This window comes from Lygodium microphyllum, chromosome 8 (assembly GCF_053477565.2).
Source record: "Lygodium microphyllum isolate KBCC chromosome 8, Lygodium_microphyllum_v1.1.10, whole genome shotgun sequence".
Classification (NCBI taxonomy): Eukaryota; Viridiplantae; Streptophyta; class Polypodiopsida; order Schizaeales; family Lygodiaceae; genus Lygodium; species Lygodium microphyllum.
Genome location: NC_141142.1, coordinates 26,858,203 through 26,930,291, shown reverse-complemented (window position 1 = coordinate 26,930,291; position 72,089 = coordinate 26,858,203). Strand labels below are relative to the sequence as shown.

Here is a 72,089-nt window from a genome sequence, read left to right as displayed (position 1 = left end):
TACTTTATCCATGGAAATTTCACTATGATCCAAGATAGATATCCGGACATGGTGTCAATATTATGAAAGTTTTATAGTAGCACTATGACATATAGTTATACACAAAAAGCTCTAAGATCCACATGTCCACATCATGCCCTATATACAATGCATGAGGTTATTTGGGTGTCATACGTGCACAACCTCTTGTACTCATTTTTCCTTGTTTATTCAATGCTCAATGTTCAGCATTCTCAAAGTTTCTCTCTCTGTTTTTCTTTCCCTTCTCTCCATGTTCAACATCTACCATCAATACATGCATACACTTTCACATCAGTACATTGTGATATGGTATCAGAGTAGGTTCGAGGATAATCAAACATAGATAGATATGAAGAGGATGATTCGATGTGACACAAAGGTTGCGTTTTCAATGTTCAAATGCAAGCGAGATGACTACACATCAACATATTATTGGACCGAGTAGAGATGCATGTAAAAGAAGGCTTCTTTGATGTTTGTTTGTGCAAGAATAAGTATCAAAGTGTGAAAAAGAGTGTGTTTTAAAACTTTCGATGAAATTGAAAATTTGTCACCTCCCACCACAAAGCTCTTCGGTGAAGGAGTAAATAAAGTTTGATCTATCTATCTTTTTAGAGCCAAAGAAAGTGTAGTAGAATATATATCTCATGTGTGAGTTTGTGCATTACACTAGCATTTATGTATTTTATTGCCAGTGTTTGTAGACTAGCCACTGATTTTACAATGAAAAAAATTTACTAGCCAACCCAAATTTTTGGGTTGGCTAACTTGTTCATGTCTAGAGCCTATTTAAAGGTAGGCAAGCTCCTCATTCAATTCAAACATCACTATACTTGTAGATGTTGAAGGGAGGAAACCACTGCCCACTATCGTAACTTTTGTTTGGAATCTTGTATTGCCTTGTGCCTTGACATATGGATTCCATTTCCTAGGCATTATCTTCTTGCATTCTTTGTTCTTTTCAATGTTTCTCTTATTGTTTTTGTGTAGTATCTTACAATAGGTTATTACACTTCCACTGCTACCCTCAATTTTGACATGGTAATTTAATTTACACCATTTAATTTTGTGAATTTTGGAGACTAGCTATATTGTTTCTGTAAATCTTCCAAGAGAATGTGCATTTTCATGGCTCCTTCTACACAATTCCAATTAAAACATGATGCTACAATACCTTATCCATGGAAATTTCACTATGATCCAAGATAGATATCTGGACATGGTGTCAATATTATGAAAGTCTTATAGTAGCACTATGACATATAGTTATACACAAAAAGCTCTAAGATCCACATGTCCACATCATGCCCTATATACAATGCATGAGGTTATTTGGGTGTCATACGTGCACAACCTCTTGTACTCATTTTTTCGTGTTTATTCAATGCTCAATGTTCAGCATTCTCAAAGTTTCTCTCTCTGTTTTTTTTCCCTTCTCTCCATGTTCAACATCTACGATCAATACATGCATACACTTTCGTATTTTAGGGTGTGTTTTATGCATTTTCTCCATATGAACCCCTCCCAATTTCCCCTAACCTGAGTTTTGATGCATCAGCCTTGTGCATCCCTTTCTTCCAGACATTTTTTCTTTTATTTTTCTCTTTTTCAATGTACGATTATTTTCATATTCATTTTCGAGTTCATTTTTGGGTCTATTTGTGGTGTTTTTCCCATGAGAACACATCCTATCTCTATCGGAATTGTGTTTTGCCATGATAGGGTTGTGGGATTGTTCTGTATAATTTTCCTTCTTTTTGCACTTCGTTTTGATGCGCAGATTTTTCGATATTAATACATGTATGTGTTTTTGAGCTTGTTTCTTGTGTTTTTTCCATGTGAGCACCTTGATTTTGCCTTGGAAATTGTGTCACATTTTTCTATCATCTTACCCTTGTCTTCCGACACATTGTTCCTTTTTACGGTTTTTCGATCCGCCGTGCGGTTTGATTTTTATTAAAATTTCTTCATTTTTTGTCGTGTGACTACGTTTCCTGTGTTGCGTGTGAACGTGCATGTTTTTGGTTTTATGCACCTCGGGACGCCCCGTGACCTCGATGCCTCGTGGGTCGCCATCCCCGTCCCATTTGATCCTACCAATGCAAATTGTTTTACTCCCACCCCGCACATGGGTCCGGGCTGGGCGTGCGCTCACTTTTTCATACAAAACCACACACAACACACAACTTAAATTAACCACAAAAAAGGAAAAAAAACAAAAACCTTTAAAAAAAACAAGCAATCAAAAAAAAGAAAAAAACAAAACAAAACTGAAAACGAGAGAGAAAAACACAAAAATTAAAAACAAAAAACCACTAACCGTTTACCTGTCGGATGTTCTCCTCGTGCCTCGCCTGCGTTCTTCCTCCCTCCCCTCGCCTTCTACATTCTCTTCCCACGCGACCACCTCGCATCCTCCTGCTTCTTCCCCATGACGCTCCATGGCACCTCCATCGTCGTTGCTCCCCCGTCGACCTCCAACACCAGTCCGCCACTGCCTTCCGCGCCCCCTGCTCTGCCCCGACCCTCCCTCCTCCTCTCCTCCTTCCACCGCTGCCACACTCACAGCCTTCGATCGTGCGACCGTTGTATCCACCCCGCTCGGCTGGGGTGGTCCTCGCCCCCGACTTGGCGTAGATCATCGTTGGGCTCCCGCGGCTTGCCAGCCTACACTTTTACCTCGCGCGCACCCTGCCATCCTTGGTGTCCGTGCATGTCGGCCATTCTCTGGACAGCGCTCCTTCCCCGCCATCCTCAATGTTGTCGAGGAGGCCTTGTAGCTCTCCTCGGTAAAGTTGGCCGCCCGCCACCCCGTTCGCACGCCCTTCGGCCACCTCTCGGCCTCGACCGTGTTCTTCTTCCTCAACGCGCTCCGTCGCAGCAACTCCCGCTCCGACGTCTATCCCGGCTGCGACTGGGGCATCGCCGTCGCCTTTGGCCCCAGCGTCACCTTCTAAGGCGCTCTCCTTACACATTGCTAGCCAGCTGGTAGAGTCCCTATGTTCGGATAATAATCATTCTTGTTCCATAGTGACGTATGTATTTCAACATTCCTACCTAGGGTGGTGCCTACTGCCTAACTCAACGGTCCTTAGTAGACCTTGAAGACATACTATTATTAGACCTTGACGAGTCTCCTATGTCCCCAATGGGGTTGTAGCCCCAATGGTTTGATGTCCACCATGTACATGGCTATGTGAGTCCAAACCTTGGATACATCTTGACGAGTTTGGTATCTCATCAATGGGGTTGTAGCCGAAGTGGTTTGATGTCCAATGTGTACATGGGTGTATGAGTCCAAACCTTGGATACATCCCTTGAGGCACCTTTCTAATTTCAAGCCTTATCATAAAGATTAACTAGACTTTCAAGAGTTAAGGAAAGGTAGCCACATTTCTAGTTAGTAGATAAGGTGCTAAAAGTGTGGCACATTCATTTTGTTTTCAAAACTTTCACAAAGTGTAGGAAGAGCTCAACATGGTATCACCCTAGATTATCTAGAAAACCAAATCCAAGTTGTAACAAACCTTGATATAGTGATAACCTTCCAATATTTGAATGATGCCCTAGCATTTCTGCAAAAGTAAACTCAGGTTCCAACACGCCTTGATATATCACTACTCTTCCAATATCTCAACATGACCTTTGTACGCCATGCAATCACTTCTAAGTTCTTACTCCTCCATGTTACTCCAAGTGAAAGTACACATTCAATTATATATATATATGCATACACACACACACACACACACACACATATATATATATATATATATATATATATTACATGCCATAATGACCATCCTCTTGGAATTAACACAAAAACAACAACACAAACACAAAAACACAAAAAAAAAAGAGATAAAAAAACAACCAAAACATAACCTACAAAATAAAAACACCCCTAAATTACACTTAAAAATACAATAATAATAATAACAATTTCACCCACACATTACTCAATAATAATTGTACCCAATGTGATTCCCCTAATATTGCTTTGATATTTCTTTTGTTTATTTAAACAAAAAAATACTAAGGTCCTTCCTTTTTTTTCAGTTAGTGGTTTTTGCTTTTTTGATTAGATTCCTTGCATTTGGGGACTACTCAGTGCGCCTTCAGGCCTTGCATACACACCCCTTCCACGTATTTATTTTATGTGCTTTATTTATTTTCATTTTTCCCTTAATAAAAAATTAGTTATTAAAATGCAACATTTATTCACCCACATTTTCCACGCGCGTTTGCGCTAAACACACTATTTCATAATAATAAAAATCAACCAGCCGTTCACTTAATACTACGTGCGCTTAAGAGACACTTTACTTTGTAATAACAAAGAGCCAGCTGTCACAAAAGCACGTGCTGGCAAAAAAAAGTGCTCCACATCACCTTAATTTTTAATAAATGAATTTGCATTTAGAGACCTCAGTCTGGTATCGAAGTTCGGGATTCGGATTAATGCACCGCTCCAACCTAATAATTTGTAATTAAAATTTTAAGAAGGAACCGCCATTTTCTTATTAAGGTTTAACACTTAATTAAAAATTCACCCATTTCTTAATAATTCATAAAATGAACCATTCATTACACTACTTCCCCTCACTGCACTTTTTTTCCCCTTTTTCAATAAATACGCTTCATGGGATGGGTACGTGAAGTCTTCGGAGTTGTCTCCATGGTCAAACCTGATTATCAAAGTTGTGGTCATGATATGTGTGGGTTGTTGTTATGTTTTGGTTCAGTTTCTTTGATACGGTTAAGGGTACGGTTTGTCCTTTTTTTTTTTGCCTGACACCGGGATATCGAGTGATTGTTTGTTATGCATATTCACCAAGCTTTGGGTCGCATATGTGTAGAGGTCATGTCGAATTTTTTCTAGGCTGTGGTTTGCTTGGGGATAGTTGGTCGAGTCATGTTTTACTACCTTGGTTGATATCTTATCCTTGGTTTTCGTCTGTTGTTTTACAGGCATTCTCTTTGTTTGTCTGTGTTTGTGGTGTGTGTGTGTAACCATCTGAATGGTGCCCTCTCATACTCCTCCCCCGATCCAGTATGTTCCTTTGTCTTTACATGATTATTCTTTGTTACTGGATTCGGACGTTGTCGCTAAAGCAGGCTTGTCCAAGTTCATGAGCCTTTATTTTCCACTGGTTCCAAATGATCCTACCATTTGTGACGATTTTTTAACCTCTTACAGTAAGAGGTCTGGTCCAGTCCGTGGCACTACTGTTCTTCTAACACCGAAGAGTCTAGGCAAGGCTCTTGGTCTGCCATATCATGGGGAGTCTGTCCCTGCTACCAGACAGTTGTTCGCCAATGACGATATTTTGAAGCTGTTGCAGAAGCAGACTCAAGATGTTATTGATCCGAAGAAGGTCATTACCACGTCAGGAGTCAGTGTCTCCATGATTTCCAATCCCCTATGGAAACAACTATGCCAATTCCTTCAGGACAGGTTCATGCCTACAAAATCCCCATCTCATTATCTTTCCAAGGAGTTGTTTACAGCTTCAGGAATGATTTTGAAAGGCATAACTATTGATTAGAGTACCTACCTCCTCTCCAAGATGGATCACCACTTTATCCGAGCTACTCGAGGAAATGTTACTAATGTTACATTTGGGTCCTTCCTCTATGTCTTCTTGCTACATGCTGCCCTTGCAAAGGAAGTTCCTTTACCTCCAATTGATCCTCCAGAAGTTCCTCCTCTGCCTCATAATGAAGATGATGATGTGATAATTGAGGATGATGATTCTCCTCCTCCCCTTGTCATTCAGAGAAAATGCCTCAAGAGGGTGGCTGAGTCAGTGCCTATTCCTCCTCCTCCATTTCCAGTGACACTTCCTGCCTAGTCTTGCAGCACCTTGCCTGCATTCCTTCAGATGCCAAATCTTTTTAGAGCCCATAGAGACGGGATGCTAGAACTTACTATTCCTTCTGTTCACCGCTTGGTAATAGGAGATGCTATTCCATTCCTATGCAAGGATATCCAGAGTTCTATTGAACTTTCGATGACTGCCTGTATCGAGCAATTATATTCTTCATTTTATGATGAAGTTCAGTAGTCTAAGGAGGAACTGAATAAAACCAATACTGAGTTAGCCTCTGCTCAGGAGAAATTCTCTGACCTTTGTACGCAAATGGAGCAGCAGAGTAAGCTCATGGATACTCAGAAAGCTGAAATCTCTAAGTTGAAAGTTAAGTTGGCAGAAGCTAGGTCTCAAGTGGTTGCTGTAACAGGGGAGAGGGATAAGTTACAGAAGGAGAGTCAAGAGATGAAGGAGGTGATAGCTGCCCAAGCAGAGAAGTTTAAATCCACCACAGCCATCTTATACTAGAGCAATGCTCAAATCCAGCAACTCAAAGATCAGTTGGCTCAGTCTCGGTCTAATACACAGAGTCCTGTGCAACAAGTTTCTCTTTTATCCCCTGCAGACTTGGCAGCTCTTCAGAGATAGGCTACATTATGTCCCTTATTTCAGGCCAAGGTGGAAAGATTGCAATCTCGCATGGATTTATTATGGTCTTTTGAGCAGTATCAAGAATATGTTCCACCAGATCATTCCTTTTTTGTCCATTATCAACAATAGAAGTTGGCCTTCTATATAAAACTTTCTATGATGGATTTACCTATTCCAGCAGATGGATGGAGTGGGGCCTGGTCATCTGATTTGCTGATAGAAGTAGTGAGGATGGTTTTTGAAGACTCTGTTACTCCAGATACAATGCTTCTGTCTTATATGTATTTGAGGGGTGATTTACTGATTCCAGATGATGAAGATCCGGCTTGGTATGTCGGAGATGTGGTATTGCAAGCTTCTTTGTATGTCCAACATTTGCAAGCTTCAGCTCATGCCCAGAACATTAACCAACTGAGGGTGGATCTTTTAGCCTATCTCTCCAACCAACCCCCATTTGATACTTCTTTCTTTGAAGCCTATCATCGTAGATCAGCTTTAGGTCCGTCCTTACCATGCCTAACTCATTATCAACAAATGGCCCATAGGTATGATGCTTATATTTCCCTTTTTCAATCTAACCCAAAGGTCATTTTACCCCTTCTTTTCCAACCTCAAGGCTCTCCTCAAATTCCTATATTTACCCATTGTTCTTTTATTGAAGATCGAGTTTTTCTACCTCCTGATCCTTGTCCTTCCCCATTCCCTGACATTCTATCAACTTTTCTTGCTTATCTTTTAATGCCTTTCTTAACCGAATCTCCTCAATTTTCAGCAAATCCATCCTTAATCCATTCTTCATTTTATGATTTTGCCTATCCATTGCTTCATCCTCTTTCATTAGTCCCTCTTCCATCTCCTAACACTTCTATTCCTAATCCTCCTTAGTTGGTTAGTGGGTATCAAGGTTTTGATCAGAAGATTCTTCGAAGAAGAGGCTGGAGTTCAAATGATTCCCTTACTATACCTCAAATCAATTGGCCATTGATCCCAGGAGAATGGATAAGTGCTAGTCAGGCTTATCAGAATTATCTGCATTTTGCTCAGCAATATTCTCAGTCTGCAAATCCTTCTATGCTCTTAACTGCTCATTTTACTTGGTACCTAGCATATATGCATAGGCATTCCCATAATGATTCAAAATCTATTCCAAAGTTCTGCATGAATGTCAATGTGAGTATTGATTCCCAGCAACTGGATGTCTTGTACTTTCATGCCCTCTGTTTGCCTAGCAAATACCTCATCTTGCTAGAAAGGATGTGCTGTCTTCAATTCTTTCAGAATCCTCCCAAGACATTTGTAGATGAATCCTTGTCCATGGATCATTTTCAAAATCACCAAGCCTTCAAAAGGGATCATCCTCATTGATACCTTTGCAATGTATTGTGGATGATTTTTAATGATAAATCTCTCTTTTTGGAGGAGTCATTCAGATGGTTGTGTTGTGTATAGTGTTTGTGTTGTGGGTTAATTTATGTGATAAGATCATGGTGGTTGCCTATTCGATTTGCTTTCGTGCGAGCTACATTTTTGGAGAATTGCGGTGATGGTGTTGCTGGTTGGATAGTTGAAGATGCTGATACAGAAGAAGAAGAAACCTCTTATATCCTTTACAAGTTTTTTGTGATTTCCAGTTTGATAAGAAGTGTTAATGTATAAAGGGTTTTCCTTTCGTTATATTCTTTATATCAGATATAGGTTATAAGTTGGGTTCGTGGTTGGATGGACTGTTTTTGAAGTTTTATTGAAGATCAAAGTTGAGCTCTTGAATGAACTTGTATTCCCTTTTTCTTGGGTCGCGAGGACGCTTCCTTATTAAGTGTGGGGATATGTTGAGTGTTGAAATGACCTATTTTTTGGCTGATTTTTGTTGTCTTTGAGAGTTGAATGGTTGATTTTATGAGATGATTGATTGGTTTGAAAGTGGTTTGAGAGTGTTTTGGATACGTTGGAATGGCTTTATTAAGCTCATTATGTTTATTAGTAGAGATGTGAAGTTCTGTTGATGATCTGATATGTTCTGTTTGGTCCTGATAGCTTCTGTTGAGCTTCTGTTTTCTCTCTGTATGGAAGGATGGAGTATTGATTGATAGGGTTTGAGATTGTTTGAAAGCTTATTGAGTGATTTTTGATGGTTTGGAATGGTTTTGGTATGAGTTATGTGGTTCTGATGCTGTCTGTTGACCTTCTGTAACTCTCTGTAGACCTTCTGTATGCCTCTATATGTGTTCTGTTGGATGAGAGTGTAGCTTGGGAAAGTTTTCTAGCCTTGGAAAGAGGTGAATACAAGTGCAAAAGAGCTAAAAGCAGTCAAAGAAGTAGCTACTGAAGACTCAACACTACAACAGAAATGAGGCATAGACGCGCACGTTAGACGCGCAAAGTCGGGCGCGTCTATAAATGCGTGTAAACCTGTATGTAAATAGACATGAATTTTGTGTCTATATATCCGTGCAAATAGACGCTAATATAGACGCGCTAGCAGATGCACAATTATTTAACCACCTAAAACTAGCAATTCACATAATTGAAAAACCAAAGTTAATAATTATTTAACCACCTGAAATTGATTCTTGAGCATGCACATGTGCGCATGATAAAAACCATAGAATTAAGAATATACATTGAATCATTGAATTAAAAAAATAGAGTTAATAATTACTTTTTCATTGCTCTCTAATGAATGGCAGTTCCTCCAGTTGACAAGCCTGATATAAGTAATTAGCGGCAAGCGACAGAAACCTTACAATTAGTAGCAAGCATTGCAATATGTATCTCGTAATTTCTCTAATATGTACTTGAAGATGATAAAAGATGCTTCCTTTTTATTATGGAAAATTCAATGCTTGCTTTAAAATTGACTATTGATTCTTGAGTATGCACGTGTGCGCATGATAAAAAAGCATAGAATTAGGAATACACATTGAATCAATAAGAAAATTAAGTATGTTACAGTGAATGATCCATCTCATCTTCAATGAGATCAGCCCTTGCTAAACTATCTACTTCTAGGTCTATGTTACCAAGAGGTAATGAAACAAATAAGTCTATCCCACTATCAGATGTGTTGCTATATTGCTCGATAACTTCATCAATATCATCGACAATCACATTATTGTCTTCTTCTGTGTTTCCTTGAACATCCTCGCCAAGTTCATCTTGTACTATATCACGCATATCATCCATTATGGTGTCATCATGCACATCATCATTAATTGTTGGATTGTCATCTGCTATCTCCATGTCGGTAATATTACCATATATTGGTTTTGAAGGATTAGATATAGGGATGACATACCACCATCGCTTATTGTTTACCATTGGATGATACACAACCTGTATTTGAAAAACAAAATCAAAAACCTTAAGTACTTATTATATTGTGTATATGTATCACATGTATACATATTAAAAAATTAGCCTTTGCATATATACCTGCTCGCATTGTTGAGGTAGTACTAATGTGTCATTCTTATTTTGGTGAAATTTTGTAGAGTCAATGATTACAAAACCACTTGGATGACGTCTGATTGTGCAATGCTCACCATTTGTTACCACTTCTTTAAACCACTTCACATCCATTACATATATAAAGAATCGTCTGAAGTCAAGCTTCAGAATATCTTGGATCAAGCCACAATAACCTTCCATGGTACCATTGGCAGCCTCGAAGTGAGCAAGGACACCACAATCTTGGGTATTTCTCTTTTCATCTATACGTTGAGTTTGAAGATGTTTACCCTCACACCAAAGTGCATTGAATAATGTGCACTAGTAGTAAAAGATAAAAGATCAAACATGTCAATTATTTATATAAAATAAAACTTATAGAAACAAATTAATTGATAGTATGTCTCACCTTTTATAAGCAACCTCGTGTGTATTCCCACTCTTCTTGAGATATATTAATTTCCTCCTCTTTTTCCATTCTCTCCATTTCCTCATGTAACCAATCTATGTCAATATGACGTGGGAGCGCATTTAGATGATCTGGAAATGAGACATTACGTCCATATCTAGTGCGAAATTCTTGTCTTTCGCTTTTTCTTCTTGCCCTTGCTTCATTATATAGTGTCACCCATTTGCTCATAACATTACTATTGAGCACACAAAAACTATTTAACTTACGAAGTTCTTCTTTTGTTAGCACTTTACTCATTCCTTTTCCTTGAGGTACTATAGAGGTCATCCTCAAGTCTTTATCATCTTTCCATAGTCGTGGTTGAGAGGGATCCACTTCAGCAAGATATTCAGAGATATAAACAAGGGATGATTGCACTAACCAACCCTCAGCCATGCTTCCCTTAGGCCGTGCTTTTTGCCTCACAAAATCTTTCAAGGTTTTCATGAAGCGCTCAAGAAAAAACATCCACCTTACATGAACTGCCCCACAAAGTGTGATCTCAACCACAAAAACATCCTCGCGTCGACGTTTTGCAGCCTCTCGATGCCCGGGAGGGAGCATCTGAGGATGTGGCACCGCATCTTGCTCAACCACAAAAGGGAGTTTCATGTACGTTGATATATAATTCTTGTAATATAGACATGCAATCTTAGTAGTAAAAAAAAACTATGAATACCAGTGATTTTTCTCGGTCCCATTCTCCATACAAGCTAAGGTGTGACATTGCAATTCGACGTGCTTGAAAAATACACCCTCAACAACGATCACACATGCATTTAATTTTTCGTCATAGCCATGCATCTCGATTATGAAGACGCAGTGTTTCATCCTCACCTGAGGATGTGCTCATTGACTCACCAGCTTGCACCGCACTAGGTGATGACAACGTCGACATGATTAAACCTAATACATGACAACATCAAAATATTTTTCATTCATATGTTTACATAAGATCTTAATTTTAAATACACAAAAATCATCATAAATACATTAAAACTTATGGTAAGAATTCACTATCAAAACTTATCTTAAAAATAAAAAATTATGATAAATCCCAAATACGCGTCTATATCCGCGTTTAACTACACGTCTATATTCGCGTCTATACTCGTGTCTATCTGAAAAATAGATGCACATATACACGCGAAAATAGACGCACACGTCAAAATTCAAACCATACTTAAATCATTTCTTTTCAAACTGCACCTTTCCTTTCCTGCGTTTTTTGCGGTTCTGAAGCTTGAGTTTAGCCGACATGCAGTCTCTTCATGCCTCACCTAGTCTCTTCATGCCTTACCTCCTCATGACTAACCTCTTCTTTCATTTCAAACACACAAGAAGGGAAACAGGAAAGCCAAGGAGAGGAAGAAAGAGAGAACAAGAAAGAGGAGAACAAGAAGAAGCAGCAAGCAAGAAAACAAGCACCAAGGGAGGGTAACTTACCAAGGAGAGGAAGAAGGAGAAGGAGAAGCGCCACCACCTGCCACACCAATCACCCAAGGTGAGTCTCTCTCTCTCTCTCTCTCTCTCTCTCTCTCTCTCTCTCTCTCTCTCTCTCTTTGTTTCTCTCTTCCTCTCTCTGCTCTGTATGTGTATTTAGGATTTGTGATTCCATTATGTATTGCATTATGTAAATCGTCAATGGCGGTCATTGGTCTAATATTAGCCGACTGAGCACGTCTACGAGCATGTCTACATCTTAGTGTAGACACAGACATAGACGCGAAAAAATATTTCATCTCAGAGTATCTGAGGGCGCGTCTTAGAGTGCGTGTGCAATGTACACGCGATGATACACGCGCTTAACAGAAGGTTGACCTGCAATCTATATGTGATGATAGACACACATTGACTTGGAATGCGCGTCTGGCAGCGCGTCTCTGCTATATGTTAGATGCACAGATAGACGCGTTGGAGAGAAATTGACCTGAGATGCGTATCTGGCAGTGCGTCTATGATGCATGTTAGATGCACAGATAGACGCGGGGACACTCGCAATAGGTATCCCGGTTCTAATATTAAACAATATATTTTTGCAATGATGAATGTGACCAATCCCATGTTTGTGTTTATCAGTTTTCTTGTTTAAGAGAAGCATTAGCACTTAAGTGTTATGCTCAATATCTAAAGAAAGCTCTTTGAAAATGTAGGTAATATATGATTTTTTGTATGCAAATAAATTTGTCTTTTTCCTGTGTTTTTTTTGTAGATGTTGTATCCTGGTTCATCTAGCAATGACCCAGATGTGGATCACATGAATGATACATTGGCCTCCTTTGGCAGGGAAGTCAATGCATTTTTTGGAGGTTTTCCTAGTAGGGAAGATCATGGGAGAGATGACCAGACACCTTGGCCACTCTCCCATGGTAGACGAGGTGTTCAGTGTCATGTCTGGGACGCCTCTGGCATCTTGGCCTGGCACTACTTTCCAGACTCCACATGGAGGTACTCCACATACAGGTACTCCATATGCAGGTACTCCATATGCAGGTACTCCATTTGCAGGTACTCCATGTGCTCCACATGCATCGGCTGAACCACAAGCATCTGCAGAAGCACGTGCATCTGCAGAAGCTCGTGCATCCAGCGAGGTAGAGGGCAGTCGACAGAGAGGGAGGAGGGAGAGTCTAGGGGGAGAAAGAGGGTTGTGTGGGGGTTGCCTAGGAGGTGGCGAGCAATCACCCTCACCAATAGATCATGTAGAGGAGGTTGTACACCATTTACTATAGAGTTACAGATGCTAGTGGCATCTTTCATGATGATGAGGGAAGCGATGTAATGGCGTACATGAGGAGCGTCCTACATGCGATGTATAAAGATTGTTTCATTGCCTTCAAAAATCAGAAAAGTGGCTTGTGGCAGGAGGTGTTGAGGGCAGTCCATAGGAGGTACGCAAATCCTAAGGTTCAGCGATTCTCGGATGATTGGGGATGTACAAAAGTGAGGGATATGCTTCACAACAAAAGATCCCACCTCATGACACGGGCCAGGGACTCACTGTGAAGGCTGGAGGAGGGGCGTGGAGCCTACAGCCAACCACCTATGTGCCACCGCGTAGAGTGGAAGAAAGCCAAGAAGAAAGCAACTGAGAAAGTGAAGAGTCGCCAGCATGCAGAGGCACGACGGATCCAAATGGAAACTATGGGATCGTCGCATTACGGATCGGGCGGCAGAGAGTCGTGGGAGGTAGAGTTTGTAAGTATATTTTGATTTCTAGTTTTTTTAAATTTATATTTCTTTCAATTCTTTATATATTTTAGTCTAATATATTGTGACGTCTAATTGTTTGTATATCTCTAAATGTTTTGCAGACTACCATCGTTGGTAGGACACCTACTCCTAGAGAGGTAGATTACCATCAAGGCCATAACCTTGCAGCGACATGGCTTCACTTTTATGAGGAGGGTCTCATCACTAAGGACCAATACAACCGGGCCATGAGGATTCGACAGCCAGAGGAAGTATATTTTTCTTACTTTCATATTAAAAGTATAACTAATTATAACTTTTTCTCCACCTTGTCTATGTAAGCAACCCTGATCTTTTGTGTGTGTAGGCAAACTTGGATGTGGAGCATAGCAAGGAGGAGGATAGCGATGCTAGTATCCATGGTAGTACTAGCGAGGATGTTTCCTCTTCAGATTCGTAGAGGAGTATCATACCTCCTCATGAGACCTTCTTTTCTTGTATATGTATGATATCTCTTTGAGCCTACTACTTGCGGCCACACTTTAGGTCGCAAACACTTAAACACCCCTTGTAAATGCTTTGATATATAATGAATACATGGACTTTTATTTTCAATTCTCGTGCCCGTAAGATACATTGTCTTTTTTCCAAATACACAATCTGATGTATAGAAGGGGGAAAAAAAAACCAGACTACATGCTCTCTGGTTTTTTTTTTCTAGTTCTATTTTGCGTGTCTAAATTGCAGATATGCGCGTCTATAATGCAGACTACATGCGCTTATACACGCACTTCACAATTCAAATTAAAAAAAGAAATTAAATATCTTTTTTTTAAAATGAATTTTTTTGTTTTCCGTTCGCGTTTATCAGTGCTTATAAAAGCGCGTTTACTAGCGTGTCTATATGCGCGTGTATATGTGCGTCTATTGCGCGTCTATTTGTGAGTGTAAATTCATTGATACATGTGATTATAGACGCGAAATGATACACACGCAAATAGATGGGCGGATATACGCGCCCTTAAGTTTTTCTCTGTATTCAAAAATCGCGTCTAAATGTGCCTCTACGATTGCATTTAAAGTTTTTCTTTGTATTCAAAAATCGTGACTAAATCTCTCTTTTTGGAGGAGTCATTTAGATGGTTGTATTGTGTATAGTGTTTGTGTTGTGGGTTAATTTATGTGATAAGATCGTGGTGGTTGCCTATTCCATTTGCTTTCATGTGAGCTACATTTTTGGAGAATTGCGGTGATGGTGTTGCTAGTTGGATAGTTGAAGATGCTGATGCAGAAGAAGAATAAACCTCTTATATCCTTTCTAATTTTTTTGTGATTTTCAGTTTGATAAGAAGTGTTAATGTATAAAGGGTTTTCCTTTCATTGTATTCTTTATATCAGATACAGGTTATAAGTTGGGTTCGTGGTTGGATGGACTGTTTTTGAAGATTTATTGAAGATCAAAGCCGAGCTCTTGAATGAGCTTGTATTTCATTTTTCCTCGCATTGACCTGGGATGCGCGTCTGGCAACGCGTCTGTGCTGTATGTTAGATGCGCAGATAGATGCGTTGGACAGAAATTGACTTGAGATGCGCGCCTGACAGCGTGTTTGTGCTGCATGTTAGATGCGCACATAGACGCGGGGATACACGCGCGAGGTCTCCCAGTTCTAATATTAAACAATATATTTTTGCAATGATGAATGTGACCAATTTCATGTTTGTGTTTATCAGTTTTGTTGTTTAAGAGAAACATTAGCACTTAAGTGTTATGCTCAATGTCTAAAGAAAGCTCTTTGAAAATGTAGGTAATATATGATTTTTTGTATGCAAATAAATTTGTCTTTTTTCTGTGGTTTTTTTGCAGATGTCGTATCCTCGTTCATCTAGCAATGACCCAGATGTGGATCTCATGAATGATACATTGGTCTCCTTTGGCAGGGGGTCAATGCATTTTCTGGAGGTTTTCCTAGTAGGGAAGACTTCATGGGAGAGATGACCAGACACCTTGGTCGCTCTCCCACAGCGGACGAGGTGTTCAGTGTCATGTCTGGGATGCCTTTCGCGTCTTTGCCTGGCACTACTTCCCAGACTCCACATGCAGGTACTCCACATACAGGTACTCCATATGCAGGTACTCCATTTGCAGGTACTCCATATGCTCCATGTTCATCGGCTGAAGCAGAAGCATCTGCAAAAGCAAGTGCATCTGCAAAAGCTCGTGCGTCCAGTGAGGCAGAGGGCAGTCGACAGAGAGGGAGGAGGGAGAGTCCAGGGGGAGGAAGAGGGTTGTGTGGGGGTTGCCTAGGAGGTGGCGAGCGATCACCCTCACCAGTAGATCATGTAGAGGAGGTTGTACGCCATTACTATAGAGTTACATATGCTGGTGGCATCTTTCATGATGATGAGGGAAGGGATGTAATGGTGTACATGAGGAGCGTCGTGCATGCGATGTATAAAGATTCTTTCATTACCTTCAAAAATCAGAAAAGTGGCTTGTGGCAGGAGGTGTTGAGGGCAGTCCATAGGAGGTACCCAAATCCTAAGGGTCAGCGATTCTCGGATGATTGGGGACGTACAAAAGTGAGGGATATGCTTCACAACAAAAGATCCCAACTCATGACACGGGCCAAGGACTCACTGCAGAGGCTGAAGGAGAGGCGTGGAGCCTACATCCAACCACCTATGTGCCACCGCGTAGAGTGGAAGACAGCCAAGAAGAAAGCCGTTGAGAAAGTGAAGAGTTGCCAGCACGCAGAGGCACGATAGATCCAAATGAAAACCATGGGATTGTCGCATTATAGATCGGGCAGCAGAGAGTCGTGGGAGGCAGAGTTTGTAAGTATATTTTGATTTCTAGTTTTTTAAATTTATATTTCTTTCAATTCTTTATATATTTTAGTTTGATATATTGTGACGTCTAATTGTTTGTATATCTCTGAATGTTTTGCAGACTACCATCGTTGGTAGGACACCTACCCCTAGAGAGGTAGGTTACCATCGAGGCCATAACCGCGTAGCGACATGGATTCACTTGTATGAGGAGGGTCTCATCAGTGAGGACCAATTCAACGGGCCATGAGGATTCGACAACCAGAGGAGGTATGTTTTTCTTACTTTCATATTAAAAGTATAACTAATTATAACTTTTTCTCCACCTTGTCTATGTAAGAAACCCTGATCTTTTGTGTGTGTAGGCGAACTCGGATGTGGAGCATAGTAAGGAGGGGGTTAGCGACGCTAGTAGCCATGGTGGTATTAGTGAGGATGTTTCCTCTTCAGATTCGTAGAGGAGCACCATACCTCCTCATGAGGCCTTCTTTTCTTGTATATGTATGATATCTCTTTGAGCCTACTGCTTGCGGCCACCCTTCAGGTCACAAGCACTTAAACTTCCCTTGTAAATGCTTTGATATATAATGAATACATGGACTTTTATTTTCAATTCTCGTGCCGGTAAGATACATTGTCTTTTTCCCAAATACACAATTTGATGTATGGGAGGGGGAAAAAAAACCAGAGAGCATGTGGTTGCTTTGAAACCACATGCTCTCTAGTTTTTTTTTTCAAGTTTTGTTTTGCACATCTATCAGCGCGTCTAAATTGTAGATTATTCGCATTTATTCGCACGTCTATAATGCAGACTACACGGCATATACACGTGCTTCACAAATCAAATTAAAAAAATAAATTAAATATCTTTTTTTTTAATGACTTTTTTTTTTCCGTTCGCGCCTATCAGGTTGTTAAAGCGCGTTTACCAGCGTGTCTATATGCACGTGTATATGTGCATCTATTGCGCGTCTATTTGTGCGTGTAAATTCGTTGATACATGCGATTATAGACGTGAAATGATACACGCGCAAATAGACGGGCGAATAGACGCGTCCATAAGTTTTTCTCTGTATTCAAAAATCACGTCTAAATGTGCGTCTATGATCACATCTAAAGTTTTTCTCTGTATTCAAAAATCGCGTCTAAATCTCTCTTTTTGGAGGAGTCATTCAGATGGTTGTGTTGTGGGTTAATTTATGTGATAAGATCGTGGTGGTTGCCTATTCGATTTGCTTTCGTGCGAGCTACATTTTTAGAGAATTGCGGTGATGGTGTTGTTGGTTGGATAGTTGAAGATGCTGATGCAGAAGAAGAAGAAACCTCTTATATCCTTTACAAGTTTGTTGTGATTTCCAGTTTGATAAGAAGTGTTAATGTCTAAAGGGTTTTCCTTTCGTTATATTATTTATATCAGATACAGGTTATAAGTTGGGTTCGTGGTTGGATGGACTGTTTTTGAAGATTTATTGAAGATCAAAGTTGAGCTCTTGAATGAACTTGTATTCTCTTTTTCCTGGGTGACGAGGACGCTTCCTTATTAAGTGTGGGGATATGTTGAGTGTTGAAATGACCTATTTTTTGGCTGATTTTTGTTGTTTTTGAGAGCTGAATGGTTGATTTTATGAGATGATTGATTGGTTTGTAAGTGGTTTGAGAGTGTTTTGGATAGGTTGGAATGGTTTTATTAAGCTAGTGATGTTTATTAGTAGAGATGTGAAGTTTTGTTGATGATCTGATATGTTCTGTTTGGTCGTGATAGCTTCTGTTGAGCTTCTATTTTGTTCTGTTTTCTCTCTGTATGAAAGGATAGAGTATTGATTGATAGGGTTTGAGATTGTTTGAAAGATTATTGAGTGATTTTTGATGGTTTGGAATGGTTTTGGTATGAGTTATGTGGTTCTGATGCTTTCTGTTGACCTTCTGTAACTCTCTGTAGACCTTCTGTATGCCTCTGTATGTGTTCTGTTGGATGAGAGTGTAGAATGGGAAAGTTTTCTAGCCTTGGAAAGAGGTGAATACAAGTTCGAAAGAGCTAAAAGAATCAAAGAAGTAGCTACTAAAGACTCAATTAGTAAAGACTGGAGTGAAGTGACAGTGGTGAGCTATGAAGAGACACTGTAGTGGCTCTGGTGTCTCTTCGCATCTGACATATCTTTTGGGAGGTGCATCCACGACCTAAGAGGGATTATTGAGGGTTATTATGAGAGCATTGTAGTGAGGATATGATGTACTATTGATGGAGAGAGAGAGAAAGAGTCAGAGACAATCAATTCTATCAAAACAGTGTAATGGTATATGAGAGATTATGAAAGAGAACTATGAAGACAATGAAGATGAATATTATGTGATTTCTTTCCATCAAAATTGTGTTTCTTTTGTGTTCTCTTTGTCTATGAATGAAGAATATGAAGAATATGAAGAACATAATCAAGTTTGTTGAAGATAAAGCCGTGGGAGATTGTTTCTATGATGCTGCATGAAGAATTGCTGTTTTCTTTGTTTTGATGATCAAAAGAATGAAATAAAAGCTTGTTGATGTTACAAGATAGATTTTCTTGCAAGAGGATTCCCTTTTCCTTGGTGTTCCTCTTGGGGCTCCACCAATTATCATCACATGCTCTCAAAAATAGATATTGCAATTAAATAGATGGCTTTTTTCAACTCTCAAACCCAACAAACATTGGAATAGCTCACCACCCTTGTAGCCCAGTTGGCAACCACCTCGATATAAGACATGATTAAACCACAAAAGGGAGTTTCATGTACATTGATATATAATTCCCGTAACATAGACATGCAATCTTAGTGGTAAAAAAAAAACTATGAATACCGGTGATTTTTCTCGGTCCCATTCTCCATACAAGCTGAGGTGTGACATTGCAATTTGACGTGCTCGAAAAATACACCCTCGACAACGATCACACATGCATTTAATTTTTCGTCGTAGCCATGCATCTCAATTATGAAGACGCAGTGTTTCATCCTCACTTGAGGATGTGCTCATTGACTCACCAGCTTGCACCGCACTAGGTGATGATGACATCGACATGATTAAACCTAATTCATGACAACATCAAAATATTTTTCATTCATATGTTTACATAAGATCTTAATTTTAAATATACAAAAATAATCATAAATACATTAAAACTTATGATAAGAATTCACTATCAAAACTTATCTTAAAAACAAAAAATTATGATAAATCCCAAATGCGCGTCTATATCCGCGTTTAACTACGCGTCTATATTTGCGTCTATACTCGCGTCTATCTGAAAAATAGACACACATATACACGTGAAAATCGACGCACACGTCAAAATTCAAACCATACTTAAATCATTTCTTTTCAAACTGCGCCTTTCCTTTCCTGCGTTTTTTGCGGTTCTAAAGCTTGAGTTTAACGGACATGCAGTCTCTTCATGCCTCACCTAGTCTCTTCATGCCTCACCTCCTCATGACTCACCTCTTCTTTCATTTCAAACACACAAGAAGGGAAAAAGGAAAGCCAAGGAGAGGAAGAAAGAGAGAACAAGAAAGAGGAGAACAAGAAGAAGCAGCAAGCAAGCAAACAAGCACCAAGGGAGGGTAACTTACGAAGGAGAGGAAGAAGGAGAAGGATAAGTACCACCACCCGCCACACCAAATACCCAAGGTGACTCTCTCTCTCTCTCTCTCTCTCTCTCTCTCTCTCTCTCCCTCTCTCTGCTCTGTTTGTGTATTTAGGATTTGTGATTCCATTATGTATTGCATTATGTAAATCATCAATGGCGATCATCAGCCGAACGAGCACATTTGCGAGCGCGTCTACATCTTAGTGTAGACGCAGACATAGACGCGAAAAAATGTTTCATCTCAGAGCATCTGAGGGCGCGTCTTAGAGCACGTGTGCTGCTGCGTATGCTTTGCAATGTACACGCGATGATACACGCGCTTAACAGAAGGTTGACCTGCAATCTACATGTGATTAAAGACGCGCATTGACCTAGGATGCGCGTCTAGCAGCGCGTCTGTGTTGTATGTTAGATGCGTAGATAGACGCGCTGGACAGAAATTGACCTGAGATGCGCGTCTGGCAGCGTGTCTGTGCTGCATATTAGATGCGCAGATAGACGCGGGGATACACGCACCAGGTCTCCCAGTTCTAATATTAAACAATATATTTTTGCAATGATGAATGTGACCAATCCCATGTTTGTGTTTATCAGTTTTCTTGTTTAAGAGGAGCATTAGCACTTAAGTATTATGCTCAATGTCTAAAGAAAGCTCTTTGAAAATGTAGGTAATATATGACTTTTTGCATGCAAATAAATTTGTCTTTTTCTTGTGTTTTTTTTGCAGATGTCGTATCCTGGTTCATCTAGCAATGACCCAGATGTGAATCGCAGGAATAATACACTGGCCTCCTTTGGCAGGGGGTCGATGCATTTTTTGGAGGTTTTCCTAGTCGGGAAGACTTCATGGGAGAGATGACCAGACACCTTGGCCGCTCTCCCACAGCGGACGAGGTGTTTAGTGTCATGTCTGGGACGCCTCTGGCGTCTTTGCCTGGCACTACTTCCCAGACTCCACATGCAGGTACTCCACATACATGTACTCCATTTGTAGGTACTCCATATGCAGGTACTCCATTTGCAGGTGCTCCACGTGCTCCACGTGCATCGACTGAAGCACAAGCATCTGCAAAAGCACGTGCATCTGCAAAAGCTCGTGCATCCAGCGAGGCAGAGGGCAGTCGACAGAGAAGGAGGAGGGAGAGTCGAGGGGGAGGAAGAGGGATGTGTGGGGGTTACCTAGGAGGTGGCGAGCGATCACCCTCACCAGTAGATCATGTAGAGGAGGTTGTACGCCATTACTATAGAGTTATAGAAGTTGGTGGCATCTTTCATGATGATGAGGGAAGGGATGTAATGGCGTACATGAGGAGCGTCGTGCATGCGACGTATAAAGATTGTTTCATTGCCTTCAAAAATCAAAAAGTGGCTTGTGGCAGGAGGTGTTGAGGGCAGTCCATAGGAGGTATCCAAATCCTGAGCGTCAGTGATTCTCGGATGAATGGGGACGTACAAAAGTGCGGGATTTGCTGCACAACAAAAGATCCCACCTCATGACACGGGCCAGGGACTCACTGCGGAGGCTGGAGGAGGGGCATGGAGCCTACAACCAACCACCTATATGCCACCGCGTAGAGTGGAAGAAAGCCAAGAAGAAAGTAGATGAGAAAGCGAAGAGTCACCAGCACGCAGAGGCGGGACGGATCCAAATGGAAACCATGGGATCATCGCATTACAGATCAAGTGGCAAAGAGTCGTGGGAGGCAAAGTTTGTAAGTATATTTTGATTTCTAGTGTTTTTTAAATTTATATTTCTTTCAATTCTTTATATATTTTAGTCTAGTATATTGTGACATCTAATTGTTTGTATATCTCTAAATGTTTTGCAGACTACCATCGTTGGTAGGACACCTACCCCTAGAGAGGTAGGTTACCATCGAGGCCATAACTGCACAGCGACGTGGCTTCACTTTTATGAGGAGGGTCTTATCACTGAGGACCAATACAACTGGGCCATGAGGATTTGACAGCTCGAGGAGGTATGTTTTTCTTACTTTCATATTAAAAGTATAACTAATTATAACTTTTTCTCCACCTTGTCTATGTAAGCAACCCTGATCTTTTGTGTGTGTAGGCGAACCCCGATGTGGAGCATAGCGAGGAGGGGGATAGCGATGCTAGTAGCCATGGTGGTACTAGCGAGGATGTTTCCTCTTCAGATTCGTAGAGGAGCACCATACCTCCTCATGAGGCCTTCTTTTCTTGTATATGTATGATATCTCTTTGAGCCTACTGCTTGCAGCCACACTTTAGGTCGCAAGTACTTAAACATCCCTTGTAAATGCTTTGATATATAATGAATACATGGACTTTTATTTCCAATTCTCGTGCCCGTAAGATACATTGTCTTTTTCCCAAATACACAATCTGATGTATGGGAGGGGGGAAAAAAACCCAGAGAGCATGTGGTTACTTTGAAACCACATACTCTCTGGTTTTTTTTTTCCAGTTCTGTTTTGCGCGTCTATCAACGCATCCAAATTGCAGATAATTCACGTTTATTCACGCGTCTATAATGTAGACTACGCGCGCTTATACACGCGCTTCACAATTCAAATTAAAAAAATAAATTAAATATCTTTTTTTTAAAAATGACATTTTTTGTTTTTCGTTCGCGTCTATCAGTGCTTGTAAAAGTGTGTTTACTAGAGTGTCTATATACGTGTGTATATGTGCATCTATTATGTGTCTATTTGTGCGTGTAAATTCGTTGATACATGCGATTATAGACGCGAAATGATACACGTGCAAATAGACGGGCGGATAGACGCGCCCGTAAGTTTTTCTTTGTATTCAAAAATCGCGTCTAAATGTGCGTCTATGATCGTGTCTAAAGTTTTTCTCTGTATTCAAAAATCACGTCTAAATCTCTCTTTTTGGAGGAGTCATTGAGATGGTTGTATTGTGTATAGTGTTTGTGTTGTGGGTTAATTTATGTGATAAGATCGTGGTGGTTGCCTATTCAATTTGCTTTCGTGCGAGCTACATTTTTGGAGAATTGCGGTGATGGTGTTGCTGGTTGGATAGTTGAAGATGTTGATGTAGAAGAAAAAGAAACCTCTTATACCCTTTACAAGTTTGTTGTGATTTCCAGTTTGATAAGAAGTGTTAATGTATAAAGGGTTTTTCTTTTGTTGTATTCTTTATATCAGATACAGGTTATAAGTTGGATTCGTGGTTGGATGGACTGTTTTTGAAGATTTATTGAAGATCAAAGTTGAGCTCTTGAATGAACTTGTATTTCATTTTTCCTCGCATTGACCTGGGATGCGCATCTGGCAGCGCGTCTGTGCTGTATGTTAGATGCGCAGATAGACGCGCTGGACAAAAATTGACCTGAGATGTGCGTCTGGCAGCGCGTCTGTGCTGCATGTTAGATGCGCAGATAGACGTGGGGATACACGCGCCAGGTCTCCCAGTCTAACATTAAATAATATATTTTTGCAATGATGAATGTGACCAATCCCATGTTTATGTTTATCAGTTTTCTTGTTTAAGAGAAGCATTAGCACTTAAGTGTTATGCTCAATGTCAAAAGAAAGCTCTTTGAAAATGTAGGTAATATATGACTTTTTGTATGCAAATAAATTTGTCTTTTTCTTGTGTTTTTTTTGCAGATGTCGTATCCTGGTTGTTCTAGCAATAACCTAGACATGGATCGCATGAATGATACATTGGCCTCCTTTGGCAAGGGGATCAATGCATTTTTTGGAGGTTTTCCTAGTAAGGAAGACTTCATGGGAGAGATGACCAGACACCTTGGCCGCTCTCCCACAGCGGACGAGATGTTCAGTGTCATGTCTGGGACGCCTCTGGAGTCTTTGCCTAGCACTACTTCCCAGACTCCACATGCGGATACTCCACGTACAGGTACTCCATATGCAGGTACTCCATATGCAGGTACTCCATTTGCAGGTACTCCACGTGCTCCACGTGCATCGGCTGAAGCACAAGCATCTGCAGAAGTACGTGCATCTGCAGAAGCTCGTGCATCCAGGGAGGTAGAGGGCAGTTGACAGAGAGGAAGAAGGGAGAGTCGAGGGTTGTGTGGGGGTTCCCTAGGAGGTGGTCAGCGATCACCCTCACGAGTAGATCATGTAGAGGAGGTTGTACGCCATTATTATAGAGTTATAGATGCTACTGGCATCTTTCATAATGATGAGGAAGGGATGTAATGGCGTACATGAGGAGCATCATGCATGCGACATATAAAGATTATTTCATTGCCTTCAAAAATCAGAAAAGTGGCTTGTGGCAGGAGGTGTTGAGGGCAATCCATAGGAGGTACCCAAATCCTGAGGGTCAGCGATTCTCGGATGATTGGGGACGTACAAAAGTGAGGGATATGCTTCACAACAAAAGATCCCACCTCATGACACGGGCCAGGGACTCACTGCGGAGGCTGGAGGAGGGGCCTCGAGCCTACAGCCAACCATCTATGTGCCACCGCGTAGAGTGTAAGAAAGCCAAGAAGAAAGCAGCTGAGAAAGTGAAGAGTTGCTAGCACGCAGAGGTGCAACGGATCCAAATGGAAACCATGGGATTGTCGCATTACGGATCGGGCGGCAGAGAGTAGTGGAAGGCAGAGTTTGTAAGTATATTTTGATTTCTAGTTTTTTTAAATTTATATTTCTTTCAATTCTTTATATATTTTAGTCTAATATATTGTGACTTGTAATTGTTTGTATATCTCTAAATGTTTTGGAGACTACCATCGTTGGTAGGACACCTAACCCTAGAGAGGTATGTTACCATCGAGGCCATAACCGCATAGCCACATGGCTTCACTTTTATGAGGAGGGTCTCATCACTGAGGACCAATACAACTCGGCCATGAGGACTCGACAGCCAGAGGAGGTATGTTTTTCTTACTTTCATATTAAAAGTATAACTAATTATAACTTTTTCTCCACCTTGTCTATGTAAGCAACCCTGATCTTTTGTGTGTGTAGGCGAACCCGGATGTGGAGCATAGCGAGGAGGGGGATAGCGACGCTAGTAGCCATGGTGGTACTAGCGAGGATGTTTCCTCTTCAGACTCGTAGAGGAGCACGATACCTCCTCATGAGGCCTTCTTTTCTTGTATATGTATGATATCTCTTTCAGCCTACTGCTTGCGGCCACACTTTAGGTGGCAAGCACTTAAACATCCCTTATAAATGCTTTGATATATAATGAATACATGGACTTTTATTTTCAATTCTCGTGCCCATAAGATACATTGTCTTTTTCCCAAATACACAATCTGATGTATGGGAGGGGGAAAAAAATACCAGAGAGCATGTGGTTGCTTTGAAACCACATGCTCTCTGGTTTTTTTTTTCCAGTTCTGTTTTGCGCGTCTATCAGCGCGTCTAAATTGCAGGTAATTCACGTTTATTCGCGCGTCTATAATGTAGACTACATGCGCTTATACACGCGCTTCACAATTCAAATTTGAAAAATAAATTAAATATATATATTTTTTTAAATGACATTTTTTATTTTTCGTTCGTGTCTATCAGTGCTTGTAAAAGCGCGTTTACTAGAGTGTCTATATACGTGTGTATATGTGCGTCTATTACGCGTCTATTTGTGCGTGTAAATTCGTTGATACATGAGATTATAGACGCGAAATGATACACGTGCAAATAGACGGGCGGATAGACGCGCCCGTAAGTTTTTCTTCATATTCAAAAATCGCGTCTAAATGTGCGTCTATGATCACGTCTAAAGTTTTTCTCTATATTCAAAAATCGCGTCTAAATCTCTCTTTTTGGAGGAGTCATTCAGATGGTTGTGTTGTGTATAGTGTTTGTATTGTGGGTTAATTTATGTGATAAGATCGTGGTGGTTGCCTATTCGATTTGCTTTTATGCGAGCTACATTTTTGGAGAATTGCGGTGATGGTGTTGCTGGTTGGATAGTTGAATATGCTGATGTAGAAGAAGAAGAAACCTCTTATATCCTTTACAAGTTTGTTGTGATTTCCAGTTTGATAAGAAGTGTTAATGTATAAAGGGTTTCTCTTTCGTTGTATTCTTTATATCAGATACAGGTTATAAGTTGGGTTCGTGGTTGGATGGACTATTTTTGAAGATTTATTGAAGATCAAAGTTGAGCTCTTGAATGAACTTGTATTTCCTTTTTCCTCACATTGACCTAGGATGCGCGTCTGGCAGCGCGTCTGTGTTGTATGTTAGATGCGCAAATAGACGCGCTGGACAGAAATTGACCTGAGATGCGCGTCTGACAGCGCATCTGTGCTGCATGTTAGATGCGCAGATAGACGCGGGGATACACACACCAGGTCTCCCAGTTCTAATATTAAACAATATATTTTTGCAATGATGAATGTGACCAATCCCATGTTTGTGTTTATCAGTTTTCTTGTTTAAGAGAAGCATTAGCACTTAAGTGTTATGCTCAATGTCAAAAGAAAGCTCTTTGAAAATGTAGGTAATATATGACTTTTTGTATGCAAATAAATTTGTCTTTTTCTTGTGTTTTTTTTGCATATGTCATATCCTGGTTCTTCTAGCAATAACCCAAATGTGGATCGCATGAATGATACATTGGTCTCGTTTGGCAGGGGGTCAATGCATTTTTTGGAGGTTTTCCTAGTAGGGAAGACTTCATGGAGGAGATGACCAGACACCTTGGCCGCTCTCCCACAGCGGACGAGGAATTCAGTGTCATGTCTGGGATGCCTCTGGCGTCTTTGCCTAGCACTACTTCCCAGACTCCACATGCGGGTACTCCACATACAAGTACTCCATATGCAGGTACTCCATATGCAGGTACTCCATTTGCAGGTACTCCATGTGCTCCATGTGCATCGGCTGAAGCACAAGCATCTGCAGAAGCTTGTGCATCTGCAGAAGCACGTGCATCTGCAGAAGCTCATGCATCCAGCGAGGTAGAGGGCAGTCGACAGAGAGGAAGGAGGGAGAGTCGAGGGGGAGGAAGAGGGTTGTGTGGGGTTGCCTAGGAGGTGCCGAGCGATCACCCTCACGAGTAGATTATGTAGAGGAGATTTTATGCCATTACTATAGAGTTACAGATGCTAGTGGCATCTTTCATGATGATGAGGGAAGGGATGTAATGGCGTACATGAGGAGAATCGTGCATGCGACGTATAAAGATTGTTTCATTGCCTTCAAAAATCAGAAAAGTGGCTTGTGGCAGGAGGTGTTGAGGGCAGTCCATAGGAGGTACCCAAATCCTGAGGGTCAGCGATTCTCGGATGATTGGGGACGTACAAAAGTGAGGGATATGCTTCACAACAAAAGATCCCACCTCATGACAAGGGCCAGGGAATCACTGGGGAGGTTGTAGGAGGGGCGTGGAGCCTACAGCCAACCACCTATGTGCCACCGCGTAGAGTGGAAGAAAGCCAAGAAGAAAGCAGCTAAGAAAGTGAAGAGTCGCCAGCATGCAGAGGTGCGACGGATCCAAATGGAAACTATGGGATCGTCGCATTACGGATCGGTCGGTAGAGAGTCGTGGAAGGCAGAGTTTGTAAGTATATTTTGATTTCTAGTTTTTCTAAATTTATATTTCTTTCAATTCCTTATATATTTTAGTCTAATATATTGTGACGTCTAATTGTTTGTATATCTCTAAATGTTTTGCAGACTACCATCGTTGGTAGGACACCTACCCCTAGAGAGGTAGGTTACCATCGCGGCCATAACCGCGCAATGACATGGCTTCACTTTTATGAGGAGGGTCTCATCACTGAGGACCAATACAACTCGGCCATGAGGATTCGACAGCTAGACGAGGTATGTTTTTCTTACTTCCATATTAAAAGTATAACTAATTATAACTTTTTCTCCACCTTGTCTATGTAAGCAACCTTGATCTTTTGTGTGTGTAGGCGAACCCGGATGTGGAGCATAGCGAGGAGGGGGATAGCGACGCTAGTAGCCATGGTGGTACTAGCGAGGATGTTTCCTCTTCAGATTTGTAGAGGAGTACCATACCTCCTCATGAGGCCTTCTTTTCTTGTATATGTATGATATCTCTTTGAGCCTACTGCTTGCGGCCACACTTTAGGTCGCAAACACTTAAACACCCCTTGTAAATGCCTTGATATATAATGAATACATGAACTTTTATTTTCAATTCTCGTGCTCGTAAGATACATTGTCTTTTTCCCAAATACACAATCTGATGTATGGGAGGGGGAAGAAAAAAACCAGAGAGCATGTGGTTGCTTTGAAACCACATGCTCTTTGGTTTTTTTTTCGAGTTCTCTTTTGCGCGTCTATCAGCGCATCTAAATTGCAGATAATTCGCGTTTATTCGCGCGTCTATAATGTAGACTACACGCGCTTATATAAATATCTTTTTTTAAAAATCTCATTTTTTGTTTTTCGTTTGCGTCTATCAGTGCTTGTAAAAGCGCGTTTACTAGAGTGTCTATATATGTGTGTATATGCGCGTCTATTACACGTCTATTTGTGCATGTAAATTCGTTGATACATGCGATTATAGACACGAAATGATACACGCACAAATAGACGGCCGGATAGACGCGCTCGTAACTTTTTCTTTGTATTCAAAAATTGCGTCTAAATGTGCGTCTATGATCGTGTCTAAAGTTTTTCTCTGTATTCAAAAATCGCGTCTAAATCTCTCTTTTTGGAGGAGTCATTCAAATGGTTGTGTTGTGTATAGTGTTTGTGTTGTGGGTTAATTTATGTGATAAGATCGTGGTGGTTGCCTATTCGATTTGCTTTCGTGCGAGCTACATTTTTGGAGAATTACGGTGATGGTGTTGCTGATTGGATAGTTGAAGCTGATGTAGAAGAAGAAGAAACCTCTTATATCCTTTACAAGTTTGTTGTGATTTCCTGTTTGATAAGAAGTGTTAATGTATAAAGGGTTTCTCTTTCGTTGTATTCTTTATATCAGATACATGTTATAAGTTGGGTTCGTGGTTGGATGGACTATTTTTGAAGATTTATTGAAGATCAAAGTTGAGGTCTTGAATGAGCTTGTATTCCCTTTTTCCTCGCATTGACCTGGGATGCGCGTCTGGCAGTGCGTCTGTGCTGTATGTTAGATGCGCAGATAGACGCGCTGGACAGAAATTGACCTGAGATGCGCGTCTGGCAACGCGTCTGTGCTGCATGTTAGATGCGCAAATAGACGCGGGGTTACACGCCAGGTCTCCCAGTTCTAATATTAAAAAATATATTTTTGCAATGATGAATGTGACCAATCCCATGTTTGTGTTTATCAGTTTTCTTGTTTAAGAGAAGCATTAGCACTTAAGTGTTATGCTCAATGTCAAAAGAAAGCTCTTTGAAAATGTAGGTAATATATGACTTTTTGTATGCAAATAAATTTGTCTTTTTCTTGTGTTTTTTTTGCAGATGTCGTATCCTGGTTCTTCTAGCAATAACCCAGATGTGGATCGCATGAATGATACATTGGCCTCCTTTGGGAGGGGGGTCAATGCATTTTCTAGAGGTTTTCCTAGTAGGGAAGACTTCATGGGAGAGATGACCAGACACCTTGGCCGCTCTCCCACAACGGACGAGGTGTTCAGTGTCATGTCTGGGACACCTCTGGCGTCTTTGCCTAGCACTACTTCCCAGACTCCACATGCGGTTACTCCACATATAGGTACTCCATATGCAGGTACTCCATATGTAGGTACTCCATTTGCAGGTACTCCACGTGCTCCATGTGCATCGGCTGAAGCACAAGCATCTAGAGAAGCACGTGCATTTGCAGAAGCACGTGCATCTGCAGAAGCTCGTGCGTCTAGCGAGGTAGAGGGCAGTCGACAGAGAGGGAGGAGGGAGAGTCGAGGGGGAGGAAGAGGGTTGTGTGGGGGTTGCCTAGGAGGTGGCGAGCGATCACCCTCACCAGTAGATCATGTAGAGAAGGTTGTACGCCATTACTATAGAGTTACAGATGCTAGTGGCATCTTTCATGATAATGAGGGAATGGATGTAATGGCATACATGAGGAGCGTCGTACATGCGACGTATAAAGATTGTTTCATTGCCTTCAAAAATCAAAAAAGTGGCTTGTGGCAGGAGGTGTTGAGGGCAGTCCATAGGAGGTAAATCCTGATGATTGGGGATGTACAAAAGTGAGGGATATGCTTCACAACAAAAGATCCCACCTCATGACACGGGCCAAGGACTCATTGCGGAGGCTGGAGGAGGGGCGTGGAGCCTACAGCCAACCACCTATGTGCCACCACGTAGAGTGGAAGAAAGCCAAGAATAAAGCAGCTGAGAAAGTGAAGAGTTGCCAGCACGCAGAGGCGCGACGGATCCAAATGGAAACCATGGGATCGTCGCATTACGGATCGGGCAGCAGAGAGTCGTGGGGGGCAGAGTTTGTAAGTATATTTTGATTTCTAGTTTTTTTTAAATTTATATTTCTTTCAATTCTTTATATATTTTAGTCTAATATATTATGACATGTAATTGTTTGTATATCTCTAAATGTTTTGCAAACTACCATCGTTGGTAGGACACCTACCCCTAGAGAGGTAGGTTACCATCGAGGCCATAACCGCGCAGCGACATGGCTTAACTTTTATGAGGAGGGTCTCATCACTGAGGACCAATACAATCGGGCCATGAGGATTCAATAGCCAGAGGAGGTATGTTTTTCTTACTTTCATATTAAAAGTATAACTAATTATAACTTTTCTCCACCTTGTCTATGTAAGCAACCCTGATCTTTTGTGTGTGTAGGCGAACTCGGATGTGGAGCATAGTGAGGAGGGGGATAGCGACGCTAGTAGCCATGGTGGTACTAGCGAGGATGTTTCCTCTTCAGATTCGTAGAGGAGCACCATACCTCCTCATGAGGCTTTTTTTTCTTGTATATGTATGATATCTCTTTAAGCCTACTGCTTGCGGCCACACTTTAGGTTGCAAGCACTTAAACTTCCCTTGTAAATGCTTTGATATATAATGAATACATAGACTTTTATTTTCAATTCTCGTGCCCGTAAGATACATTATCTTTCTCCCAAATACACAATCTGATGTATGGGAGGGGGAAAAAAAACCCAGAGAGCATGTGGTTGCTTGTTCTGTTTTGCGCGTCTATCAGCGCGTCTAAATTGCAGATAATTCGCGTTTATTCGTGCGTCTATAATGCAGACTACATGCGCTTATATACGCGCTTCACAATTGAAATTAAAAGAAGAAATTAAATATCTTTTTTTTTTAAATGATATTTTTTGTTTTCTGTTCGCGTCTATCAGTGCTTGTAAAAGCGCGTTTACTAGCGTGTCTATATGCGCGTGTATATGTGCATCTATTGCGCGTCTTTTTGTGCTTGTAAATTCGTTGATACATGCGATTATAGACGCGAAATGATACATGCGCAAATAGACGGGCGGATAGACGCGCCCGTAAGTTTTTCTCTGTATTCAAAAATCGCGTCTAAATGTGCGTCTATGATCGCGTCCAAAGTTTTTCTCTGTATTAAAAAATCGCATCTAAATCTCTCTTTTTGGAGGAGTCATTCAGATCGTTGTGTTGTGTATAGTGTTTGTGTTGTGGATTAATTTATGTGATAAGATCGTGGTGGTTGCCTATTCGATTTGCTTTCGTGCGAGCTACCTTTTTGGAGAATTGCGGTGATGGAGTTGCTGGTTGGATAGTTGAAGATGCTGATGTAGTAGAAGAAGAAACCTCTTATATCCTTTACAAGTTTGTTGTGATTTCCAGTTTGATAAGAAGTGTTAATGTATAAAGTGTTTTCCTTTCATTGTATTCTTTATATCAGATACAGGTTATAAGTTGGGTTCGTGGTTGGATGGACTGTTTTTGAAGATTTATTGAAGATCAAAGTTGAGCTCTTGAATGAACTTGTATTCCCTTTTTCGTGGGTCACGAGGACGCTTCCTTATTAAGTCTGGGGATATGTTGAGTGTTGAAATGACCTATTTTTTGGCTGATTTTTGTTGTTTTTGAGAGCTGAATGATTGATTTTATGAGATGATTGATTTGTTTGGAAGTAGTTTGAGAGTGTTTTGGATAGGTTGGAATGGTTTTATTAAGCTCATGATGTTTATTAGTAGAGATGTGAAGTTCTGTTGATGATCTAATATGTTCTGTTTGGTCCTGATAGCTTCTGTTGAGCTTTTGTTTTGTTCTGTTTTCTCTCTGTATGGAAGGATGGAGTATTGATTGATAGGATTTGAGATTGTTTGAAAGCTTAGAGTGATTTTTTATGGTTTGGAATGGTTTTGGTATGAGTTATGTGGTTCTGATGCTTTCTGTTGACCTTCTGTAACTCTCTGTAGACCTTCTGTATGCCTCTGTATGTGTTCTATTGGATGAGAGTGTAACTTGGGAAAGTTTTCTAGCCTTGGAAAGAGGTGAATACAAGTGCAAATTAAGAGCTAAAAGAAGTCAAAGAAGTAGCTGCTGAAGACTCAATTAGTAAAGACTGGAGTGAAGTGATAGTGGTGAGCTATGAAGAGACACTATAGTGGCTCTGGTGTCTCTTCGCATCTGACATACCTTTTGGGAGGTGCATCCACTTCCATTTATTTATAGAAAACTATAGATAATTACTAAATTTTAGGTGTAGATTGATTACTTTTATAAAGCATGATTTTCTTAGCATGTTTCATTCCATAGGAACAGGAAATGCACAACAAAAACCCTAAAACCACATATTTTCTCTTAAACCCCCTAATGTTGGGTTTCACATGTTTTGTATAAAATTATTATACGATTGATTTTTTCGTGATTCTTTCAACATGACTTATCAAACAGAGGATTGGAAATCAAATCCAAGCATTGCTAACCATTTGAAACAAAAATTGATTATAAAACGATAAAATGTACTTTTTTCTCATAAAACTATTCATTTTGATGTGTGTCTTTCAAACTTCGAGGTCCATGATGCTTTTCCATGGCCTCTAACATCCTTGCAACCTCAATTCATGTTTGTTTCCAATCCCACATCATCATTCGACCAAAAATGTCCATCTCATCCCATTCCCCTTTCTTTTACAATGATCCATGAGAACAATTCACAAGAGGAGAGAGGAGAGAGAAGAACGAAAGAAGATAATCAGATCTTCTTGTATAATGCATCATTTTCGATCACCTCTATGATGATGAAGGGCAAAGAAATGATAGAGATTGCTATAGCGAGAGCACTCCTTGAATGATTGTTGATCATAAAAATGATATTTTTAATCATGGAAGGAGGCACTAAAAAAAATGGTCCCCCCTCAATGTTTCATGAAATCTGGCTTTTGAGATCTAAGTCACTAAACCAAGCTTAAAGTTTGGTTTTAGAAAAAAATCAATTCAAGTTTTGTGTTCACACTTTGATTGAAGTGGTTTTTCACTTCTAGAGGGGCAAACAGGCTCGAATTCGAGATCCGTCTAGATGGCTAGCTTTGTGACATCAAAATCAACAAACTTGGCCATTGCTACATACTTTTTAGCTTCTAGATCATATAGATACTTCATAACACAAAACCTTGGGGGGATTAAAAAGAGGGTTAAACGGACTCCGATCGATGAACCAAGACTTGCATTGGGTTCTTGGGATCAAACTCCATCTAGGAAAACTCCAACTCATTGACCCACAATCATTTCACTTTGTATGTAAATTTGGTCTTTTACGGCCTCCCAAACTCTTTTCAACTTCAAAAATTACCTCTAAAATCCACTCTCATTGGCAACCACATGATAGGGTGACTCAGCCCATTGAATCCTACCAACTGATATGCACAAACAAAACAACCGTAAAAAGCATCAAGCTGCCACAAAAAATATACTCAGCAAAGCACAAGAATAGCTATCACCTTACCCCTTGAAAAAATCAAGGCATAAAGATCCTTAAGAGATAGACCCAACATAATCTGACAAAAAGCTAGAGCGAGTTGCTAATCAACTGCTCCAACACAGACTGGCTAAAAGAACCATCAAAGAGATTATCCTAGTAGTGGCTTGAATTACCTACCGAACTTAGGACAACTAGACCAAGAACTCCTACTATAGGCGAGGACTCCTATAGCCTGGTCATCATATATTTCCTTTTAACACATTTTTCTTTCAAAATTTCCATACTCAGTCATATAAACAGGAGGGAGCTAGGGCATAGGACCGAAGAACCTACCAAGCTCTCATGAGGCAGCACTTAAACCTTTTTTGTTTCGCTCACTTTTATTTTCACTCCAACCTTCCTTATACTTTATTTTGGCTAGCTACTACCCTTAGGAAGACAAGGCATTAGCCCCGAGTCAGACTCATCCCCAGAAACCTCTCAAGTCTTCGCAAGGTGATAATCAACTACTTTTAGGCTTTCTTTCTTTTCTTTTCTAGATGAGGGGTTAGAACGCCTTTTTACACACCTATGTAATTTTATCTTTAGATATTTTTAGAACTTTATCTTCTTTTTATTGTGATAGGCTTCTCTAATTGCCTCACCCTAGTAGGAACTCCTAAAATAGTTGTCTAGTAGGCTAGCAGAACAAGGTCATTAGGAATGCCTTTTGAAACAGCTCTTTAATGTCAAACAATGTCTTGGGCAGAATGTAGAAAACTACTTGAACCTCCCTTAGATATACCTAAGCAAACCCTAGGACATCATGCCTTGACTAACGGTCCCCAACAAATGGAAAGAAAATAAACCTCCACATACACATATAACATTATTAGCTTAAGGAGAAAAAACTCGAAAAGGTGACGACACCACATGGAATGGCCACAAGAAGCCCCCTCGTAGCAAAGGCTCCATCTAGGCACTTTGTCAAACCTGTCTAATGCAATCACTAAAACAAAAAACAATTGAACGTACCTACACCAACCACACACATGGCCCTCTTGGCCTAAAGGAATATAACATTTTTCAACCAACAAACTGACCCTCTTGGCCTTCTGGATAAAACACTTTACTACCATTCAGTAGTGTACTGTTGAAACAAACCCTTGGTCCTCCTAACATAACTCTACTAAAGCACAAAATCAACCAAGGATTAGGGCTCTTCATGCCTTATACTAAGTCCATCATGTTACTAGCTAACCCCCCTGCATAGATAGCGAGAGGTGTCCAAAGAATATGACACCTCACAATCCTATGTGTCCATGACAAAGTAGGAAGGCGCTCACTTGCTACCTGACTCATAACCCAAACTAACCATTAGCGACCTAACTAGGACATGTTAGCTAAAAGACCCCAAAGTGGTCTAGGGCTAATGTTAGGAGGTAATTGTAAGAGCTTCCTTGGACCACAATTGAAAAAGATATCTTCAAAAAAAGCATAATTAGCCAAGGAATCTGCAAAGTGATTCCACTGTCGAGGAACTAACTGATAGGTCACCGTCTCAAAAATATGCAACATATCTAAGACTGCACAACGGTACATCCATAAGATGGGATCTTGCGCACTGTAGGTCCCATTTAACTGATTGAGTACTAACTACAAGTCACCTTTAACCAATAATCGGTGAATACCACCACATCCGACTATATTTAGCCCCATGATTAAGGCCTTGTATTCTGCCATATTATTAGTAAAATAGGGTTCTAAATAGACTCCCATCTTGATAACAACTTGATGTTGGGGATCTTTAATAACCACACCAATGCTCACATGTTTATTAGCGGGTTCTCTAGGAGCTCCATCAAAATATAAGGTATAGAGTTACTCTTTAGTAATAGGCCACGCTATACTAATCAACTCACTCATACTTATGATAATCAAAATCAAGCCGAGACAGAGGATGTATAACAGGTTCAATTCCATCTTTCTCGCTAAACTCAATGGGAACGCTAGTTAGAATTTGGTGACAATGGTGGTAGTAGCTCTTAATCTCCCACATAAGAGATATGTCTTGCCACTCAATAACTTGATAGCCCTTATTCCACTAGATCACTCGATCTTGGTGGTAACGTTGCTCTAGATACGCATGCTTGAGATATGAAACGATTCATCCCATCCGCTCATCTTGGTACCTACTAAAAATTAAAGCTAAATCTTGAAGGACCTACATAGGCACCAAGCCCAAGATTAGCCCTTACACATAGTAAGGCTTCAACTTATTAAAGTTAACTTTATTCATAAGCTCTACCCCTTGCAAATTTGCTAAAAGGGTTGTAGAGCCATTCTTTATTAAACATACAATATTGGATGGTCCATCCCATTTAGTTTTCAATTTACTTGTTGGAAATAGCTCACAACGAGCATAATAATACAACACCACAACTGACCTTTCATAAATTTGTACTTCTTAGCTCGAAGGTCATGAAGGGCTTTCAATCTATGCTTCCCTACTTCTTAATGTAGCAAAGCATGCAATCGAATTTCATCAAGATGGGCAAGAGAAGAATATCTTTCTTGTAACACTTTTGTCTCACCCAACGAATGATTGAGAGGAAAATGTGTAGTGGATAGCTCTATTTCCAATGGCAAAACGCACCCTTTCCCACACACTAACTTAAATGGGGTGCGGCATGTAGCTCTCTTAAATGTCATGTTGTAAGCCCACATTGCCACACACAATTTCTTATCCCAATCATGCTTACTTTTTGACAGTATCTTGGATAATATTCCCTCCAAATGTTTATACAGTGTAGTTTTGTTGTGCTTAATGTTCAAAGCTTCCGTCAAGGCTATGATGACCTTATTCAAGAAATGTGTCCCTCAATCAAATATTATCTCCCTTAGTGGGACGAAAACTACAAAAAAAATTCTCTGTAATGAAATTGGCCGTCTCCTTAGCATTATCCTTCATTGTGGCTCAAGCTTCAAATCACTTTGTAAAGTAGTTCATTGCTATGACAATATACCGCTTTCATGTAGTCGATGAGGGGTATATTGGTCCTACAAAATCAATAACCCCAAATTTCAAATGATAACGTAACTAAAATAGGTTTAAAGGCTACTTATGATTTACCCTCACATCATGTAAAGAAATCACAATGCTTAATATAATTGAAAGCATCTTAGAAAATTGATGGCCACCAATATCCAGCACGGAGAGTTTTTTGGGCGCTAAGTCGGCCAACGAATTGTCCCCCACATGTTGAATCATGGCACTCCTCAAGAATAAATGATACCTCATCAAGTACTACACAACGACGATAAATGTCATCTACTCCTTTCCCATACAAAACACCTACGATAATGGAAAAGAGTAATGCTTGTTGCTTGATCTTCCTCTTTTCAGAATTTGCTAAAGTAGCCCCAAATCTTGTTGTAGATAAATAATGGATTATAGCAACATACCAAGAAGGGATGGAAGTTGTATCAATATTGAATGAACCTTCAATGTTACTTCCTTCAACCATATTTTCGACCTTTGGCTCCTTGAAATCCACAAGACATTCCACAATACCCTACAACTTCAGTGGTTATTCCTAATCTCATAATCAAACTCTTACAAAGTGATTAACCACTTTGCTAAATGATCAGGTGGATGCAACTTATTCAGTAGTAGTCTAAGTCCTTTCACCTTTGTGAAAAATACTACCTTCTCATAGAGAATATAATACTAAAATTTATTCGTCGTAAATACCATTCCAAGGCACAATTTCTCCATATATGTATAGTTGACTTCTGATATCCTCAACTTCGTGCTCACAAAGGCAATTGGATGATACTATTTCTCTTGCCAACTTTGGGCTAAACAACAGCAGTTGATACTATGGATTGTGGCTGCCAAAAAGATATAAAAAACTTCATCTCTTTTGGGTGCTTTTAGGATTCGTGCTTTTTCTCACTACAAGATATAGACCTTATAGCGACGTTTAAAGCGACGAAAATACAAACAACAAAATTTGCCCCCGTCGTCGGAAAAAGCGTCGTTATTGACGACGCCATGGTATCGTCGCTATTTGCGTCGCTATATGCGTCGCTATTTGCGTCTCTATATGCGTCGCAAATTTGCGTCGCTATATGCGTCGCTATTTGCGTCGCTATATGCGACGCAAATGCGACGCATATAGCGACGCAAATAGCGACGCATATAGCGACGGTTGCAGAGAATTTGCGACGCTGGTAGCGACGACAATAGCGACGCCTGCAGTAAATTTGCGACGCAAATAGCGACGGTAACAGAGGAAAAAAAAATTTTGTGGCAGGGCAGCAAGCTGCCCTGCCACATATAGCACTGTGTGCTGTATGAGAGCCATACAAAATAGTTTCTGCACTGCTGCATACAAAGCGTTTGCAAACAAAAAGAATCTATACTAAAATCATAAAACTGATAGATGAAATAAATACATGATATCGCATAAAATGCGATTGGTACAATCATAAAACAATATCACTAATACATAGAAAATGTCTACATAGATCGGGCGACTAAAAACTAAAGGTATGTGAGCGCTAAGGATCCGAGGGCGAGCTACAAATCGTCGTCCCCCGAAAGCTCGTCCCTCTGCAAAGGAGCATCAAACGGATTCTGCAGAAAAAGAAACAACATATCAATCCACCATACAATAATGCATTCAAATATCTCATGGTAACTACGGACATGAAAGATGAGAGACTTACTGGGCCGCCGCGTCTGTACAATCGGTCGATCAATGATCTGAGACCGTGCCTCTCTGCATATTGAGTCTCAAGGCCTTGCGGATCACGATTTGTAATGGAGTGCTGCAAAGAAAACAAAATGCTAACTGTTAGAAATATGATTGTCAGTACAAATAATATCTCAAAAAAACAAATAAGCAAAACAAAAGAGAAACTTACAAAGTCCTCCAAATATGTCCTGTGGCCGCCACTCCCAAGATGATGTACCGATCCGGCCTCGATTCGTGCCCTCGCCGCCTCCCGCTGCTGACTCCAACGTCCTGGCGAATTTGTAGCCTCCTCCCTCAGTCGGCGCCAGTCCTCTGCATCTAACCACTCGGGCTTTGGAGCCCCACTCTTGATTGCCTTGCGTGCGTCGGATCGTCTATGTGACATGTATGCACGCATGCAATCCATCATCCAGCCCGTAGAGAATCTATCCACTGCGGCTGGCACCGGGAACTCCTCATGCAAGGATGCTACTATGTACTCCTTGCTCCCCTCCGGTATGTTCCTCCAATGATCCAGGACGTTGTGCCGAAAAACTTGTTGGCACAACTCCCTCATGCGAGCTATCACCCTCCTCCCCTCATCATTCATGATGATAGCTCCTGACCTGCCATCCACTAGGTATCCATAATCCCTAGGAGTGTGCCTCGTATGGGCCCTCTCCCATCTCCGTCCACGCTCCTGGGCATATCCAGGAGACCCCTGAACATCCGGTGTACCGACGGGGGTACCCTCTCCCGGAGTGCCACTGAAAGGGGTGCCACCAGAGGGGGTGCCACCAAAAGGAGTGCCACCAGAGGGGGTGCCCCCAAAAGGAGTGCCACCAAAAGGCGTGACATCTGCCGACGGCTGCGCAAAAGCCGGAGTAACTGGAGTGGACGTCCCCACAGGTGTGACAAATCCTGGAGGTGACCGAGCTCTAGCTGAACGACGAGACGGAGACACCGCGTCCGTGTCTCCACAGCAGCACCCCCCTGATCCTCCTGCAGTCGCAGTCCCTCCCTCTGGCCCAAGTCGCGAGCGTCGAGATCGTCTGCTCGAAGCTGAAGCATCTGATCGCACTGAAGCTGATCTAGCAGAGCGCCCTGACGAAGAACGAGACAGCTCCTGATCTGCTATCTCTCTGAATCTCGCGAGCTGATCTGGAGACATACGTGCCATCATCTCCTGAAACTCCTCATCGCTCATCCCTCGACTCATCCTGAAAATAAAGATACCTGCAGAGATAAAAAATAATGTTAGAATAATCAATTGAAACTATACAAAGCGCATTAATATAAATCATTTTTGAAAAATCCATCTTAAAATGCATATCTTATCTACCTTTATGGAAGATCTAAACAACGAATTGAGTAATACAATTCTCCAAGAATGAAGTATTCTATGGTCCCATGTTAATCTCCTGACATAACTCTGCATACACTGGAAGGTCGATAGACATGTCACCACAAAAGAACGAGTCTGCCTCGTTCTCAAAAAATTCTACGACTTCTGTATTTCCATCATTGTTAGCCGATGCGGGCTCCAAGCTTGCGGTGGCCTCCACCCCTTGTAATTTCGATCCCTCTATTTGCATATATTCTTCATCTATGCCTGGAACATCGCTTTGATCGTATACTCTCGCACCTCTAGGAGTTGAAGGTATAACATACCACCATCGAGGTTGTCGGGGATTTGGATAGAAGATTACCTGTTCACAAACACTTACAAACCGTCTTCAAACCATTGTGACATAAAGCATGTCGTATTACAATTAGCAAGCAAATGACTAGAAGATTACCTATTCACAATGTGCCGGCAACACAAAGGTGTCGCGCAAATCCATCCATTTTTTTTCGGAATCTATTTCGAGAAATCCAGATGGACCTCGTCGAACCGTTGCGCCAGCTCCTCCAAGTACCACTTTGAACCACTGCACATCGAATATTATCATGGAGAAGCTACGGTAATCCACCGTAATAGTCCATTGTGGAGCGCATTTTGTCAATACGCTCCACCCGAAAATGCCGTCCGCGCGACCACGCTGCACTATATATTTTGTACTGCACATTGAAACACTCAAATTAGATGTAGCAAACAAATTCAGATACGACACATTCTAAACCCCTCATTACCTTTGGACTACATCCCCTCGAGAACTCCCACTCCTCCATTGAGACCTCTGCCCCTTCGCTGGATGCTGCGATCAAGGCTCCATGCAACCATCGTGTTGACATAAACCGCGGCATCTCCTCCATGCCTTCGGGATATCGAATCGGTCGGTGACGCGTACTGCGTCGGAATTCAGCTCGCGCTTCCTCTCGATCTTGCCTTGCAATCTGGTACTTGGCGAGCCACGTCTCCATGGAGGCATGGTGCAACATACAAAAGCGATTCACTTTCTCTTCCATTGAGGCATCCATTCTTTTTTCTACCCCATTTCCAACCACCACATCTCCAGTCAGCCTGTCATCGTCCTTGAGCGTCCATAGCATTTCATTGTCTGGTTCCACCGTTGGTAGCCATTGTGAGATATGCACTAATGCCTCTGACACCAACCAACCCTCCGCCATGCTACCTTCCGGACGAGCTCGTTGTCGCACAAAGCCTTTCAGGGTTTTCATGAAGCGCTCCAGGAAGAACATCCATCGCGTATGGACAGGTCCGGCAATCTCCACTTCGTCCACAAGATGCACAAGAAGGTGAACTTGTATCGTGAGCATGCTAGTGGGCAGGTATTTCTCAAAGAGACAGACCGTCTCAACTGCTCCCCGCCTTGCGGATTCAATAGAGGACGTCTTAATCTCTTTCTGTGAGATCCATTGCACCAAAGTCGACAGCTTGTAAATGGCCCCACGAATTTCTGGAGTTAGGCATCCCGCGATCGCGATCGGTAGGACAAACTGCCACAAATGAGAAAGCATTAAGAATAATGGTCACTTTTCAAATTTCAAAATGTCCACGCTTATTAAAATCCATTCTGTTCACAAACCTGACATATCTTATGCCAATCATGGGATTTTAGCCCAGACATTTGGTCATCTTTAGAAAATGCGGACCTGAGAGAACGCATCATACCCGTCGGAGTGCGGATAGACTTGATTACTTGCTTCACAATGCGCTCTTCTTTGGTAGACAAAACCCAGGGAGCGCGAGGAAGCTGCACTCCCCCTTCAGCACTCGACTGCGGCCAAAGCGCCTCCATCTTACCTACCTCCTTTAAATCCATTCGTGACCCTATAGTGTCTCTCTTTCCTGTGATGTGGTCCCATAGCAAGCTGCCCACATTTTTGAAAATATGCATGGGATCCAACAAGTGGTTGACCTGTAAGTGGGTCCAATATGGCAACTCGTAGAAAACTGAGAACCGTCGCATTCCATTTGGATGTGATTCCGGGTTTACCATTTTCAGCTCGTACCAGCTTGCAGCGTTCATACGTGCTGGAGGTCGTCCAAGAAAACCTTCCCTGAGTTCATGATCCTCCGGCAAGAAAGTGGCGTGTCCTTGATATACCATCTTCTTCATGGTTCGTGACCTTCGGGCGTCTAACTGTGGCCCACACAATGGACATGCATGATAACCTGAGGTAACGAGACCTGCAAGGCGATCCACGACCTAGTGAATACTTGATTGAATGAAATAAAATATAGATATTACCGGCGTGAACAAATGTCTGCTCACCTGAGCACTCTCCCAATCCCGGAAAGTCATGCATCGTCCACATGAGAATGGCTCGAATGTTGGCTGACCGCCGACCATCGCGCCTGCTCATATCTTGCACCGTGACCCCCTCCTCCCACAAAATCTTAAGCTCATCGACTAATGGACGAAGATACACGTCCATATTTTTTACTTTGTAGCGGCCCGGGACGAGCAAGCTAAGGATGAGATGTCCTTTCTTCGTAGAAAGCCATGGAGGAATGTTGTAGTTGACAAGCACTATAGGCCACACACTGTAAGAAGTCGAGCGCAGACCGAATGGGTTCACACCATCCATGGCGAGACCGAGCCGAAGATTCCTTGGCTCTCGCGCAAAGCCTGGGAAGGTAGAGTCAATGTGGCTCCATGCGCGCGAATCTGCTGATATTCGTTGCACTCCATCCGTAGACCTATTCTGCACATGCCACGTTGTCAAGCTTGCCATGGCAGACGTGCGAAACATGTGGTTTATGCGGGGGATGAGCGGAAAGTGTCTGAGGACTTTTTGAGGGATGGTCTGCCCTTGCAAGTCCTGTCGATACCTGTGAGCACCACACTTTGGACATGTCTCCATAGTCTCGTATTCATCTCGAAACAATATGCAGTCGTTGATACATGCATGGATGTTATTGTAGTCCATGCCAAGCTTCCGTAAAACATGTCGTGCATCATCACGAGACTCAGGCATGGTGTTTGCAGGTGGCAATATATGATATTTCAATAACCTGAAAACATCATAAAACACCTTGAAAAATCCATCCATATTTACAATAATACTGTTTAAAAAAAAAACAATGAAGTCTGTATGCAAGGTACCTGAATAACTCAGTCACACTCGTATCGCTCCAACCGTATTTCGCTTGCACACTTAAGAGTGCAAGCAATGTCTTCAACCGAGATACTCGGCACCCATCATATAATGGTATGGATGCTTCCTCTCTAAGCGGGTCAGATGTCTCAACATCCATGGGAATCAATGCATCGATCATTGCCTCCATCTCAGGCTCCAAGATTGTAGGCAAGTCGGGAAGGTTGTCTGTCTCCTCTGGCATTGACGATATAGATGGGCCTTGCGAGTGGTCTATTGGCTCCTGCCATCCATCCATCTCACGTCCACGAACTCTTCTAATTGGCCGCAAAGGGTGCTCTCCCCCTTGGGTCGAGACATCACCCCCCTGGACACAAAATTTGCCAACAAGACCCAATCTTATTGTGTATGGTTTTCAATTAGCTTGAGAGTACAATGCATGAAAAATGCTAACTTGAAAATACCGTTTGCTGAAAATCTGCAATCGCCTGATCAATAATCTCAGGTTGAAACTCGCCAAATCGTCGTACGTGTTCTATAGACAATCGACGTTTTCGTCTAATTGCCAACTTGCATTGAGAGCAAGGACATGGGACACGCTGATTAAGATACGACTCGCGGTCTTGAACAATAGGACCTTCTTCGTTTGCCATCTTATCTACATTACAGCAAACGAGGCTTAAATGGATAGCTTTTTGGAGATGTACGTCAACTTGCAAGTTGACCATAAACCTTGCATTGTATATAGTAGTCGAGAGATTTTCCGATGTTATATCTCGGCCTTGTATCATGCTCAACGATTTGTTTGTCCCGGTAGATAATTTTTTGTTATATCTCGGCTTTGAGTATAAGTAATCCATTTTAAAATTAATGCGCGCCATCTATGAAATTTTACAACTATAGTAATAAAATTTATTTCAATCAATTCTAGTCATAGTCATAAGACCTGAGAGAAATTATCCTATACTCAATTTAAGGGATCTCCACTTCTATAACAATAATTTTGGGTTAATTTTGATGAAGTACGTGGCCGTATGCAAAGCACATTGCATACCATTATCGATACGTATATTATCTTAAATTTCATTCCCTTCCCTCTCCCTCTCCCTCTCCCTCACCCTCTCCCTCTCTTTCTCTCACCCTCTCCCTCACCCTCTCGTTCTCTTTCTCTCCCTCTCTCATTTCCTCCCTCCTCCTCCCTCTCCCTCTCCCTCCCTCTTTCTCCCTCTTTCTCCCTCTCCCTCTCCCTCGCTCCCTCGCTCCCTCTCCCTCCCCCTCCCTCTTTCTCTCCCTCTCTCATTTCCTTCCCCTCCCCCTCCCTCTCCCTCTCCCTCTCCCTCTCTTTTTCTCCCTCTCCCTCTCTATCTCTCTTTCTCTCTCATTTCCTAAACAAGCAAAAAATAAAGTGATTTAAACATCCTCCAAGCAAAAGGGAGAGGGAGAGATACAATGCACTCTCCCTCTCTTTCTCTTTCTATCCCTCTCTCATTTCCTTCCCCTTCCTATCCCTCTCACTCTCTTTCTCTCTCATTTCCTCTCCTAAACAAGAAAAAAATAAAGTGATTCAAACATTAAACAAGCAAAAGGGAGAGGGAGGGAGAGAGAGAATGCACTCTCCCTCCTTCTCCCTCTCTTTTTCTTTCTCTCCCTCTCCTATTTCCTCCCCCTCCCTCTCCCTCTCCCTCTATTTCTCTTTCTCTTTCTTTCCCTTTCCCTCTCCCTCTCCCTCTCTTTCTCTCTTACTCTCTCGTTTCCTCTCCTAAACAAGCAAAGAAGAAAGTAATTTAAACATTAAACAAGCAAAAGGGAGAGAGAGAGAGAGAGAATGCACTCTCACTCTCTTTCTCTCCCTCTCCCTCTCTTTCTCTCCCTCTCTCTCCCTCTCCCTCTCCTTCTCTTTCTTTTCCTCTCCTAAATAAACAAAAGAGAACGATTTAAACCTTCAACAAGTAAAAGAAAGAGAGAGGGAGACTCACCAATGAGATATGGCGAGCGTGGGCGGCTTCTCTTTGCAACGAGGGCTCCTCCTCTCCTTCGCGAACAACGACGGTGGCGGTGGCGGCGGCGGCGGCAACAAGTCTCTTCCTCCTCTTCTTTCACAAAGCCTTGGCTCTCTCCCTCGCTCTCGCTCTCAAAAGGCGAAGAAAACAAAATGAAAACGGCGCTCTGGTTTCGGCCGCGCTTTTTTTTCCCTGCGGCGTCGCTATTGGCGTCGGACGCAAATAGCGACGCAAATAGCGACGCAAATAGCGACGCCAATAGCGACGCCAATAGCGACGCCGATAAACGCCGTCGCTAATCGGCGTCGCTATTGCCCCAGTCCCTTGTAGTGTCTAATTCCTACTTCACATCCTCAAAGGATACTTGACAGGCTTCATTCCACTCAAACACACAATTAAAAGATAGGAGGTTCGTCAATCACAACACTCTTTTTGCCAGTGCATTGATAAATCTTCAATAATATCCCATTGATGATAGAAAGCTATGTACCTCTTTTGGAGTACCTGGTGGGCTCATAGCAACTATAACCTTTATCTTTTCAAGGTCAGTTGCGATACCAACCAATCTTACCACATGACCTAGTAACAACCCATAGGGCACCCCAAAGTTGCCATTTCAGGGGAAACATCATTCTCATCTTGTATTCCTCTGTAATAGCCATTTGGTTGTATCCAACAAAGCAATCCATAAACGAATAAATTTTCCTACTCTCTAATTGATACAAAATTTGATAAATAAATGGTAACTAACTGATAGTAATCCTGAATTGTTTGCTTATTACACTCTCTAAAATCTACACAAAGCCGAATCTGATTGTTCTTCTTTTTCCTAATAACAATTGGTAAACACCATTATGTGTGTTGAACCAGAAATATCATGCCATCTTTTCATAGTTTTGTCAATTCTTCGAATCGACCGTCCCTTAATTCGAAAGGCTTACACCTTACTTTTTGTTGTATAGGGTGGCTACCTTCCTTTAAGGGGATAGTATGAATACTGAGGCTAGGAGGAATGCCTCTTAGCCCATCCTCATAACTCCAAGCAAAGATATCACAAAATTCATGAATCAAGGACACATAGTCCTTCCTTTCTTCCAAACTGTGCATGGACCCTAATTTGATTGGCCGTGAGTCATTCAGCGTGCAAAGGTCTAACTCAATTACATCCACATCTCCAATCCTCACCTGAGCCTCTATTGGCTCACTCAAGGTTACTTGATAGATATCCTCTGTAGTGGACTTCTCATTGGATTCGTCACTTGAGATTATGACTCACTACTAGATGGAGCATCTAATGTGTCTAACTCTAATGAGGATAAAGAAACTCTCTCACTTTGAGGAGATTCAAGATAGGCATCTACCACCACACGTCTAGCATCTCTACCAAAAACAAATCGATCAGTGGGTATAATAACGTGGCAGTCTGCTTGTAAAATTCATGGCCTGCTTAGCAATACTTGATAGCTAGGTCACCGACCGGTAAACCTAATGACCCTAAAGTCTAGAATGCATTCCACATTGGCAATGGTCACATGGACTTTAGTAATGCAACCTTTAGATTGCTTTAAAGTGTCATCAGCCATTCGAAGAATCGCAGAGGCATCTATTTTGATTTCTAATCCCAACCTATCTATCAATTTTGAACTCATAATGTTGACAAAGAATGCTATGTCCACAATAGCATGGTCTACTAATATTCCATCAACATATGCTACTACCCTTGGACAATGCTTTTTTGTATGTTCAAACCAATCGTCACCTACTCACACTATTCCCAAGGGCTCAACGATATACCCCATGTGAAGAATCTTCTTAAATTTTTTACACACTCTTGGAGACAACTTAATCAATTGGAGGATAGCTAGCAAGAGCTCGCTTTTCTCATGAGACCATTCTTTCCTTCGATCTTTGAACCAGCTTTAGTGCCTCTTTCTTGACTTTTTCCTTCTTCTTTAGCAAATCCTTATCCTTCTTGGGGTTGGCTTTACCATCTATAGCCTTTAGAGGTCCGCCTTCCATATTGGGATTAAGGATTCACATCCCCTTATCATCTTATTTAGGATTTCCCTCGATAGGTTTTACCTTGTCTTTGTTAGCTTCTTTACCCTTTTGACCTCTTGTAACGACCCGTAGAGATTAGAAGCTTCACTGCCATTGACAAAAATGGATTCAATAAGACTGACTTTACTGCCACTAGGTAGCTTCTCAACCATAGCTTTCCCTCTCTGTAGTATTTGTTTCGGTCCTTCATCTTGTTGAAGATTGTTTCCTTGCACTCGATGATTAACTGGACCTAGCTGTTTACTTCATTGTTGGAGAGAACTAATCTTGATCCAACAGATACTAGCTACAAGATCAGACTTTCCACATATGTCACATTTAACATTTGGACAATTCCTAGAGGGAAATGTGGTCGTTGCACCACTTATAGTTGAATCTTGAGGGGCCACCCTTTTAGGGCGTCGACCCCCTATCAAATTCTGATGTTTCTTAAGAAAATTGACATCAATGGCATGCCTATATTGTTTGGTGATCATGTTAGTATAGTGCATCATCATATCCTTAACTTTGCCAAGGACATTCAAGCCACTTAACTCATAGCTGCAATCATCTATCGGTCGTTCCATTGGCCTAACCACTTGATTGGGAATTGGTTAATTATTGCTTGGAACAACGATAGGATTTATTATTTGGCTTCCAACATTTGGTGGAGCCATCTGACTAGCCATAGGCATGGTCACACTTGGAGGAGTTGGCAACATGGGCACATTTTGAATCATGCTTCCTCTCCCATTAGGAGTACTCATGGGTATCGCTTGACCCCCGTTTGTTAATGCCAAAGTATTTCTAACACCTAGACTCGGATTCCAATTTTCCCTAGAGGTATAAGCCAATTGCAATCGCAATTCTACATGTTGTGCTCTTGTAATAGCCATATCAATGTTGGCAAGAGAAACACTCCTCAACTGCAAGTCAATTGTAATTAAATGTTAAAGTCTAGCCCATTCAAAAAGTATTGCAACTGAGTAGTAGTAGCTGGAATAGGAATATAGGTTTGCAAGTTACAGAATACTTCCTTTTTTTTCTTGGCATATCTAGGAACATTCTTGTGAGGTTCTTGATGTGTTACATTGAGGGCATGTAGCCAATATTGACCTCCCCTTTCAAGGGAAAATTCTCTTCAAAAGGACGCAAAGAAGAAGTCAATTGTAGTTATGGTTCTAGTCGCTAGCCTGTGATACCATATTGCAACACGTCCTTTCAAAGTCATATTAAAGAACATCATCAAGTGTCTTTCATCTTGAGTTCCACAATTAAACATTAACTTTTGGAATTCATTGATATGAAGTTTCCCATCTTTCTCTTCTAACCCATTAAAAATGGGTAGAGTAAACCTTAAGGTTGGCAAGTCTTGCATCCCTGTTGGGATTGCAATGGGTTGTGCCATGGTGACAACCAAATTCATTCAAGGAGTTTGAGTGATCTGAACTATCACTCCACTCGAAGTGGATGGACTAATTCGAAGAGGGGAAGTACTAGAACCTCCTCCTCCTAATGGACTATGCATCGAGCTAGGGTTACTGTAGTCCAAAGAATAATTATTTTCCCACTCCTCAAAGGGAGTCCCTAAACATGCTGGTGTTATATACCACGTAACACACACATAGGGAGCACCCGTAGATTGATCAGTGTGGCTCCACTATGACTCTCCTACACCTTGGGAATTGGTTCCAACATAAAACACATTCGAAAAAAAGTCCACTCTTTTAATAAATTGATCCATGAGATAATATATAAACCTCACCGAATAACTCCCAAGGAACTGAATATCTAACCCTAGAGCTAGTGAGACCTCACACTCTTAGCATCGGTCACCACTCACACAAACATGTGCTATGCATCCAGGATACGATAGCTCATGGTGCATCAATGCAAGTGTGTATATGACCATCATGCTCAAACAAATGTTCATTGAAAATTAGCAATGCCAAACTGCGATGACAATCCCTTTCATGATTTTCTTTTCTCTATGATAGTGCTTCATTGCTTATTAGGGCTAGCAGTGACCTTCCTTGTATGCTACTAGTCCCTTTTTAATTTTAAACAATTGCAAACCCTATATGATATGTAGCATGAAACATTAGAATTTAACATACTTTATCACTCCCAACAATCCCCTTACTTCCTACTGTTTAAAATTTTACATGCGATGACAGGTGTAAGGTATGGTTTTTTATGTATTTTTCTTTATTGAAAGCGATAAGAACCCATACCAATAAAAAGATAGGGCTGAACTGAGGCTAAACCTCATTCTTGAGCTCTATCATACATTTACATACATAAATCTTTTTTTTTCTTATTTTTATGATGTGAAGAACCTAAATTTTTTTAATTTTCTTAATTTTTTCTATTTATTTATAGAAAATTACAAATAATTACTGATTTTCAGGTGTACATTAATTACTATTGCAGAGAATGATTTTTTTAGTATGTTTCATTCCATAGGAACGGCAAAAGCACAACAAAAACCCAAAAACTACATATTTTCCCTTAAATGACCTAATCTTGGGTTTTGTGTGTTTTGCATAAAGTTATTATATGATTGATTTTTTCATGATTCTTTCAACATGAATGATCAAACATAGGATTGACAATCAAATCCAAGCATTGCTAACCATTTCAAATAACAATTGATCATAAAACGATAAAATCTATATTTTTCACATAAAATCACTCATTATGATGCACATTTTTCAAACTTGGAGGTTTGTTGCCACTCTTCCATGGTTGTTGATGATCCATTCAACCTTGATTCACATCTCTTTCAAGTCTTGCATCATCGTTTGATCAAATACATCTATCTCAGCCCACCCCCCTCTCTTTTACATTGATCCATGAGAACAAACCACAAGAGGAGAGAGGAGAGGGAAATACTAAAATCAGATCTTGTTGTATTATGCATCATTTTTTATCATCTCTATGGGGATGAAGGGCAAAGAAATGATGGAGATTGTTGCCAAGAGCACTCCTTGAATGGTTTATGATCATAAAAATGATTTTTTTGATCATGGAAGGAGGCACCGAAAAAAATGCATCTCCTCCTCTCCCCCCCCCCCTGGGTTTCATGAAATGTGGCTTTTGAGATCTAAACCACTAAACCAAGCTTAAAGTTTGGTTTTAGAAAACCGGTTCAAGTTTTGTGTTCAAACACTTGGATTCGAGATCTGTCTGAATGATTGGCTTCATGACAAATCTACAAAGTTGCCCACCATCACATACTTTTCGGCTTTCGGATCATATAGCTACTTCATAATGAGAAACCTTGTGGGGATTAAATGGGGGGTCAAATGGACTTCGATCAACGAACCGAGACTTACATTGGGTTCATGGCATCAAACTCCATCTAGAAAAACTTCAGCTCATCAATGCAAAATCATTTCATTTTGCATGAAAATTTGGTCTTTTAGGATCTTTCAGAGGGGGGATTTAAAAAGCAAGCCCTCGATTTGAAGTTTTTTCACAAATTTTTTCAAAACTTGGAGTTTTTTCACAAAATTTGTAACTTTATGAGGAATAATCTTATTACGCATATTGAAAATTTGCATTAAACAAGCTATTCAAGGGACCATGTTTTTCAAACTCTCCAAATACACCGAAGAGAAAAAAATGAACAAAATTGGGATGCTATCACACATCTCAAAAAGTACCCTTATTAATCAAACTAATCTGTAAAATAATAAGTCAATCTAAACAAAACACAAAAAGAACTCAATATAGGAAAAGATAATTATCTCTCTTGCAACTATTTAGGCAAATTGTGAAAGCCACTTATGTATAACTATTATATAGTATCGATATGTGGACTTGGCAACAATAACAAAGGTCAATATCTTCCTCATCTTCTTCACTAATCACTCCAAAGCTTCTCATATATGCAATGGTTGTACGGAGCTTTAACTCTAACATATCTAGAAGGGATATAAACAACCCTCTGAGGGGAATTAAAACAAAGTGATCAACAAGCTTTATGAAACAAAATCGAGATTACTTTGAGAAAAAAATTGTCACAACTAGCAAAAATGAACTTGGAGCATCAAAACTACGAAAAATGTAATTTCTTTGTCCACAAAATAAGCATAATTTATAATGAGATCCATCACCTACAGATAGGTAGCCCCCTCAGTGAATACTAAGCTTTATGGATGTATTCTTCATAGCAAAAGGCAAATAATAAACTTGCATACTTTTCATAATAGGAGCAGAGGAGCAAGATCTAGATTACCTTAAAAAAAATTAGCTCAAGCAACAAGAATGAAGTTAAAGCATCAAAATGAGGAAAAATGAAATTACTTTGTATACTAAATAAGCATGGTTTATAAAGAGATTCCTAACCTACAAATAGCTGGCCCCCTCAATGAATCAAAAAAGCATGATCAATAATTCCACTTTTAGATCCTCATCCAATCATGTCCACAAATGGACAACTGGCCCATGATTAATAATGTCTACTTTTACTAGAGTTCTCATTATTCTAAAAAAGAAAAATACCAAATATGTGGTCCCTTCACATCATGTATCCAAAATGAACGTCCACCTCCACTTCTTCATATGCCCTTTAAATCTTCCATTCACTAGTGTATGCACTACAAGATATAGACCTTATAGCGACGTTTAAAGCGACGAAAATACAAACAACAAAATTTGCCCCCGTCGTCACAAAAAGCGTCGTTATTGATGACGTCATAGAATCGTCGCTATATGCATTGCCACATATAGCACTGTGTGATGTATGAGAGCCATACAAAATAGTTTCTGCACTGCTGCATACAAAGCGTTTGCAAACAAAAAGAATGTATACTGAAATCATAAAACTGATACATGAAATAAATACATGATTACATAAAATGCGATTGGTACAATCATGAAACGATATCACTAATACATAGAAAATGTTTACATAGATCAAGCGACTAAAAACTAAAGGTGTGTCAGCTCTAAGGATCCAAGGGCGAGCTACAAATCCTCGTCCCCCGAAAGCTCGTCCCGCTGCAAAGGAGCATCAAACGGATTTTGCAGAAAAAGAAACAACATATCAATCCACCATACAATAATGCATTCAAATATCTCATGGTAACTACGGACGAGAAAGATGAGTGACTTAAAGGGCCGCCGCGTCTATACAATCGGTCGATCAATGCCCTGAGACCGTGCCTCTCCGCATATCGAGTCTCAAGGCCTTGCATATCGCGATTTGTAATGGAGTGCTGCAAAGAAAACAAAATGCTAACTGTTAGAAACATGATTGTCAGTACAAAGAATATCTCAAAAAAACAAATAAGCAAAACAAAAGAGAAACTTACAAAGTCCTCCAAATATGTCCTATGGCCGCCACTCCCAAGATGATGCACTGATCCGGCCTCGATTCGTGCCCTCGCCGCCTCCTGCTGACTCCAACGTCCTGGCGAATCTGTAGCCTCCTCCCTCAGTCGACGCTAGTCGTCTGCATCTAACCACTCGGGCTTTGGAGCCCCACTCTTGATTGCCTTGCGTACGTCGAATCGTCTATGTGACATGTATGCACGCATGCAATCCATCATCCAGCCCGTAGAGAATCTATCTACTGCGGTTGGCACCGGGAACTCCTCGTGCAAGGATGCTACTATGTAGTCCTTGCTCCCCTCCGGTATGTTCCTTCAATGATCCAGGACGTTGTGCCGAAAAACTTGTTGGCACAACTCCCTCATGCGAGCCATCACCCTCCTCTCCTCATCATTCATGATGATGGCTCTTGACCTACTATCCACTAGGTATCCATAACCCCTAGGAGTCTGCCTAAGATGGGCCCTCTCCCATCTCCGTCCACGCTCCTGGGCATATCCAGGAGACCCCTGTACATCCGGTGTACCGATGGGGGTACCCTCTCCCGGAGTGCCACTCAAAGGGGTGCCACCAAAAGGAGTGCAGCGTTCATACGTGCTGGAGGTCGTCCAAGAAAACCTTTCCTGAGTTCATAATCCTCCGACAAGAAAGCGGCGTGTCCTTGATATACCATCTTCTTCATGGTTCGTGACCTTCGGGAGTCTAACTGTGGCCCACACAATGGACATGCATGATAACCTGAGGTAACCAGACCTGTAAGGCGATCCACGACCTAGTGAATACTTGATTGAATGAAATAAAATATAGATATTACCAGTGAGAACAAAGGTCTGCTCACCTGAGCACTCTCCCATACTCGGAAAGTCATGCATCGTCCACATGAGAATGGCTCAAATGTTGGCTGACCGCCGACCATCGCGCCTGCTCATATCTTGCACCGTGACCCCCTCCTCCCACAAAATCTTAAGCTCATAGACTAATGGACGAAGATACACATCCATATTTTTTACTTTGTAGCAGCCCGGGACGAGCAAGCTAAGGATGAGATGTCCTTTCTTCGTAGAAAGCCATGGAGGGATGTTGTAGTTGATAAGCACTATAAGCCACACACTGTAAGAAGTCGAGCGCAGACCGAATGGGTTCACACCATCCATGGCGAGACCGAGCCGAATATTCCTTGGCTCTCGCGCAAAGCTTGGGAAGGTAGAGTCAATGTGGCTCCATGCGCGCGAATCTATTGATATTCATTGAACTCCATCCGTGGACCTATTCTGCACATGCCACGTTGTCAAGCTTGCCATGGCAGATGTGCGAAACATGTGGTTTATGCGGGGGATGAGTGGAAAGTGTCTGAGAACTTTTTGAGTGATGGTTTGCCCTTGCAAGTCCTGTCGATATCTGTGAGCACCACACTTTGGACATGTCTCCATAGTCTCGTATTCATCTCGAAAAAATATGCAGTCATTGATACATGCATGGATGTTATGGTAGTCCATGCCAAGCTTCCGTAAAACATGTCGTGCATCATCAGGAGACTCAGGCATGGTATTTGCAGATGGCAATATATGATAATTCAATAACCTGAAAAAAATCATAAAACACCTTGAAAAAACACAAATGTTTGCAATAATACTATTTTAAAAAAAATCAATGAAGCCTGTGTGCAAGGTACCTGAATAACTCAGTCACACTCGTATCGCTCCAACCGTATTTTTCTTACACACTTAAGAGTGCAAGCAATGTCTTCAACCGAGATACTTGGCATCCATCATATAATGGTATGGATGCTTCCTCTCTAAGCGGGTCAGATGTCTCAACATCCATGGGAATCAATGCATCGATCATTGCCTCCATCTCAGGCTCCAAGATTGTAGGCAAGTCGGGAAGGTTGTCTGTCTCCTCTGGCATTGACGGTATAAATGGGCCTTGCGAATGGTCGATTGGCTCCTGCAATCCATCCATCGCATGTCCACGAACTCTTCTAATTGGCCGCAAAGGGTGCACTCCCCCTTGGGTCGAGACATCACTCCCCTGGATAGAAAATTTGCCGACAAGACCCAATCTTATTGTGTGTGGTTTTCAATTAGCTTGAGAGTACAATGCATGATTAATATTAACTTCAAATTACTGTTTGCTGAAAATCTGCAATCGCCTGATCAATGATCTCAGATTGAAACTCGCCAAATCGTCGTACGTGCTCTATAGACAATCAGCGTTTTCGTCTAATTGCCAACTTGCATTGAGAGCAAGGACATGGGACACGCTGATTAAGATACGTCTCCCGGTCTTGAACAATAAGACCTTCTTCGTTTTCCATCTTATCTACATTACAGCAAACGAGACTTAAATGGATAGCTTTATGGAGATGTACGTCAAGTTGCAAGTTGACCATAAATCTTGCATTGTATATAGTAGTTGAGAGATTTTCCGATGTTATATCTCGGCCTTGTATCATGCTCAAGGATTTGTTTGTCGCGGTAGATAATTATTTGTTATATCTCGGCTTTGAGTATAAGTAATCCATTTTAAAATTAATGTGCGCCATCTATGAAATTTAATAACTATAGTAATAAAATTTATTTCAATCAATTCTACTCATAGTCATAAGACCTGAGAGAAATTATCCTATACTCAATTTAAGGGTTTCTTCTTTTATAACAATACTTTTGGGTTCATTTTGATGAAGTACCTTAATGACCATTAGCTAGGGTATCATTTTCTTTTAGTCCTTCCATTGACTAGTTGACATGATTTCTAATTTGGCATGCCTATATAGTTAATACAAAAACAATGAATTATGCATATCACAATTAGATCCCCTACTTGGACTTCATGAAGGAATTGACCATTTTTAAGCCATCTTAAAGAGTTACCAATGTACGTGGCCCATGGCAAAGCACATTGCATACCATTATCAATAAGTCTATTATCTTAAATTTCCTTCCCCTTCCTCTCCCTCTCTTTCTCTCCCTCTCTCTCCCTCTCTCTCCCTCTCCCTCTCTTTCTCTCTTTCTCTCACCCTCTCCCTCTCCCTCTCCCTCTCGTTCTCTTTCTCTCCCTCTCTCATTTCCTTCCCCTCCCTCTCCCTCTCCCTCTCTTTCTCTTTTTCTCCCTGTCCCTCTCTATCTCTCTTTCTCTCTCATTTCCTAAACAAGCAAAAAATAAAGTGATTTAAACATCCTCCAAGCAAAAGGGAGAGGGAGAGATACAATGCACTCTCCCTCTCTTTCTCTTTCTATCCCTCTCTCATTTCCTTCCCCTCCCTCTCCCTCTCGCTTTCTTTCTCTCTCATTTCCTCTCCTAAACAAGCAAAAAATAAAGTGATTTAAACATTAAACAAGCAAAAGGGAGAGGGAGAGAGAGAATGCACTCTCCCTCCTTCTCCCTCTCTTTCTCTTTCTCTCCCTCTCTCATTTCCTCCCCCTCCCTCTCCCTCTCCCTCTATTTCTCTTTCTCTTTCTCTTTCTCTCCCTCTCCCTCTCCCTCTCTTTGTCTCTTACCCTCTCATTTCCTTCCCCTCCCTCTCCCTCTCTCCTAAACAAGCAAAAAAAAAAGTGTTTCAAACAACAAACAACCAAACCTGTCGTGAGAGAGAGAATGCACACACTCTCTCTCACCCTCTCCCTCTCCCTCTCGTTCTCTTTCTCTCCCTCTCTCATTTCCTTCCCCTCCCTCTCCCTCTCCCTCTCTTTCTCTTTTTCTCCCTCTCCCTCTTTATCTCTCTTTCTCTCTCATTTCCTAAACAAGCAAAAAATAAAGTGATTTAAACATCCTCCAAGCAAAAGGGAGAGGGAGAGATACAATGCACTCTCCCTCTCTTTCTCTTTCTATCCCTCTCTCATTTCCTTCCCCTCCCTCTCCCTCTCGCTCTCTTTCTCTCTCATTTCCTCTCCTAAACAAGCAAAAAATAAAGTGATTTAAACATTAAACAAGCAAAAGGGAGAGGGAGAGAGAGAATGCACTCTCCCTCCTTCTCCCTCTATTTCTCTTTCTCTCCCTCTCTCATTTCCTCCCCCTCCCTCTCCCTCTCCCTCTATTTCTCTTTCTGTTTCTCTTTCTCTTTCTCTCCCTCTCCCTCTCTCTCTCTTTCTCTCTTACTCTCTCGTTTCCTCTCCTAAACAAGCAAAAAAGAAAGTGATTTAAACATTAAACAAGTAAAAGAGAGAGAGAGAGAGAGAATGCACTCTCCCTCTCTTTCTCTTTCTCTCTCTCTCCCTCTCCCTCTCCCTCTCTTTCTCTCCCTCTCTCTCTCTCTCCCTCTCCTTCTCTTTCATTTCCTCTCCTACACAAGCAAAAGAGAACGATTTAAACCTTCAACAAGCAAAAGAAAGAGAGAGGGAGACTCACCAATGAGATATGGCGAGTGTGGGGCGGCTTCTCTTTGCAATGAGGGCTCCTTCTCTCCTTCGCGAACAACGGCGGTGGCGGCGGCGGTGGCAGCAAGTCTTCTTCCTCTTCTTCTCTCACAAATCCTTCGCTCTCTCCCTCGCTCTCACTCTCAAAAGTCGAAGCAAAAGAAATGAAAACGGTGCTCGGGTTTCAGCCGCGTTTTTTTTCATGGGCGTCGCTATTTGCGACGCAAATAGCGATGCCAATAGCGACGCCAATAGCGACGCCGATATCCGCCGTCACTAATCGGCGTCGCTAATTGCCCAATTCCTTGTAGTGATGGTTCCCATCTCATTGGAAAATAGCCAAAATAAAACTCTCAATTCTTTGATTTGCATTTTATGTATCAGGGAAGGGAAAGCATCAAATTTAAATCAGTTTTCTTAAGGGAAGGTTGATGCATCATCATATGTTGATTTTTATCCATCCCAAGCACACGAATGTAGACATAATACATGTGCTTGCATGCTAGGAAGGGTTTACTTTCCAACTCTCTCTTTGAAAGTCAGGACATGTGTAGAAGTGCTCGGGATTGACATGCACATCATAGAAATGCTCTAACATAACATAAAATATACTTTCTCATTTTCCACCACTACTTTCTCTTCCATGAAAACTACATCCAATGCCTTAGTCAATGCAATTTTTCTTTCTGCATCCTTAGAAATACCATGTCCATTTTTTGCTTTGCTTGCCACTTGAAGAGGTAAGTGGGTTGTACTATTTTTGGGGGTAAGTGGAATGCCATCATGCTTGAATGCAAAACCTCCTTTTATAAGAATTGAAATCTCCTCTGCAAAAGCATTGGTGCCCTTGTCAATAGACCAAATCCTTGGCCGCAAGGGCACATGCTTAACTTTTTTATCAACATCCCATGTATGCTCCACATCATGATTGCAAAACCAGAACGATTGTGCAATAGGCTTACCTTGAAATTCCCTCTCTAACGAAAATGAAGGGCATAGTAACCCAGGTGATCTACTTTCTCTCACATTGCAACACTTCTTTCTATTTATAATACCAAAACATTTTCATTTGCAATGAATGGGCATTCTCCGAATAGCCCAAACACTTCTATGCATTTTCGCCTTTGAGACAATATTAGTTGGGATATCCATTTCAATTGGCACTGCATGCACCTCAGGGTCCAAGCCTACTTCTGTAGCTTGGTCATTTCTATTTTGCAAATTTATCTTGCGTGGTGGTTTTTTTTTTCTATCCCATTGCATAGCGAGGTTTATGAGAGCTACAACCATCTAGAGCTCTTCTTTTCCTTTGAATTGTTTCTTTGTTCCCAGAAATGAAACGCTCTCTGTACATGGGGGTGCCAAGAACTGATCCTTGCATTTTTTGAGCTATGAATGCAGGTGAAGGGTCTTGCAACCACCCTATTAATAAGAGCATCCATGTTGGGACCACTTCTAGAGTATCTTCCAGTTGTGAAGGCCAGTTGCCTTGAACATTGAATATATGAGTTGATCAAGTCAGTGACACATGCATCATATAAACCAATTTTCTTCTTTTAATCCTTCCCTACCAACCAACTTGCATGCATGCTCTCAGAGAGATTTTTGTTGGGAATACAAGCCCTCTCCCAAGGACTCAAGGAAGCCTGCAACCCAATAAAAAAGTCAACAATTCCTCTTACATATCTATTTTGTTCTCGTACTTGGGTATTCCCACCCCAATGATATTAGTACATGTGCATGTAACAAATAGAAACAAACAAAAATATTTACATGTATAGTACTACCCCAATGGTCTATCCTATTCTCCCACCATTTGATCCATCTCTTCAATGCTACTACACTATCTTGAGGTAGTCCTACTTGCTCTCACCAATTTGTATAGCTATGGCATTCCTCTTGCCCTCTTCAATGGAATTTGAAAGGCACTACCTCTCACATAAATTCAAGTGATGCTTCTTAAGGTTTGAAGGCACATATTTTGTTGTGTGCTTTTGTAAGCTTTGTTCCCAGTGAAACAAACATGATCGCTCTCTTCCTTCCAACACATTCTCAGGTTCCCATTGAAAGCAGTGTGGATTTCCATCCAATTTTTGCACCTGCTTCATCCACCATAAAACCTGCAAAGTCTGCACTAGGGTGTCCACACTTGAGCATCACATCATTAAGGCATATCCAAAAAAGGATTTGTGTTTCTGTATCCTTTTCCTTTGTATCACAAATAGCAATCACCATGATCCCCTTCAAGCTGCAATAAAAAATGCAGTCATTAGCAATTAAAATATGTCAACAAAAATTGATAGCAAGTAATTAGGTTCTCTAACGAACCATGGATTATACAAAGAATAAGACATTGTTGCCCAGTCATCTATTCTGTGTGTAAAGCCAAAGTGAACCCAAGACTTGCAAAGGTCTCCATTTTCTGAGCGTCACATTCAATTTACCAATTCCACTCCAGAGCTAGGTCCTTTAGTAGACATCTTGAAAATGTAACTTTTTTCACCCACCCCTCCTTGCCCTAGAAATTTGCTACCATGAAGAAAAGAAAACATGTATCTTTTTTTCAACTACAAAATGATATCAAAGCCATCTCCAACAATAAATGTTTCCTTTTTTTTTTTGGTATGTCGCGATACTATTGAACCTGTAACCTCAACAAAAGGAAGTTTGTTAAACCAATGGCAATGGTGCAAACCATATTTTGCATACTTGAATAACCAAAACTAACCTAGGATTTTGAACCAATGGCATCAACTCCTTCAAAAAGTTTGTAAGCTCTTGTTCTCCCTTCACCTTTGAACCATTAGTTGTAAAAGATTCAATGATAATTTGTTTTGCTACAATCATTTGAATCTTCCTAGCATTATGGTGTTGATTCACTTGCAAAACCAAGTGAACTAGAGATCTAATTTTTTTTTTTGCAACCATTGAAGTCCCTGGTTGCACATTGTGTGTGCGAGTGCCTACATGGACCATCAATCTCTCTATGCTTGTCTCCTTTGGCAAAATATAATAAACTTTGCAATTACAAGTTGTATAACAAGTGACAACTTTAGTACAATAGTGATAAGTGATGGAATGTTTTTCTTCACTTGCAAGTAGTCCCTTACTCACTTTGCTGTTGCGGTAACCATGAAAATACATTTTATTATGTTGATTGTTGCTCTCATAGTAAGGACAATTGACTTGATGACATTGCAAATATCCAAGGCAATATCTAATTCTTGAAGTAGCATCAAGGAAGATATTAGTTGGATGGGGTCTTGTCTAGACATGACAATCATATTGTTGATGCATCCCATCATGTTTGAAGACGTGCCATATGTAGGTAGAAGAACGAAAGCAACAAAACCATTGTACTCTCTTGGAATCTCACTAACAAAAAAAGGGCCTTGACGCATCTACAATAAAATCTTCAACTTCTTTCCTTTGGGGCTATTAGCAATCCAATGTAAAATGTCTTTCTTTATTGGTGGAAATGAATGATAACTATCAAGTCCATCATCCAACTCTAAGGCAACAGCTGGAGTTGATACGGGTGCACAAAAAGCATTTATTATAAGTGTTGAAGAAGTTTGAGATGACGTCTCTGCGAAGGAATTAGATGAAATGTCTACCGCAGGTCCTGAAAGTGAATGAGCTTGTTTGCTATTTTTTACAGTGTATAGTCCTTCATCATGGTCCATTGTGAAAGTGGTATTACAATGTACTATTTTATATTGACATAAAGGAGAAGAATCAAGAAAAAATTTCTTTGCACCATTGATATCCGGCTGGGCACGAACCACGATCTCTTAACTATAAGTGTCAAGTTGGAAAATAGCATGCAAGCCTACCAGCTTCCGGTCAGGGGGGTAGAAGTGATTGAAGAAAAAAAGAGCTCATAGAAATCTTTCCATCCCCTAGGGCACAATACATTCCAGCAATTAGGAGTCGATTGATCATTGAAGAGTAACTTCTGCCATCATCTCTCACAAAAGCCAATTTGAAACTCGACAAAAAATGGAGCTCCGAATACGAAATATTATATCTAATAGCGTTCCTATTGTTTATCAATTTCTTTAAACCTAGAAATAATAGTCTATTATCCCCACCAAATATGGATTAAATGAGCTATTACTCCATGGGCAAGTTCTTAGTGACGGTTAAAGTTGTGAATCAGTCCATTAATGAACCAAATCATTACAAAAGTCTACATATTGAAAAATCAAAAGCCCCTACAACAAGCTCAAACAAGACAAACATTCTCCATCAAACTCACTGGGTAAGCTCCACACTCCATCCCCATGGTTGAAAATCTATATTTAAAGTTTCATTTTTCTCCATGATTAAAAAATTGGAAGAGGAGGTAGACAATGAGAGGAAAAAAATGGGAGGGGAAAGAAGGAAAGGGGAGGCAGAGCAGGAGACAGTCAACTGAAAAATGGGAGGGTAGGAGACATTTGGGACACCTGGGGCTGTCTACGTCAATAGAAACAACACAAACAACTATTGGGGGTTGGGCACAACCCCTTTGGAGGGAGGAGAGGAGAGGGAGAAGGCAGGGATGGGGAACCCTCAGCACCTCCCGGTTGTCTGTCCGTAGGGTGTTGTTGGTGCAATTTGGGCAGTTGTGGCATTCTCTATCTCTACCACTCTCCTCTTAGCCCCTCCTCCCTAAACTAGTGCACCAAGTTACATACAATTTTTGGCTTCGAGGGTGCCCTTGGAACCCCCACTAATAGTAGTAGGGGGGCTGATGCCCCCCTCCAGATAGAGTGGGTGTAAATTGCGCAAGTGTAAGGCATGAAAAATTAAAACATTTTTGAATCGTATGCAAATCAATCTAAAGAAATAAATGTGACATGATTTGGGTTTTATGGATTGGGAATTGTTAGACACTTAGTATTGCCTGCATCAACATAGACATGAACAAGGGGTTGGGAGTATCCCCTCTTTGGGGGTGCGGGGGTGAAATTGTTGTAGGGAGGTTCAAATCATTAACAAAATTTAATACATTTATTAAAACCAAATAACAAATGATATAGAATTGTGTTGTCTGCGTCAAAATGTCATATTTTGGTAGAGATGAATTAATATAACATGTGATTTAGTTAATTTGTCTTCATTTTTAAAATCATTTATGATTTCTTTTAGTGCTTTTGAGCATGGCTAGAGGTCGATGTGGTGGTGGTAGGAGGGATCAAAGCAAAAGGATTCATCTAGGTAATTCATTTAATCACTCTTTTAAATTTTCATATTCTATTCTTAATGGTTAACCAACTCTTTTAATGTTCCATATAAATGGTAGTTTCTTTTTGTAGATACTCCAATTACAAGATTAAGATCCGGTCTATGCAATAGATTAGTAAGTATCGATCAAGAAGCATCCTCTCGTGCATTCTCTGAATCTCCACATGATAAGGGTGTAAAACCAAGGAAAAAATGTCCTTTCATTGATGATGAAACACTTGAGGATAGCATGGATGAAGCAAGCAATGACATTCATGCTCATCCTATGAGCACCCACACTACCACCACGGAGTGTAGTGAAACAACACAAGGGAGGTCTTTAGATTTGCAAACTATACATGAAGAAAATGAAGAGGTGAATGAGGATTTTGCTAATGAAGAAAAGAATGAGGTGGGTGGCATGATAGACACATCGGAGAGAATGTCAAGTTTGGGCTTATGTCAGATGTGTTGACCTCATTTTTTATAAGGAGGTCTATGTCTCCTCCTTCTATCCCTTTGTGTAGACTTGTGCCCTATGAGGATATAAGGCTTGCATCTAGTTTTGCTACATGGTTGATTTCATCTTTTGAAAATGCTTCATATATGGCAACGACATGCAAATTTTTGGTTTCTTTGAGAAGGCCCACTAGTGAGCTAATGGATGTATCTCCCCAAAATTTGGAAGAGTGGGGCCCTCTAGAGAAGTTAACCAAAGGTTTGAAGATGAATTGACTAATGATTGGGCCGATTTAAGAGGGCACAAGTTTTTCATATGGGACAGTAATCATAGTTTGAAGACATGGATGAAGAGGATAAAGGAAGGTAACTATGCATTTTCTTGTTTTCTCTTGTTTATTGTGATGATACTTCATTCTTTGACTAACCATTTATTGTATTCTTTGATGTATGTAGTTTATAGTGAAGATATTTCATGACATGTTATAGTTCTATGTCAATTCATTCAAGTGGAGAAGAAGAAAGAAGAAGAACTATTATTAGCATTGGATACATCAAATTCGTAAGTATACTTATCACTATTAACTTTTTCAAATGGATTAATGGATTATCAATTATGTGTGAATGCCAATAGTTTTTATTTATGTGTGAATCTCAAAATATAAAGATAATTTATGTGTGAATTTCAATAGATTTTATTTAAACCACTAGGTTTCATTTACGAGTGAATGCCAATAGGTTCATTTATTAGTTATGTGAATGTGAATAGGTTTAATTTATGTGTGAATCTTAAAATTTAAAGACTATTTTCAATGTTGTAGTGTAACAAGAGCACATGTAAAACCCAACCTAGGTCATGAAACTTTCATGTTCCAAAAATTTGGCATCGCCGATAAACAAAGCATTTTGGAAAGGATGAGCCCTTCTCAAAGACAATGGACTGAAATAGAGTATGAAATCGAAGGCAAAAGTAACCATGGAAATAATCCATGGTACAAGAATCCATGTCTGCTAATATCACTTTTGGTGTGGAAGGTAAAAAATTTGGTATAGTATTCTAGTTTTCAGCATAACAAATTGTGGTATCTTGAATTTAACCATAACTAGGAATACTCTATTGGTTTTTTATTTAGGATGACTATAACTCTGCCATACTCAAAGAGGAGGCCCGCCTCAAGGAGCTTGCATTGGCAGAGTCAAATTATGAGGCAAAAATAAAACAATTCATAAATAAAGAACAAGATAAATTAAGGGACAAAGGATATAAGGACCTTGGAATATCTAATCTTGCGCATGGAGAGGATTTCTTTTTTGTTTTGTTTGCATTGAATTGGGATGAAAAGAACATGATCGCTATTACCAAGGACAAATTGTATGCCATTTGTAGTGCTAATATTGCTACGGAGAGGTATGTTTTCCTCATGGACTAATGTTCTCTTATTTTTTGGAATTGAACTTAATTTGGTTCAACAATATTGAAGTTATTTTTTGTTCAATAACCAATATATTGGGAAACGGGATATTTTACTTCTCATGACTATCACAAAGGCAAAGGACTCCACTATGTCACACTTTGCAGATGTAAGGAGATTTCACAGCTACATGAAGCAAGAGGTGTATTGGTTTCATATGATTGGAGAATGCTCCTTATTGATCGGGAGATTACAAGTTGATGGCACTGAGATTGGAGGAGGCTTTGATGTTTTTTCAAAAGGCCAAAGATGTTTACATATTTTAAAAGAATTTTCAAATATTTTTTGTGAGATGAAGAATGTTGGATACTTTGAGGAGGTTCTAGAGCTCACACAATCAACATGTATTTCTAATATAAAGAAATCATATTTTCTAAATTATGTACAAATGTATTCTAACTTAAGAGTGCTTTTGTTGTTTGTTCTTATGTTTTTGGAAAAGATGGTTACATAGTCTAAAGGAAAGTGGGGTTCTAGAAAGCCTCCCTCCTCTAGTGGAGAAGTGGATGGACTTGGGATGTGAAAATTGTATGTTCTCAAAAGCACTGCTTGAGAGGGGTCTATCAGAATGGGAAATGCATGTTTGTCCATGGTGGATAGACTATCCATTGGATGACATTCCATGACAAGAGATTGATTTAAGAGAGAGTAAGTACTTTGAGAGCCAAACATAGTAAATCTGTGGCAACTCTTGCTCTTAGCTATTTGTTTTAGTAATACTTGTCTTATATGCAGGGTTCCTGGAACAAAAATAGAATAATTTCCATGCACAAAGAAGAGGATGAAGGAAATTGTACTTTCTAAAAATTTATTTTTTTAACATGGAAGTTATCATAATTTTTTAGACTTGTGTGTTTTTTTAACTTTGTTGTCTTTGCAACTTAGAAATGTCCAATACAATAGACATGGTCCCTCCTGATGTTGTGGGGATAAAGGTGACATGTGGTGGTAGCATGGCAAAGGGTATATTGGATGGAGTACAAAGTTTTATTTTGATCCAAGTAGCCTTGTTTCTAATTTGCATGAATATAATATTGTATTTTGTTGACTTCACACTACTTAGGTACCATTAGTGATGCAATTGTTGATACTATAGTGAAGAAAAAGTCCATAAGAAAATGAAAGGATATCCCCACAATAGATTATGCGTTGAAGCATGGCAAGGGTAAGCCAATTTGCATGAATGATAGAGTTTATGGTTTTCATTTGATGATTCAATTGATTAAAGTATTATTTTATTGGTTGTACATTGCCTAGGTAATATAATTGAATCAAATGAGTTTGGTACAATGAAGTGAAGGTTTGGACACAAAGACAAAGTTGTTTCATTGGATGAAGAAATAGAAGGTGAATCAAGTATCATTTTTTGGATTATTGGAGTCATGTTAAAAGTATATATATATATTTTTTAAGACAATATAAAATTTAAACATTCAACACTAAATAATTTTCTTTCTTTCGTATTTTTCTTTACAAATTTAGGCAAAAAAGATGGTTTTGACATGCATAGCATTTGAGAAGAAATGGCAAAAAGTAAGGGTCACTTTGAGGGATCTTTGCGACATGCTACACCTTCTTGGGCTATGTCATTCATGACTTAGTCATTAGAGCCTACACAAGAGTCTTGTAGATGTCCTGTTATATGCAAGACAGGTATGTAGGTTTCTAGATTTACATTCTATGCTTAACATTTAGACAACATCAACATTTGTAAGTAAACTTTATTTTGATGATAGGATTTCAATACCAAACTATCGTAAATACTCTATTGGTAGACGTGACATCGATTGATGATTTTGCATTTGAAGGGTATATTTTTCACCATCCTCTATATACATATCTATTGTAATTGTTGATTATACTTTGTTATTATGTTTTCAATTTCAGCATTCAACGCTTCATGGAGGGAAATACCACAAACTCTTACCAGGGTGGTGGTGTCCCATCATATGAGGTTGCTAAGTTGTTTGCAAATTTTCCTACATATTTTCTTGTTCTTGGCCTTGAGGCAGAAGGTATATGTGCTTGCATTAGTTTAATTTATAAACTCATGTGATATTGCATGGTCTTATACATCTTTACATTTGAAAGGGATTCCGGAATGGAATACATTTTCTAGTGCACTTGTCAAAGGTGTCATGGACTAGCCCATAGATTCTTGATAGATGAGGGGTTCTTGGTGACTTTGGGACTTGCACAACACTTTGGAAAAGTTCTTAGAGGAGCTCGTGCCATTGGATTGAAGCTCCATTGCACATGGAATTTCATGTGTGAGGGTGGATATAGACACCCTGATACTCGAGAGGAGGTAAGTGTGTTGAAGACAAACTTGTAACTTTTTAAAATAAAAGTTTAAATAGGTAACAAGATGATTGTGTATTGTTAGTCCATGGACCTTACTATTGGCTTGTTTTATCAAGGGATGTGTGTCCCTTCATATGATAGAGAGGCTGGCAAGAGGGTTAGCCCATACAAGTTTCCTGCCTCTCGTAGCTTCCTCTTCGAGACAGACCTCGAAGGCACATCACTTGAGCACACTTATGTGGATAGTGTAGAGGTTTGAGGGGGTGCAAAAAGATCATTAGCTTTTTATAGGTGCATTATACACTCTTAGAATGGTTTATACTTTGCATTGAGATATGTCATGCTTTTTTTATGGATGTTACTAAATGGTTTCTTTTGTAGGTGGTTCCTTGCTACGTTCACAAAGGATCTCGACTATGTGCTGGATATTGTTTCAGGTTGTGGCGGCCTTGGTAGAGCATGCATAGAGATACATCATTTTTCCATGTGCCTTGAGGGTGATTTTAGCCTCTACAACCAGTGCTTGGTTGATGTGGCATGCAGACCGCCATCTATTCACCCTAGTGACGATGATGTGGCATGCAGACCGCGCCATCTGTTCACCCTAGTGAGGATGATGATTTCACATGATTTGTAGTTGCATTATTTTTAATATGATGCCTTGTATTGGTAGTGCGTGCCACAGGGCTTGATGATTCTTGGGAATGATGTATGACTCTATGGATTTTGGATATCACTTAAATTGGGATTACTTCATAAACTTATAAAATTATGCTAAAATTTCATGGCACCTTAGAAGTAGTTGCATACCTATTTTTTGTTGGAGATCAAAGCATTCAAGAGTTTATGATTAGTTTTCAATTTCACATCCTAACATATTTGATCTAATTAGTTTGCAATTACGAAATAATTAAACTCAAAGTGATAACATAATCAAACAAAAAGCTCCATAAAATAACCAAAAAAATCAAAGTGACGACTAGAAAGCTTCAAGAAGCACCTAAAAAGCTCCAAATGAAGAGCTTGCTAAATAATAGTGCTCCCTCCCGAGCCCTTTTCTGCTTCAAAACTTGCCTCTGAATTCCGCTCTCGGTATTAAATAGCTAGCATGGCAACAATTAATAACATGGGTTCAATGCACAACATGGCATACATGGACAGCATGATATGCATGGACAACAAGGCTATCATGGTGGGCAGCAACAAGGCCCCAATGAACTCCATGATAAGATCATTCTTACCAAGTACAATGGGCAATCAACATCCCCATTGGACTTGGAAGAATGGATATCTAAATCAGAGTCCTAATTTCATATTTATCCATGCACTGATGATCAGAAAATTCTAATTACTTCTCTCCATCTAGAGGGATTTACCCACACATGATGGTGCTACATTAGCCATGAAAATCATCAATTCATTGATCGGGAAGACTTTAAGATGCATATGATTTAGGTATTTGTATCCCTAGTGAAAAAAGAGTGATTGGCAATATGATTGTATTATCTTGACCAACGTAATCTCACAGTATGGGAGTGTACAAATTAGTTCATGAACTTGACCATGTATGTTGAAACTCTTATTCATCATGCAAAATCTCACAACTACATCTATGGGTTAGAGCCTAGCTTTTCAGCTAATATAATGGCTCAAAAGCCTTCTACATTATTTGATGCATATGAATTGGTTGAAAAATATGCAAGAAAGTACCATAAAAATGAGAATTTTCAGCAAGGTTATGTACAACCCCATACCCCATAATTTGAGATCAACCCCATATAAAGGTGCTCTTAGAGGCATCGCCATGCCTGGTAGTAGCCCTAAAACACCTACTTACCTCCCCTTCCATAATATTGAAAGAAAATAGGGAACTTTTGAAACAACACTTGGCTCTAATGGTGAGAGTAAATATGTTGAAAATGGACCGCAAATTGCATTAGCCTTGAATGGTCCAAGTGGTCAAAAGTTCATCTCTCTAGATGTTGTGAATGAGTAGAAAAAAAAGGCCTATGTTTTAAATGTGGTGATAAGTACATGGTGTCATAGTGGTTTTAATCGAAAGGTCATATCCACTAGGGATCACAGAGAGAAGGAAGTAGAGAATATGAGATAGAAGAGAAGAAAAGAATAGGCAAGAGATTCAAATGAATCCCAAGAATGCTCAAAATTAAGCTCTCTTAAAGACATGTCCATACATCATGAATCAATCATAAAACCTTCTGCCAAGTTTAGCAAAGCCTATCTACAAGATAAGATAAAGCTAAATGATTCAGATTTTGCATGTACTATATGTAAAATTTGTTGTGCATCCAAGACAAAGGGTCCAAACAATCCAAAGGTTAATAGATTTAGATAATTTCTTGGTAGGAGAAGCCCAATTACTTATCCCAGGAGCTCTATGTATTGATAGAACCTGAGAAGGGAAACAAAAGCCTTCTATGGGACTTCAAACAAACTTCAGACCTATGTATTCTTAGTTATTACAGTAGTCATAGCAAATCATTTGATGGCTAAGCTCCAAGACAAATGGTTCTTGGATTATCTAGACAATGTCTACTACTACTCAAAAGCTATATCCAAGCATTAGATCTCCTAGAGTTCCTTAGTATACCTAAAAATGTGCAACACAAACACTAGCTTCTATTATACTGCTCAGATGCAAAATCTGATGGTTCGATTGGTTCTGAAAAGTGGGGTAAAACCTCAGGGCACCTGATCAAAATTCTCTTGGATCACTCCTTCTCCTCTCTTCCCATCCAGAGTGTTGTTTGCTGATCGTGCACCATGTGAATTCAAGAGCCATCTTTTTTCATGAGATTTTCCAAATGTGGTAGAAAAGCAACTTGATTTCTGCATGTCATCATACTCTAGAAATTTACTACACCTTTTGTGGATATTTACAATAAATAAGGGCTAAAATATCAAAAATAGGCTAAAATGGTCCAAAAATCCCATATTCTTAAACCATCCATACTATGGATACTAAAATTAATGACTAATATGACATTGACTCTCTAGATTATAAGAAAGCTTGATGATGATGTACTCCAGGGTTTTTCAGACTCTGTCCACATAGTGGTACAACATTCACCCCCTCTGAATGTGCACATCATCTGGTATGTGCCATAGTCCTAATTGTCACCACATATAGAGTCCTCCTTATCCTTTTTAACCATATTCTTTGCTTTTTCATCTTTGGTATCTTTCGTGCTAGCCCTTGTATCATGGCCACTATTTTTATCTAGTTTTGGCAACTCATAAGTAGTAGATTCTGGCCTCTTGAATAATTAGATTCTCTTCCCTGCCAAATCAGAATTCTTATGATTGTCCCATCTATCTTATTTAATGCATATGTAGCATTTGCTGAAATATGAGCGATAGTGTCAGTAATATTCAACCCATAAAACTGATTAGTAGCATCCTCCATTGATAAATGAGAACCTACATCATGCTCATACTTAGCCTGAATGCCCAACAACTAGTTTCCTCTTCAAATTGTAGCAATGCACTAGTGATATCACCAAGAAATTGACACTTCCTCTTAATTATGTCAATGATTTTGTCATGAAATTCCCCCTTGGCAATGCCAAGTACCTCTCTTAAGGTGAATTTCACCCAACTGTTTAAATTTTTTTCTCCAAGAACCTTCTTGAGATCTGTGGCTATCTTAATATCAGACTGTAGCTTATATCCGGACTACTTGCTCTTCTTTTTTCCCTCTTGTTTACTATCCCTTTTTTTCTCCTGCCCAACCTTTTCCATAACATGCTCAAGAGGTGGTTGATTTACAGCTTTAGGCTGATCCATACTTCTTCTTATCACTCCCTTAGATGTCCCAACATTATGTTCATCTCTCTTCCACAAGTACATACGTGTTTTGTACTTTTACTAAATATGCATACACTAAATATGCATTTACGAGTGATTCATAGCCAATCATGTCATGAATGTCTTGCCTTGTATGAGACATTTCAATATCAATAGCTTTCCTATTTTCAATTGCATCCAAAGTGTTTTTCCATATTGTAGCCTTCAGACCATTCTGTCCAACTGTAGACCAAAAGTAGCAGCATGTGTACAACTACATGAGCATTTCGAACATCCAACTCTTCCAACAACTTTTGCATATCTCCCTTTCTAAAATTCAAAGCAAGAGGCAATCTTGTTTCTTGTGCAGCATGGATCTTGCTATCTTTCCAAAAGATGAGCTTTCATGCCAAGGCCTCCTGAATCAGCATAATCCTTCCTTTCATGTTGCAAATTATCACACCACATACATCTTTTCTAAGGTTTAGGGGCTACTATTTGTCCCCTACTCTCTTATCCTCTCTCATCCAATTTCGCAACCTTCAACTGAAGGTTAGAAAAATAGATGTAGCCATAGGGTTAGCCATAAAAGTAGGTGGTTTGTTGGATATACCAACTATTTTTTCCATTTAAATAGTGGGCAAGCTAGATATATGCAATCTTTATATTCTTCTATGCTTTTTTACCAATGCAATAACATAATCCTTAACATGTCTCCACTCTATTTTGAGCCTTGTCTTTGTAGTATGATGATCCTCTAACAAATCATCAAGCTTCTCTTGAAGCTCAGGATTTGTCGCTTGTAGAAATAAAACAAATTTTTGACTTGCAAGAGCCTGCTATTCTGCAAGATCTAACAGCTCAAACCAATTTCAAATTCTCTTAATAACTGTATAGCCACAAGACTCTTATTGGGTTTTAGAACCCACTCTTAAAATTTCTTGTGGGTAATCAAATTGGTGTCTTCAATGTTACATTCTTTCCGAAGTGTCTTCTTGGAAGCTACCCAATCAGCATCTTGTATGTATAATTCAATAACTCAAGCTTTCAATTCATGTACAATGACCCATACAAAATACCAACTCCATGCAAGTCAAGCCACCAACCCAAAGAACTCCATCTTTTGAGCATAGATATGCAAATATGTAGATACATTTATGCCATTAAACAACTTCATCTCATGCTCTACTACCCACTATAAAGCGTTCATTATAATAGTTTGTGTTTGAGAAGAAGCTTGTCTCACCTGTTGTTGTTGTACCTACATAAGCATGTTTATACTCTACACTAACTATTGCAAAACATCACTAGAAACTATGCTTAAAGGTTCTCCCATCATCCTGCCTCTCCTTCAAACGACCTTTTACATTGGGTTCACCAATATAAGAGGGATTTTAGTCGAAAGGTTGTATCCACCAATGTCGTGCCGCTATACGAACACAATGTGAAAAACTCTAGAGTGCATTGTCATTTGGCTTTCTTATTGATCTAGAGAGTCAATACCATATTAGTCATTAATGTCAGTGTCCATAGTGTGGATGGTTCAAAAATACTAGATTTTTGGACAAGTATAGCCTATTTTTGATATTTTGGATATTATTTTCATGTAAATATCCAAAATCTATAAAAAACTTCTAGAATAGGATGACATGTAAAAAAAGCAAGTGGGTTTCAACCATTTTTGGGGGATTTTATGCAAAAAGAAGGATTGGCGAAATTGCATGATGCACGATCATAGTTTACAGGTAGCAAACAATAGTAGTCCAAAGTGGGAGAAGAAGGAGTGATCTAGGAGAAATCAAACCAGGTGTCCATGTATTTTACCCCCATTTCAGAGCCAACAGAAGCATCAAATTTGTAGTCTCAGCAACAAAGAGGAAGCTATTATTTTATGTACATTTTTTGTATACAAGAGATTTATCTTCTCAGGATGCAGAAATAAATTGAGAGGCTTCACCTCTATGAGTATTCTTCTACATCTTCTATTTATTTAAAACCCTTCTCTTCCATCTACTCCTCTCCTTGAATCTCCCTTCACTCTACTATCTCTTACCCCTGTAGTAGATTTCGACCC

At 40.3% G+C, this 72,089-nt stretch overlaps 1 long non-coding RNA gene across 1 annotated transcript; it reads right to left on the bottom strand.

Annotated features, from left to right (window-relative positions):
* Window positions 1-38,281: 38,281 nt before the first annotated feature.
* Window positions 38,282-38,878, bottom strand: LOC148032087 (uncharacterized). Its single transcript, XR_015691738.1, has 3 exons — window positions 38,712-38,878; window positions 38,514-38,615; window positions 38,282-38,421 (listed from the first exon to the last, which is right to left on the bottom strand). It is a non-coding gene; the product is annotated as an uncharacterized LOC148032087 (long non-coding RNA).
* Window positions 38,879-72,089: the final 33,211 nt, after the last annotated feature.